This window comes from Capricornis sumatraensis, chromosome 9 (assembly GCF_032405125.1).
Source record: "Capricornis sumatraensis isolate serow.1 chromosome 9, serow.2, whole genome shotgun sequence".
Taxonomy (NCBI): Eukaryota; Metazoa; Chordata; class Mammalia; order Artiodactyla; family Bovidae; genus Capricornis; species Capricornis sumatraensis.
The window spans coordinates 64935950-65007874 of record NC_091077.1 but is presented as its reverse complement, the minus strand read 5'-3'; the positions used below and the strand labels follow the sequence as shown (position 1 = coordinate 65007874).

Sequence of the window (71925 nt, the reverse complement as noted above, 5' to 3'; positions counted from 1 at the left end):
AATGTTCATTCTAAGGAGTCTGTGGCATTTAAGAAATGAGTTGACCTCTACTTGTTCTCTTTGCCTGTCTCCTGAGATCCTGTGCTTTTCCATGCCTGCTTCACTGCCATGGGACTGCAGACATTTGCTCTACCCACTGCCACACCTCATCACAAACTCTACACACTAATCATAAGCTCTGTAAGACAGGGGTCCCCAACCACCCCAGCCTGACTGGTACCCCTCTGTCGGTGGCCTGGGCTGCACAGCAGGAGTTGAGCGGTGGGGGAGCGAGTCAAGCTTCCTCTGTATTTATAGCCACTCCCCATTCATCACATTACTGCCTGAGCTCCATCTCCTGTCAGCTCAGTGGTGGCATTAGATCCTCATTGGAGTGAGAACCCTACTGTGAACTGCGCATATGAGGGATTCAGGCTGTGCACGTCTTATGAGAATCATTCTGAAATCATCCTGCCCACCCTCACCCTTCACCCACCCACTTCCCCTGCTCCGCCTGCCCCTGGTGCCAAAAAGGTTGGGGACCACTGCTCTAAAACATGTGCTAAATCCTCTGATCTCTAGGCCTTTGCTCAAGCTCTGCCTTTCCTAAGAATCCTTTATTTTAGAAATGGGAAGCTGCTGTACTTGGGCCAGGTGAGGATGGTCTGGTAACTGCATTCTCATGCCAACTGTAGGCAGGACACCCATCTCAGTATGGCTCATAGCACCGAAAACATAAAGATGCTTAGTAAACATCTGTAAAATTTAAACGGGTAGACATAGTAGTATCCAAGTTGACTTTAAATTTACTCCTGCTCAAAATCATTAACATCAAATTCCACCACACATAAAAATGAACACATCTCTACAGAAGACTTCAGACAAAATATACTCCACTGAACATTTAATGCATTACATTCAAGTACAACTTTTTTTTAAAAAAAGGACAAAATTATAAGTATTCATTAAAATGGTAACTATTTAAACATCATCTGAACCATATTAAGTAACTTATTAACTTTTATGAAATGTGTTGAGAACCTAGAGGTTATGCATAAGGCTTAGCATTTTTAACATTGCTGGCCTAGGAGAGAAAAGACTGTATTCTTTAAATGGTGATTCAGGAAATCTGATATAGTTAATACTTGTGTTACAATAGCTGGTGTGTGGAGGCAAGACTAGCACCCATGACTGGCTGGGCCCTGGAAACAAACATGCCATGCTCCCATGCTGCTCTGGGATACAGAATACAAAATCTGACCTAGGCTGAAACAACATGCAGGGCGTGGAGAGGACTATGGTGGGGGTTCACTGAGGACAAAAGAGAAAGCTGTGAATTTTCACTTTAAAATATGTGTTAAGTGAGGTGAAGAAGCCAGGAGCCTTCTCACAACCATTCCGTGTCAGCAACTCCCAAGATGCTTATATCAAAGTGGCTGGGAGGAAATAAAAATCTCCACTGGGCCAGACTCAAGAACTAAAGTGTTGGAACAGATACAACTTTGAGGATAGGTTTATCAAACAGCTTAAAAGTGGCATACCAGTTCAAAAGATGCCTGACTGGTAAGGAATTTCAGCTGACTGGTAAGGAATCTCTAAAAATGTTTATACGCCTTGTCTTGGTAAATTTATTTTACAAAGCCACCATTTCATTTCACAAGGATGATAAGGGTCATTAAAATCCCAATACAAGACAAAATTTATAAATGAGATGACAGAACTATTTCAAATCCAATTTGCTGAGTAAAGGCATGTTCACCAATTATACAATCTAGCAAGACAGAAGGATAATTACACCACCACTATTGTCAAAAGACTGTTAGACTGTAGTTGAAGTTCAAAAGGTTAAGGATTTTACAAAAAGATAACAGGGGTATTAATTATATATGAAGAGTATTTGATTAGCTAGAGAAAATGTTAGCGAGTGTGATTTTCTTCCTGTGAACAACTATTTCAGATTTAGAAAGTAACATCAGCTCCACTTAAATTTTGACCTACTTTATCAGTGGCACCATAACCTGGAATACTCAAGAGTAATCCAATTACTTTGGCTACTAAATTGTCACCATTACACTTCTAAAGTAATTTATCCAGGATACACTAGAGTAGCCTATATTTGTTATACAGTATTGTGCAATTTATAGTTTTTTTCTGAATATTTCTTATTTTTCCCAAGCCCTGTTTCCCAGGACTTTGATCATTAAGTATGTCTACCTTAAGGTTCCAAATACCTATGTCTATTATGAAAACACGGGGGGGTAAATTCATTCTCTTTAATGTGACAAGCTACATTCTAAAAATGACCCCAAACCTGCTATATTGGTACAGGTTATGAAGTGTTATCTAAAGATCTGAGGGATGTTCAGGGGACAGACTCAGACCTTAGAAAGGGATTTTAAAGAATTTTAAATTCTCAAGAGAAACATTCTGGGACAGGAAGAAGTGTTCTATAATCTAGGGCATGTTCCAGAGCCCTTGTTCTCATAGCCAAATGTATGAAAACAGTTTTCCTTAAAGGAATACAGGTCTGTGAGCCAAGACAAGATTTGGCTAAATGATTGGTAGCTTCTGTGTGGCTCTGCAGGTTTCCATGGAAACAGCCTGAGAGACAGAAAAGGCAGCATTATCGTCATCTGAAATGCCATGTGATAAAACTGCATATTGATTCATTCATGCTATCCAGAACCAGATGTATTACTTCTGATAAGCCTTCACAAAGGGAGGCAGGAGTTCTATCTGGTCACACTTCAAATTTACTGCCTTCCTCCATTTGAAACCTTAAATTAAAATGCTGATAAAACCTCCCCCGAACATTTCCCTCAGGAACCTCTAGTTCAAGTAAAGCTTCAGTAATCAGAAGCCAAGTGAAGAAACGTGAAGCACACAGAGCTCCATTGCCAAGTTCTTAAAATTATATGACGCCAAGCTCACTGTGGTTGAAGAAATGACTCTGAAGAGTATTTACAATTCCATTATATCAGATCTCAGCCAGGCAACAAATACTGTCCAAAGTGTTTATTGTACACAGCTGAATCAAGTGGCATCATTCATAATTTTTCTCCCTCTTTATGTCTAGATCATTTGTATGTGTGTGTATATATATACCTATATATCTGTATCTATATATTTAATATAGTAACACACACCACACACCACTATCTAATCTTATTTCAGGTTAGTGCTTCTCAGAAAGGCCACAAAAGCAGCCCTAGCTTAAAATTCTACATCTGATGTCCACAAAAATAAAAACCTCAGCAACAATAAATATAAACAAGACAAACAAGGTAAGGAGGCATGCAACCTTTAGCACCGTATTTAAGACAATAGAGTAAAGAGTGTTGACAGAGGTCTAAAGAGGAATCCAGCTGTGGGTTTCCCTCTGGAATGAGATCCCAAACACAGAACTGTCTCGTAGAGTCCAGTACTTTTAAAAAGGGAAAGCCTGAGAAATTCCATTAACAGAAATGCCAAAATCCATAATTTACCAGAGACAAATGATTTGACACTGCTTCTTATTCTAAAAACAATGAATACATTATTCTTTAGGAAAAAATTTTTCACTTTGAGAGATCAGCTGAGAAATCACTGCCAGCTCAGTGAGCTAAATGATGCCTCATTAAGTTAAAAAGACCGCTATACCCTCACAAGGACCAATTTACTCATGGAAAGTAGCTTACTCATGAGCAGTTAGGTCCCTGATATCTGTATAGCAATATATTCATGGCGATAATGGGAAGATTCAATTGAGCATATACAATTGTATGCTCCACCAGCAAGACATCCGAAAAACACCCACACCTCTATGCACAGCATTGGTGCCGGAATCCAAATCACAGAACAAAGTCTCAGGTCAGTCCTTTCTGTAAAAAGGGACTCCAAGTCTAGGGAAGGGTTTACTTAGAAATGAGCTGAAGATTCTTATGGTTTAAAGGTGGCAGGTAAGAAGTCAGAGAGCTAGAAAGGACTTTAGATATCATCTAGTGCAAATCCCTCATCTTACTGGTGGGAAAACTGAGGCTTCAAGAGAAGTGTCAGCCTTAAACAATGAAAGAACCGTGACTAGAAGAGAAGTCATGTAATTTTGGGTGTGGTACTTTCCCCGTTACTCTTCTCTCAGGCCCCTTTAAATCTCAACGTGTATCATTTAATCAAGCTTTGGGAAAATGACTGAGAAAGATCACATAGGAAAAATGTTGAATTTTTAGAAAGATCATTTGGTAATAATTCATGTTCTGATAGGCTTTATATTAATGAGGGGGGAAATCCTACTTATTTTTTGGTGAAAATGTTATTTTCTGCATGAAACAGGTTCTTTTTCTGAAAGCTGTTTTTGTAGGTACGAGGGTAGCTCACAGCTGGCAGCTTTCATATGACCCATCTTTGTAGTTAGAGTTCGATTCGGTAGATCCTGTATCATCAGGCGGGCTGAAATGACTGCTGTCTTGAGAATCAGTATCAATACTTTTCGTCTCTGACTGAGGGTGGACAGAAACTTGAACTGCTATCTCCTGGCCTTGTTCACTCAGGGAACCATCATCTGAATCTCCTCCTGGTGAATTACTCCGGCCCATCTCTGGGTTAATGACAAAGATGCCATCCTGCGCATTCAAGGCAGGTCTCTCTTTAATTCTCTCTCCCATCTCATCAGGGTCATCCACTCGCACAGCCTCAAACATCTCCTCTACAAAGGCCCGGCAGTTTAGAATAAGGGGTGGCAGAGGGACGCTTCTTGCCAGTTCTTCGATATAACGAGCAAACTCCATGGTTTTAAATTGCGTGACTTTGGCGAGTTCCAGAGTCTTGGCCGAGGTGATGATGGGGATGCGTTTTGCAATCTCAAAGGCCTTCTGGAGTTTCTCTGCCCCTTCAGTTCGGAAGAACTCATTGATGGCTTTCTCAGTTTTACGAAGATGGCTGCTCATCATGCACAGCCGTGTCACATTCAAGATGAGAGTGATTGTAAAGGCAATCAGGCAAACCACCATGTAGTAGACACTCATGTCTCCTGAGGTGAAGATGACACGCAGGGTGACCGAGTAGGAGGCACGGATTGGAGAGGTGATATAACACGTATAGAGCCCACGGTCAGCAAAGGCTACGTTGGTGATATTCAGGAAGTTATCAGAAACCAACCATTTTCCACCTGATAACCCAATAGAAATAAAAAATTACAGCATAAAGAATACTATTACTAAATATGCAAACTGCCTTATCAATATTCCACCTCTTCATGAGAGCACGTGACATCAACTCATCTATTAGGTTCTGCTATTTTGTTAAATGATGTAAGAAAGGGCAGACTTTTATGTTCAGAGTCTGAATTTTAAACAGGCTGGAACTTAAAATAGGGAATCAAGATCTTCCTGAAACTAATGATTATCATGGCTGCCTTTTCACTGCTAGATGTAAGACATCTTTCAGGGAGACAGGTGTGTCAACATAATGCTAAGCGACTAACTTTGAAAAGAAATGTTTATAATATCTGTGTAAGTGTCTATATCACAGTCTCTACCTACACATTCTCATAAACTAGAAGGCTATGTCTCAGAAATACAAAACAATGGCTATTTATAGGGTAATGAGTAATTTTTACTTCCTTTTAAACTCTCAATAATTTACTGTTTACTTATTTACTCAAGAAAAGACAAAATTATTTTCTAAAAACCCTACCAATTTAATGTATTTGTTCAATTACTAACTGGCTAATCTGGCATGCCTTACACATGTTAATTTGTCTCGTTAGAAAAGGTTGGTTGATGATAACATCTTGATTTTCTGGCCAGAGTAAATAAAGCACAGGCCAAAAGCAATGTCTCACTAGTGAGGGTAAATGAACAGCTTGGCAGACAGAATAAAAGTTGCCCTAACATGCCTAGGCTTCTACTTTAAATTGAAAACATGCTGCCTTTCTTCCATACATGAAGGTGTCTTCATTGAGGAATGTGTATACAAATGTCTATGAGTATGAAAACCAAAGCACAAGGACCAACATCCTTGAGTAACTTGGCTCTGCCTGCACAGTTCTCACCTCTCTGATAAGTTCTCAGTGTACTCTGTGCTTTAACTACGCAACCCATTCAAAGACAGGATAGATGGGCTAACATGGGGTGGAGGGTATGGGGCCCCATGCCTATAGGTGGTGGCCCAGAGGAGGCTGGGGGACTGCTTGTTAAGCACTGCTTCAATGCCTAATCTTCTAGCTCCCTTTCATCCCTGAGATTCTACAGTTCAGGATTTAGGGGCATTTCAATTAGTAAGTACTGCGGACCGTGCCCATTCTTATCTACATCAAAATTTATCTAAATTCTGTAGTTATATTTTTACTAATGTGAAAAGAGGAGGAAAACATGTAGCTATGAATATAGTCATTATTTTTCAAGCTTCTGTCTATAAACCTGGAGCTATAAAAAAGATATCTTGTGAATCCACAGTACGATGAACTATATACACAGACTCCATTCATCAACCACTATAACCACAATCTAAACTCTCTAGCTCACTTGCTGATAATAGCTCAAGATTTATGAACCTTATACTAGACTGACATACTCTTTAAACTCCTCTCACTTGAGATTCATAAAATTTAATACAATTGTCCAGAGCTGCTGCTGAAAGCATCAGTGATAGATGTTAGTGGTTTTCAAAGTAAAGGCAAAATAGAAAAATAAAACTGCCATTCCACTTGGCTGGTCTCCTAAAATCTGTTTATACGACCAGTCTATAATAATCATACTGACTGAGTTGTCAGGACCCTAGGGCCAAAAAAGATGAGTCTAGTTCAGTGGATCCAAATAGGAACCTCAAATTATGTTCAAAATACATGTTCAGGGCACCACTCTAGACATTCTGGTTTAACAGATCTATATTCTTAAGAAGCTCTGTTCTTTCTAACATTCTAACTCTTCAATTCCTTGGTGGCCAGTTACTCAGTCTGTAGAAGGTTAAAATGTTTAGCACATACTTTAGAAGGAAGCACCATCTGTCTCCTTTTCTGTTTTCCAGTCTAATATAAATAGCCAAATATCCCTATATTCCAAGAGATTAGACTATCTTTCTAACAGAAAATATAAGCAGGCCTTTTCCAAAGTGTAGCTTGTGAGGATACCATTATTTAATCTTTACCCCATTGATATTTCATGGTGATTTCTTTCTAAGGTGTTTTAACACAGGTAGTCTAAAAAAAAACAAAAACCTAACAGAACACTAGTTAAAGGAAACAGTATTTTGATTAAGATGTGTTCACAGGTTCTTAAATAGCAAAATCAAGTAAAAACCTGTCAAAAGGTAGACCCTGGTCACCTTACTATGATGTTTGTGTGATTTTTTAAGACTGAGAAACAAAAATATGTAAGAGAAACCTTCCTATTTTCATGCAAATTAAGGTACAGAATTAAAAAGAGAAATGAGCTGGAAGGGCTTATAAAGTTCCTCCTCAATGCACTTGTGATTCTCAGAGGGACTTAAAACTTTTATGTACAGATCTTTATAACCATTTTCAAAAACATCCGGGGTTTCCTCCAGCATTTTTAGTAATTCATTTCTGAGTAAAAACAAAAAAATTATTTATGACAAGTTCACTTAACCAAAATCCTTCTTGCTCTACTCATACAGGGCCAGCACACTATACTACTCACGTTACAGTCTAGGTAAATGGTACCCCTGGAACTGTGAGTACAGAGTCCACACAGCTGTGTGCAGCAACCCTGATGGAGCCAACCTTGAATGAAGAAGGAAACCAGTTCACCAATAGGGCGGGAAACAGCTCACCATCATTATGTGAACACTTCTTAAATTTGTAACTATACTTTCTTTTTTTTCTTCTTCTGGTTCAGTAATTACCATTATTTCACTTTTCCTGATAGGTATAATACCCCAGGCCTTTCAAAAGTTTTAACTATTTATTGTAGTACCTCATCTTGGAGATTTCTTGTTGAATATGCCATAAAACCAAGATTGAAGTAACAGGAAATGACTTATCTTGACTAATTATACTTTGGGATAATTACCTCTGTCTCTGTCATCCAGCTGCTGTCCTTTTGAGTTGTACCAAGAGACCTGTTCATAGTGGTCGACTGTGAGAAGACACTTGATTGAAACACTAGTTCCCTCTCTGGCTATAATGACATCATCACCTGAGTGGGAATCCGCTGAAAGTTCAAAACTTGGAAGAAATGATGCATTGGAAGAACTGTGATTTGTTCCCAGTGGGATCATTTGGTTGAAGTCTACATCTTCCAAAGCAAAAGCAGCTGGCACAATAACACTCACCACTAAAGTGGATAAACAACGAAGTGGCTTCATGGGAAAATGGGAGAAAATCTTGTTTATATTTGGAGAACTCAATAGCTTCTATATTATAACAAGAGCACGGTGGGTCACTGATTACTTGGTACTGGCATTTTCCAAAAAAATAAAAGGTAGATCCAGGTATATTCTGGAGTCTTCAAGATCAAAAGATACGAGTGGAGGCCAACCTGAAAGAGAGCCAGATATAAAATTTAACCAGCAAAGACTCATAATGGAGTGAAACTCTATGTTCGAGAAATAAATAGATGTGAAACTGATTAGAATAACTGACATCAATATTATGAAGTGAAACAGTGAAAACACCACCTAAAAATTTCAACAGAGTCAGTAGAAAGAACACTGAACTGGGAAATGGCAGATCTAGATTCTGGTATTAGCTTTGCTAATAACTAGCTGTAAACCCTTGGCAAATAGCTACGCTTGTTTTCTCATATGTCAAATGGGGACTGGATGAGACAATCTCTAAGGGCTCTTCTAGTTCTGAAATGTGAGTCTATTTCACTCTGACAAATTCCATGCAAGAGGGAGCCAATGAAGGCTAAAATATTTAACTTAATGATCTTTTTCCAACCTGTACCATTACCATCTGCTGTTATACCAATAATGGAAATCAACTGCTACATAATAATTATAACCATGGAGTTCAAAATTTGACTAATTCAAGTATACAGACATTAGATATAAATAATGCAGGGCTACCTGAAGTTTTGTTGTTGTAATATTAGAAAACTGCACCAATATGCATAAATAAATAGTTACTGGCTTTTGAGGCTATAGAACTTTCCTCTTGGGTAAGAACATTAAACAAAAGAATTTTCCTTTAATAATTTCTTCAATATCAAGAGATAAAATACAGTATATTTAATAAGCTTGTAAGAATACCAAATTTCTAACTCAAAGTCTATAAACTAGCTATGGGAGGAATTGACACCTTAAATGTCTAGTTAGCAGAAATACAAACTACAGAGAAAGACTGTTAGACACATTTAAAAGAAGAGTAAAATATCACAAATAAAAGCAAAATAATATCCCATTTCAAGAATCCACGTGATTATGATCAACTTCCTGGTCATCTGATTCCTCTTTTAAAATCACTGACTCTTAAAGAAAAATTTCATTTCAATTTCTATAAAATATGGGATGAAACACCTAGCTTTATTTCTTATAAGGGCCAAACTAAAGAGTTTTGGAAATAACACTTACTTCCCTGTATACTCATACAAAAGCTGCTTGATCATGTAACACAAAAAGCAACAGATCATTGTATTTTGCCATTAAACTGCTCAGAGTCTAAATTTGACAGTTAAGTTGTAAATATCATTTAAATTTCATTAATCCTTGAAAGGATGGTTAGATGATGACAATAATTTTCTCTATCTTGCAAATTTAAGGAGGGACCATTTGAAGCAAAACAAAGAACTTAAGAGTTTGCTATACATAATAGATGAACACTGTATGTTTTCATTTCTTCCCCAAAGCCCATTAAAATGACACAAAGCTCTTGGGCACTGAAGGGGATTACAGAAGTGATCTGATCTAACCTCTTCACCTTGACTTGCTCTTCATATTATATAGTAAGCAGGAGAATTCTGGCCTCTACTGGGAGGGAGTTGAGAGTGGAAACAATGGAAATAAAAGCTTACAAAATGACTGAAGTAAGCCAGGCACTGTGCTTAGGCTTGATATATATGAGTTCTCAACTTCTTTTCTACTACAATGGGCAGATATGATTTTGTCCTTTATTCTAGATCACTGGTTCTCAATGGTGATAGGAAATGACTGTGCTGAAAAGTACTCCAAGTTTCACCCAGGACTTCCATAAGGAGATTCTGTGGCTTCATCCAAGTTGGCATTTCCCAAATTTCGTTCGTTTCTTCTAATGTCATGATTTGTTTAAAAACTATATCTTTTATTATTTTTTATGCTTTTCTTAAAATTATATTTTATGCTTTTCTTAAACTCAATGTCTTTCACACATGTATGTTAAAAGGCAAGTCTGTATAAAAGTCTGGATAAAAGTAACTGTACACTAGGCACAATGGAAACAAAGCCATGTTATTAACTTGCAGAGCTACTGCCCTCTGTTGAAGGCTCTGAGCTGCAGGCCTGCTCTTTTTGTAGAGAAAACAAAACAAACCTCCCACAACTCTAGTTTATTCTAATAGCACCTCATTTCTTATCCTGCCATTCCTTTCCTCCCCTCTGCTTCCTACCACTGAGTCTACAACCCACTATCTTAGACTAGGGGTATACATTTTCATCTATTCAACAGTGTCTACTGAGTACCGACTACGTGCCAACCTACTGTACCATAGACACTGTCTCTGCCTCCATGGTACTCAGTCAGGTGGAGGACATGGTCATTAAATATATTCAAAATACACTAAATGCTACCCAAAGGAAAGTACAGGATGCTACAGAGAGCTAATCATGTCGCAGAAAGCTTCCCTGAGAAAGTAAGGTGCGTGACAGGACCTGGGGGATAAATGGGAATGGAGAATGTTGGGGAGAGCCATTGAGGTAATGGGACATGGGGCAGAGAAAAAGCAGATCAGTCATTGGTTAGGGAGTTATTCAAGAAAAAGAGCCACAAGCAGTCATAATGAGAGATGGTGGCCAGAGAGTCATGGGTCTCATTCCTGATCCGGAAGAGGAGCAGTGTGGTCCAACAGCAAAGCTGAAGATAAGACTCTGGGAACTGGAGTGGGAGGCTGAAGTGAGTGAAGGAGACTCACTATAACTAATAATTGTCCAAGGTGAAGCAGTCAAAGGCTCAAAAGTGAGGTAGCTCACCTGTGGGGGTGCTACTGTCACCCCAGGATCAAGGAAGAAGACACCAGGAATGGAAGAAATGGACTCATTCTTCCTGCTCTGAGATGTAGGAATTTCAGGGGAATGAACAGCCTCCACGTGAGAGGGCTGTGGGGCAAGTGTCCTGGCAGTGTTCCTGCAGTGTGGAATTCCTTCTTCATGCAGCTTCCCCGAGCCTCCTCGCAAGGCCAGCTTCTTCTTCCCATATAGATCAGGAGTTCACCTGGATGCAAGATGGCTATTCCCTGATCCCTGAGGCCCTCACCAGTACTCTACTCACCTGGCTCTGTCCTGCCAGGCAGTCTACTCCATCTCACGTATGAGCCTCTTAAGCACAAGGACTGTATTTTTTAACGCTATGTGTCATAACTAGCACATACTCTATAAATACTTAATGATGAAGAATAGTTTAAATTTGATCACGTATGTGATGGATCTTTGTAAGGTGACAAATGTTATACAACAGGGATCACAATTATTCAGACTTACGTGCATTTACTAGTACTTGTTATTATTCTCTGAGACAAAAAGAGCTACTGCTAGTAACCTCTAAAGATCTTAAAGGCATAATGCCTAAATGCATTCCTTGAACCGACCACTAACCCTCAATGTCTTCACTTACCATCGTGTCCTAGGAAACAATAGAGGGAATAAAAGATAACCAACTCCAGTTTCCAAACCAGGTTGAACATCTCAATCTCCTAGAGAACTTGTTAAAAATAAAGATTACTGGGTCCCACCCCAGACCAGTGAATAAAAATCTCTGGGTTTGGACCTTGGAATTCACGGTTTTTAACTAGCTCTCTGGGTGATTCTAAGGCAGAGTGCTCATGGACTAGCAACCACTAATATACTTCCTCATTTCCTCTGTAACAGCCTTACCTGATGGTGCTTGACTGTCTGAACACTTTCAGCACAAAACAACTATCACTCAGATTCCACTCTGGATTAAGTTCACCCTAGAAACTCATACTTGCAGGCTCTGATAGGCAGAGTGGCAGAGAAGTTCAGTGAACAGACTCTCTAACCAGGTTTCCTAGGCTTGAAGCCTGGCTCTGACTCTAATCAGCCTTGTGACTTTTGTTAATGACTTAATCTCTCTATGCCTCAGTTCCCTCATCTTTAAATGAGGGAGAATAATAGCATCTACTTTCACAAGACTATTGCAAGGTCTGAAAAAGACAGTATGTAAAAAACAGAGTCTGGTAACAGTAATCACTGATAACTCTAGTTACTATTCTTGTTGACATCACTTTGAGTGCTAAAATCAACACTTTACAACAAAACCATTATTTAAGATACATAAAACACTTTTACTTGGAATACCATGAAACCATTTAAAAATTTTGGAGGGGGAAGGGGTAACATCATAAGGTAATTTCAGTCTTTAATTTTAAATTTCACACTCCTCTCTTTCTCAGTGCAAATATTTCACAAAAATATGGATCAAACAGGCATTGTAAACGGACCTTGGAGACCAACACAACGTTACATTGTTTTCACTGTGTCCTGAGTTTGTGCCAGAGAGCCTTTGTCGTTCCTTTTTTGGAGCTCTGCCTTCTTGGATGCAGGAGGAAGTCAACTCACTGACTGACTAAGAAGAATGTTCCTTTGGAATGTGGACTGAGACACTGTGGGTTAGGGACATTTGAGGAAGAGAAGGATTACAAGGAGCTGAGGCAACCACGTTAAAGGACAACAGGGATGGAGAAGGGAAAAAGAGCAGCCAGGAGATTGGGGCTAGGAAAGTGGGTGGTGGTGGTGGTGGAAATAGTTACAGAGGGGAAGAGAAAGAGAGGCTCACACATGCTGCTCTGGCTCTTGACAGAGTTCTACTTTCTGACTCCAATAAGACTTTTTTTTTTTTAAGAGATAAACATCTTTATCTAATTTCATTCAAAATTAAAACCACAGAAATGAAAACTGAATGTGCAAACAATGAAAGAAATGGAGAATTGGTCAGGTGGGAGAAAGAAGATTAAGTTCAGCAAAACCTGGAAGACAGGAAAAGAAAGGGCTAACTATATATAAGACAGGAAGAAGTACTGAACAGAAGTGTAATTGTGCTCTGAGCACAAAAGGGAAAGGGAGACCTCATAACTTTTAGGAATGCAATTCAGTTTTAAGTTTGGGACTTTGTATATCATGCCTGCTATTCTCAATGGGGCAGCTGACATATGGAGGGTAAGAAGAGTTCAAAAAGGAAAATCAAAGTGCCACTTCCTGTAAACAGTTAAAAAGAGCTATGCTATGCTGCGGATGAAGTTACTTAGTAGAATGTTTTATTACCTGTCTTCTGCATGAATAGGAATAACAGAAGAGTGTGATATTTAAATTTAATCTAACTCCTTTTTCATCTTTCAGGTACAGTAAAATGTTAGCTTCTCTAGGATCATGAATAATCAGAAATACAGATGATTTTACCCTACAGAACCATTCTGGATATTGGCTGTATCATTAAAAAGGAAAAAGAAAAGTGCTTAAGTTATCATCCCTAACAGACTGCCTTGTTGCTGTGCCTGCCAACTTCTGAGAGAAGAAATATTTCCATTCTGTTCCAATTCTCAACAGAAGTGAATAAGGAAGCAACATGGCTGATTTCCATTCTCATGGCTCAATATTAAGTTGGCTGAGGAAATGGCTGTTTGCAGAAATAGTTCTGGGATAATTCAAAGGAAGGAAAAACACTGACGCCCAGATGGTACTGGTTTTTGCTCCAAGAATACTGGGATAGTAATGGTTTATTCTCCATAATTAAATGCATAATTAAATGTATTTACAACTCATCCACTCTTCTCTGCCTGCACTGTTACACTTGAAAAATGGAGAAGTTCCCTTATACAAGGCACACAAATGGTCAAAGTGACATTCTGAATTGGCAAAGGGGAGAAAAAGGAAATGAAGAGCAGACTGTTAGCACTCCTCCATCCTTTCAGAGAACAAACAAAAAGCTGTTTCTGTTTATACGCAAGCCTTACTATAGCGATCTGTAAAATACAAAGGTTAGTAATACACAAAGAGAAATCACAATTTTGAGGGCCATTTTCCAAAAAGTTTCTAACTTAACATAGCCCTTATGCTCCCAATAGAATCTTGGAGCCACTGCATACCTCATCATTGTCGCTTAGGCACTCAAACGTCAGCATATTTGCTGGCACACTGAGGAATACGCTCTTCTGTATTTGCTGAAGCTGTGCTTCAAACCCAGGGTTATTTGTTTTGCCCTTGACTATGATCATTTTTGCCATAAGCATTTGCTGAAGCTACACAAAGACACTGATATAATAAACTTAGATTTATGATTTCCTTGCTCATTTTTTTCCCTCTGTGGTCTGACCCTACCCCCCAGTATCTCAAACTCCAGGATAACTAAAAAAGAGCTCTTTACTCTCACCCTCAGATCTACCTGTTTAGCATATACATAACTTGAATGATAGGCACACAATACAAATCTTCCAGTTTTGCAAGATCAAAGTTACAGTATCATCATGGCTGTGTGGTCAGGAGTGCGGATTAGGATTAAGAGTGCTTGATCCTATCCTTGTGTGAAGCTATGGGATCAAGAGGCCTTAGTGTACACATCTATTGAATAAGGTTATTAACAGTAATCACCTCATAAGGTAGTTGTGAACATTAGATGAACTAATGTACATTTTAAATTCATGCCATTATTATTCACCTTCTCCTTCTTCCTTCTAGATGGTTTTCAATGAAGTCCTACTGTCCCTGCCCTAGGTCACCTGGGTCCTTTTAGCTTACCTGGGTACCACACTATCCTCTTAATTCTTAAATGGGTCTCCTTAATTCCCACCATATCCCTCTCATGTCCCAAATATTGCTCCCCTCAGAACTGGTCCTAAACACAAATCCAGAAGAGTCAAGGCAATTTTAAAATCCTCTATCCATGAAATAAGCTTCAAATTTTATGGTATCCATAATTCTTCAGGAATAGATTCCGGTGGTAGAAGAGAAGCACGCAGATGGAGCCCAGATGTGCCTCCATGTAGACTAATTCCTTGCTAAAGGAATGAATGGATTTAGAAGTCAAATTTGGTCTTTAGTTACTAATCAGTTATGATTTCTAGTGGTCTTAGTTTTCTTACAAACTGATTATCATTCCTATTTTCCTTTAAATCCTATAATTTCCCCAGCTTCCCTGTCATGGCTCAAAGCTTTAACTATACTTATTTCACTCTCTATTCTCTCCAAATAACTTTCCACTTAAAATTTTTGGTCCTAATTGTCCCTTTTGTTTGAAACTTCCTGCCCTTTTCATCTTCCTGTGGAAATTGGACCTTCTCTACAACATCCAATGTGTTTTTGACCTTATTCAAGAAGCCTTCCTACCTAAGCTCTCACTCTTCCTTCTGGATTTCAGATGGATTCTTTTGCTGTCAGTCCCCTAGCACATTCACAGCACTCAGTTGTAAGACTTCTCAGTTTCCTTCTTTTATCAGTTATCTGTATGTCCAAAAGACTGAAAGCTTACCAATGACAGAGCCTAAAATCCCCTTGGTAAGGTACTGGAATCAACATTCTGAATTCAGACACCCATTAATGCAGCAGTCAGAAAGGGACCTGCTATAAACGTCTTATTGACTTTTTAGTCTCAATCTCTGAAACTGTTAATGGAGAGATATGAAATATGGAAACATAGTTTTTCTCTTTTTTGGTGGGCAGAACACTCTAGAGTGAATTTGATCTATAACTCGTTTTCTCAAAATGCAATTCTTAGATCACTTAAATCAAATTAATCTGGGGTGCTTATTAAAAATGCAGATTTTTTGGTCCCACTCAAACTTAGCCCATGTATCTTTTAATTTGTCATAACCATATTGTTATTCAGCAATTTGCAAAGTGTGTTGCAGGGGTCCCTGGGGGTCCCTAAGACTTGGTCAAAATGATTTTCATAACAATACTAGAACATTATCTGCCCTTTCACTCTCAATCTCACACAATAGGTGCTGTTTTCCCGAGGCTACATAATGAATGACATCACCAGAGAATGAATGCAAAGGAGGTATGAGAATCTAGCTGTCTTCCATTAAGTCAGATATTAAAGAAACTTGTACAAATGCAAAACAATGCCATTTCTCTCAAAAAATTTTTTGCGGGCAAACTATTCTTCATAGACCTGCTTTTTATGTTAACATGTAATGAATTTATTTCAAATTAATAACTTTTTGGAAAATTGTTTTGACATCTAAAATGGCATAATGATAGACATAAGCCACACAAACAAAACCTCTTTGATATTCTCAAAAAGTTTCAAAAGTCTCAAGAGATTCTAAGATAAAAAAAATTGGAACATTTTCCACTACAATTATCAACAATATTTAAAAGATAAGATTAAGACACAGTTAATCGGTTTACCAAATTTCTATTCTTAAACTCCAAATTCTATGCACTTTCCATTACAACAGAAGATTGGAAGAAAACACCTATTTTATACTTACAGTGTTTTTAGTTTGGGAGGAATACACAGTTTTAACATGCTCCCAGGTGACACTGATGCCCCTAAATTTAGAGGATCACCATTAAAGCAAATAAACTTTCTGAAGGGTTTTAGGAAGTGACAGTTATTATGTATAGATATTAAAATGATAACTCTGAAAACATGAAATTGAGTTAGAAGTCTCGGGTTCTTAAAAGGCCAGGTGCCTTCACCTCTCTGGCACTTAGTTTTGCACATCTGTACAGCTGTACAATGAAGGTGTCTCTAACTTTTTTCTGGCTATCAGTTTGGGTTTCACACATTCTCATTGCCCAAGAGCAACTCAAGAGGTACATCTTTCTGATGAGGGGTCAGGGGTAATCTAAAGTCATAAATCACAGCATGTTACTCTTCAGCACAGAAGCCTTCAAATACCTTTCCATTGCTTTTCAAATAAAAGTCAAAATTCTTAACTTGGCTCACAAACCCTACAAAATTTGGCCAGTTTAAGTTCCTGGTCTCACCTTCCTCTTTTCGGTCCACTCACAGTGGCCCGTTGCCTTTTCCTTAAACCGGCTCAGTTTGTTCCCATGATACGGCCCTTGCAGTTGCTATTCCTTCTGCTCCTAACACTCTTCAGCAGCTCTTCCTAAGATTTACCCTTCGCTTCGTTCCATCACTTTGTTCTGCTTAATTTTCTTTAGAGCACGCACTACCATCTTAGATAACCGTGTTTGCTTGTAAACTTGTTTATGGTCGGTTTCCTCCACTAGGCTGTCAACTACTTGAGCACAAAGCCACAGTCCCTCGTAAACCACAGTGTCCCAAAAGCCCAGAGAAGTGTCTGGCAGGTAGGTGGAGCTCAGTAAATATAGGATGGCCGAATGCCTGCAGCAGCCTAGGCTAGGCTTGCAAAACGGCCACGGATACTCCAGCTTCTTTTACCTCGTACCCTAACCCACCGGTTCAAACCCACGTCTCGGCAGCCCCACTAACCCCTCCACAACCCCTACAACGACCCCTAACTAGCCATCACTCACCAGACGCCTGCCGAGCTCCTTCCGGCCGGAGCTGCTGCTTGACCCGGAAGTTCTCTCGGTTAAGCGAGGCCGTCTCCACCCTGAAAGAGGACTTCCGGGGAAGTAGGAGCAGCTTGTCGGAGAAGGCAGTGGCGGCGGTGAGGGAGGAGGCGGCTTGGGTGAGGGGCTTTCCCGGAGGAGGCGGGCCGGGTGTGGGGTCCCGGGGTCGTCGCGGAGCGGGAGGAAGCAGCTTGGGGCTGGCCGGCTGGCCCCTCGCGGTGGACGCTGAGGCTGCGGAAGTCCTTTGGTTATTGAAACGCTAAGTCCGTGTGAGGAATTCTCGTCGTTGTCGGCGTCGGAGAACTTAGGAGCCCAGGTTTACGCCAGAACTCCCGTTGGGCACCTGTTCTTGTAACTGGGGAGAAGGGAGAGCAGATTTTGTCCGTCTCAAGACAAGTGGTTATTTTAGTAGATAGTAATGTTCCAGGCAACCACTTCGTACTAACAGCTGCTGTTAGTACGTGAGTGATTATGTGTCTGCCTCTGTTCCGAACCCTTCACGTCCACCGGGTCGTTTTGTCTTTCTAGGAATTCTGGCATGTAGGTTTTACAGATGTGGAAGCAGAGACGCAGATAGGTGACTAATCTCACAGTCACTCAGGTATAGAATTGGAAGAGTGTCAGCCTAACTCCACAGCCCATTATATTACTATATACTATATATAACATCTAATGTGTGTGTGAAGTACATATCACTGTGTGTTGTAGCTTGGCAAGAGCACACGGATAGCAAAAAGATGGTAAAAGAAAAAGTAAATATGTATATTCAGCTACAGGAAACATTGGTGGAACTTTGTGCAAGAACTGTGTAGCTCTGGGAGTTCTCTGGTAGTCCGGTGATTAAGACTGCACCCTCACTGCCTCGGACTGGGGACCAGGGCAGCTAAGAGCCTACAAACCACGCTGTGTGGCCTAAATAAATAATTTAATTAAAACAACAAAAATACCAACTCTGTAGCCTTTCCTGTTAGGCCCCTGTAAGTAGGCAGAAATTGTCTTAAATTAATTCCCAGTCCCCAAAACTTGTCATACAGTTCAGTTCAGTTCAGTCCCTCAGTCGTGTCTGACTCTTTGCGACCCCATGGACTGCAGCACGCCAGGCCTCCCTGTCCATCACCAACTCCCGGAGTTTACTGAAACTCATGTCCATTGAGTTGGTGATGCTATCCAAACCATCTCATCCTCTGTCGTCCCCTTCTCCTCCCGCCTTCAGTTTTTCCCAGAATCAGGGTCTTTTCAAATGAGTCAGCTGTTCGCATCAGGTGGCCAAAGTGTTGGAGTTTCAGCTTCAACATCAGTCCTTCCAATGAATATTCAGGACTGATTTCATTTATATTTTAGAAGTGTATAATGTATCATATAATGTATGGTATATCATATACTCTATGGTCTAGGATCTATGATGTTATATAAATCTATCTAGCTTTATGCCTCCCCATCATTCTCCTTCTCATAATAACTACTTCTGCTATCTGTTTGCACTCCACACTTTCATATCTCAGACCTTTGAGCTTTCCTTTGTGTTGTTTCCACACCCTTGAATTCTCTCATTGGTGTCTTGATCTGTCAAAATCCTAAGTGCCCTTGTGCTGGCTTTGGCAGCCCATATACTAAAATTGGAACCACCCAAAGAAGATTATCAGGGGTGCTGCCCAAGAATGACTCCCAAATTTGTGAAGCCTTCTGTATTTTTTGGATAGTAGTTTATAGTCCATAGGAATTTGAATAGAATTTGCATTCTACTGTTATGTGAAAATTGTATAAATCTTAATTATGTTGGTTTGGTTCACAGTGCTTTTCAGGTAGTAGACCTTCTGTTTCTCTCTATATTCATTCTATTAATGGATATTCATTTCTCTAATTCATTCTATTAGTGGATATTCATTCTATTAATATCCTATTTCTCTGTATATTCATTCTATTAATATCCATTTCTCTGTATATTCATTCTATTAATTTTTGAGAGTTTTATATTGAAACTCCAACTAAAAATCTTAGTTTATTTACTTAAAAAAATAATTGTAATGTATAGTGGATCCATATGTAACCTTGTTCAGTTTTTCCAAGTCTCCTGTAAATGTGTTATCATGCTTTTGTAATTTAAAAAAAAAATTAAAAAAGACCAAAATCCTAAGTGCTCTTTAAGGCAGATGCCTTTAAGGCAAGTTCAGATGCCTACAAAGGCTACTCAGGTAACATAAATGAGTCAGGTGGAGTTGGGTGGAGATTAGGGGGATCTAGAGAGCACTACCCTGTCTAAAAGATCCCAGCAAATATTTGGCATGAGCTGCTGCTGCTGCTAAGTCACTTCAGTCGTGTCCGACTCTGTGCGACCCCATAGACGGCAGCCCACTAGGCTCCTCTCTTCCTGGGATTCTCCAGGCAAGAACACTGGAGTGGGTTGCCATTTCCTTCTCCAATGCATGAAAGTGAAAAGTGAAAGTAAAGTCGCTCACTCGTGCCCGACTGTTAGCGACCCCATGGACTGCAGCCTACCAGGCTCCTCTGTCCATGGGATTTTCCAGGCAAGAGTGCTTGAGTGGGTTGCCATTGCCTTCTCCATGGCATGAGCTAGTTATTACCGAGTTGAATGTGGGCCCAGTGTTGTCAAATTGTTCGGTTTTACAAAGGATGTTGGAGATTTCTATTTGAATATGAAGTCTGATTTTTAAATGTAAACCAGTTAGTATAAAAAAGCGTTAAACATTTTGCAGGCCAAACAAAAACCTCTGTGGGGTTGATTTGGAACTCAGAATTCCAGTTTGTGATCACTGTTGTGTGCTTTTTAAAGGTATCTAAAGTTGAATGTTATTTCCTGATTCTCACATACTTTTCCTTGCTGCCTGTCCTTTAAAAATTTTCTGTGTACCTCAATTATAGTGCTGTTTACAGGCTGCCTTAGTTGTTATTATGTCTCTCATTTTTAGTATGTTAGAAATGTTTTGATGGCATTGATGGATTGGATCTAATTATGTGATTAGATTGTGTGTGGGGGGGGTTAGTCTCCTCTGACTCTTTGCAACCTCATGAACTGCCCCTGTGTCCATGGAATTCTCCAGCAAGAATACTGAAGTGGGTTGCCATTCCCTTCTCCAGGGGATCTTCCCAGCCCTGGGATTGAACCTGGGTCTCCTGGATTGCAGGTGGTCTCTTTACCAGCTGAGCCACCAGGAAAGCCTGTGGTCAGTATATATAGGTACAGGATATGTGCTTATATATACTTAAGGTCTGGGTGTGTGTGTGTATGTGTGAAATGCATTTTTTTTCTTCCCCTGGTGATACTTTGTTATCTCAGAAACCAGCATCTCCTGTTTGTAAATACATCAGTAATATCTTTGCTTTAATCACTAAAGATCTGTACTTCTGGAAGAAATTGAATTGGTTAACTTTGCTATTCAAAAGCTGGCGTGATGTAAATCTTATCCTGATAGCTGAGATTTCATAATCTTCTCTCTGAAAAATTGAGGTAGGGATGATTAATAACTAATAAGGTGTTTTAAAAAATGTCAGTTAAAGGAAAAGTTAATAAATTGGACTTCATTGAAACTAAAAAGTTTTGCTCTGTGAAAAACTATGAAGAGGTTGAAAAGATAAGCTACAAACTGGAATAAAATATTTACAAACCACATATCTGACAAAGGACTTGAATTGAGCTCTTAAAACTTAACAGTAAAAAAAAAGTCCAATTAGAAAGCAAACAAAAGATAAAAATAGCTGTTTCACTGAAGAGGATATACAGATGGCAAGCACATGAAAAGATGTTCAGTATCATTAGCCATTAGAGAAATGCAACATAAAGCTTAAACCCATATTAGCGCACCTATATCAGAATGGTTCAAATAAAAAATAACACTGCCATATGCTGATGAGAATAAAAAGAAACTTGATTCCTTGTATATTGCTGGTAGAAATGTAAAATAGTTCAGCTACTTTGGAAAAGAGTATGGCAGCTTCTTACAAAATTAAGCATGCACTGATCATTTATTCCAGAGAAATGAAAGCTTATATTCCCATAAAAACCTGTATATAAATGTTTATAGGCATTTTAGTTGTAATAGGCCTAAACTAGAAACAGCCCGGGCATCCTTCAACAGGTGAATGGTGAGACAACTGAGATGCATCCATACCAAGGAACACTACTCAGCAATAAAAAGGGAGAAACTGCTAATGCAACAACTTGCATGGATCTTGAGGGACTTTTGCTGAGTAAACAAAACTCAATCACAAAAGGTTACATGCTGTATGACTGCATTTATATAACATCTTGAAATGACAAAAGTATAGAGATGGAGAGTATCAGTGATTGCTATGGGTTAGGAGGTGGGTGGGAGTGGCTAAAGATAGCTAAAACACAAGGGATCGTTATAATTGAATTATTCTGTATCCTGCCTGTGATAATGATTACATGAATCTGTGCATGTGATAAAATTTCATAGAAGTAATTATGCTCGCACGAATGAGTATAAAGCTGGTGAAATTTTGAGTTAGATCAGGGGATGGTATATATCGGTATCCTGGTTATGAAATGCTATTGTGTTTGCTATTGCAAACTGTTACCTTGGGGACAATTGGATGAAGAGTATATTAGAGCTCTATTATTTCTTACACCTGCATGTGACTTACTGATAATCTCAAAATGTTTTTAACAAGTAACAAGTAAAAGCCTATAATTAATTTTTTGGGGTGGGGCTTTTATTTTACCAGGCAATGATCTAATCATGTCGAATAAAGATGATCTTGAGACTGCAGTGATAACTGAAGCAACTCCCATCCGTGAAGATGAGAACTGTGAGCCAGTCAAGAATTTTGAGTCAGTTGACCAAAGTGCCAAGTCAGAGAGTAAATCAGAAGCTGTAGCTGCTACTCGGAAAAGACCAGAGTCCAAACCTTCCAGTGACGTTGAGAGAGAAGTTCTCCCTGTTCAGGCATCACAGGCTGCAGGCAAAGTAGAGTATCTATTAAAACACTGAGATTAAAAAATGTTGGGGCTAAAAGGAATATGGAATCAATATCAAATTGGGATTATACGTATTTATTTCCTTTTATAACCATAAAACACTAAATTTTCTCAGTTCTATAAATGCTTATGAGTAGTTGCCTTTGCTATTTGATGCTTACATGCAGGTAACATACATCTGTCAGTCAATACATTTCTTGAGCCACATAGTATGTGTTTGTTCAGCCATACTTTTGGCCAATAATTAGCTACCTTGTGTATGCACTCTGACTTTTCCTCTAATTTTTCCATTTTTCTTTGCCTTTGGTTTTTCTCGCTACTGGGAAAAATAGGAGACTGTTTCCAAAGATGTACCTCAGTCCGGATGGGGCTATTGGGGCAGTTGGGGCAAGTCCTTGCTCTCCTCAGCCTCAGCTACAGTAGCCACAGTAGGTAAGGTCATCAGTCATTTTGTTAATTCTTGTGCATATTTTGCTACAGATCTGTGTTAAAAATGAGTTTATTATTCTTCCATGATTATACAGAGGCTTTATAGTTTGAGGATGCATTAGAATGATGGGCTGATTTATATTGCCACTAAAATTTGTAATTTTCATTAGAAGGTTGACATTTAGGAATTATAAAACTATTATTTAGTGATAATCAATTTTGGAGGGGAGGGGATAAGGATAAACTCCCCAAGATCAGTTATATAAGGTCAAAGTAAAGTCTTGTAATGAATTTTAAAATCTGTGGGTTTAAATTTTGGTTTGTTTCTTAAGTTTTGGTGGCCAATTGCAAATAATATTCAAATATGAAAATGTTATCATTTTTCTCATCAGGACAAGGTATTTCAAATGTCATTGAGAAGGCAGAGACTTCCCTTGGAATCCCTAGTCCTAGTGAAATTTCAACAGAAGTCCAGTATGCAACAGGTCAGTATATGGAAATGTTACAGCCTAAAATTATAGATTGAAATGGAATAGTTCAGCTCATTTCTTCAGTAGATGTTTATGGAGTGTGATGTTCAGGGCATCATGGGACTGATGAGAAAGAAAACTTGAGATCTTTGACTGACAGAGATGTATGTCCTTTAACCACTTAGGTGTATATTTTTCATTATTTATGCAACATTTTATATTGCAGAGGACTGTTATAAACATTAAATAAAACCATAAATATAGAATGTAAAAATTGCCTAGCTTTTTGCTGGGTACAGTTGAGTAAGAGTCTAATAAAAGTTAGCTGAATGTGAATCTGTTGTGGCTTGAAAAAATATTTTAATGTGTTAGTTTTGGTGTTGTTGCACTGTCACTAAAGTTTGGTTCATTTTTTTAAGCCTTTTTTTCCTGTCCTTTTGTTGTGGCTTTGCTAATCTTTTGCTGTGTTTAATGCTATTAAGTCCACTCAGTGACTTTTAAAAGGACCTGGGTTCCATCCCTGGGTTGGGAAGCTCCCCTGGAGAAGGAAATGGCTACCCACTCCAGTATTCTGGCCTGAAGAATTTCATGGACAGAGGAGTCTAGCAGGTTACAGTCCATGGGGTCGCAAAGAATCGGACACGACTGAATGATGTTCAGTTTCACTTTCATTATATTTTCAACTCTAGAAATTCCATTTGTTTCTTTTTTCTTTGAATTTTCCATTTCTCACCTTCTGATGTATTTATTTTAGTGTCCCTGTCTGCTAATACTGTCATCTCTGACATTTGAGTCTATTTTTGTTGACTAGTATTTTTTCTTGGTTATGGATCACATTTTTCATTTCTTTGATGCTGGAAATTAAAAATGTTACATAGTTGAGTGGATTTTGTTGTCTTTGAAAGGGAGTGAGTTTTGTTTGGAGGGCAGTGAAGATATTTGTAGCTTGTGTGTGTGCTTAAGTCACTCAGTAATGTCTGACTCTTTACAACCCCATGGACTGTAGTCTGCCAGCCTTCTCTGTCCATGGGGATTCTCCAGGCAAGAATACTGGAGTGGGTTGCCATGTCTTCTTCCAGGGGATCTTCCCAACCCAGGGATTGAACCCAGGTCTCCCACATTGCAGGTGGATTATTTACCGCCTGAGCCACCAGAGAAGCCCAAGAATACTGGAGTGGGTAGCCTATCCCTTCTTCAGGGAATCTTCCCGACCCAGAATCAAACCAGGGTTTTCTGCATTGCAGGTGGATTCATTACCAGCTGAGCTACCAGGGAAGCCCATTTGTAGATTAGATTGATCTTTTTAAGACTTCATTTTAAGCTGCTTTAGGGTGAATTAGGGTAGCCTTTATAAGTGCTAGTTTAGCTTAGCTACTAAGCCTCTAACACTTCTGAGGTTTCTATCTAATTTCTAGGTGTTAAACTAGGTCTGTCTACTTGATTGTTTGGAAGTCAAATATCTCTCAGCCTAGCATGAGCTTTGGGCATTGTTTAGTTTACAGCTTCATGGTCATTCTTTGCCCAGTATCATGGAGTCTTCCAATATAACAATAGCTTAGTATTCAGCCCAAGACTCAAGGGCATGCCTGTGTAGATAGCTGGAAATCTTTACCTCTGTAGCTCCCTCCTCTCCAGTACAGTAAAGTCTGACTGAAGATATTGTGGGTTCAGTTTCAGAGCACTTCAATAAAGTGAATATTGCAATAAAGCGAGTCTCAGAATTTTTTTTTTTGTTTTCAAGCATATGTAAAAATTTATACTGTTATAACCTATTAAATGTGCAGTAGCATTATATCTTAAAAAAAAGTGTACATAATTAAAAAATACTTCATTAATGAAAAATCCTAGCCAATATCTGACAATGGAGGGTTACACAAACCTTCAGTTTGTTAAAAAAAAAAAAGCATTATCTGAAGAGTGCAGTAAAGCGCAATAAAATGAGGAATACTTGTACTTTGACCTGCAAATTCCAGGCGCTTCAGCTTTCCTGCCTGTTTCTTCCACTTAGTAAGACTACCATGCTCTGCTTGGGTTTCCCTTCCTTGTGCTGTGGTCTGAAAAGCAAACCAATCAGAATTCTCTTCATTTTTTTCTTGTCTCTTCTGAACCATAGTCCAGTATAGTCTGTTGTCTAGTATCTGGAGATAATTGTTCTTTGTATTTTGTCCACTTTTCTAGATGCTGTGGTAGAAGGGCAAGTCTGACATCAGATAATCCATCAGAGTTGGAAGCAAAAGTCCTCCCTACAGTAGATTATTTGTTGATCTCCTGTAAGAGATTTTAGCGTTAATAGTACAGATTAAAAAAAAAAAATCTCCTTAATGCATATCTGAATCTTATGAAGAAGCATAATTTTCTAGGATAAAGTTTAAAATAGCCTGGATTTTTTAAAAAATCAGATTTATTGAGTTAATAATTTACATAAAGTTTGCTCTCTTTAGGTATAGTCATCCTGTAATATCCATGGGGATTGGTTCCAGGAGCCCTCCAATGGATACCAACATCCTCAGATGCTCAAGTCCTTTATATAAAATGAGAATCCACAGGTTTGACATCCACAGAACAGAGGACCAACGGTTTATAGTTTTATGTATTTTGACAAACATTCAGTCCTCTTTACACTGTGTAATCATAGTCCATTGTGATTATTCAGTTGTAGAATATTTCCTATATCTGTATAGACAGGAGACAAGAATATTCTTACACCCCCCCACCCCAATGCCCCTTTGTAGTCACTCCCCTCCACCAGTTCTTCACTCTCAGTGACCACTGATCTGTTTTCTGACCCTGTGGTTTTAGCTTGTGCAGAAAATCATGTTGTCTCTTATATATAGTCAGTAGGTTGTTCAAAAGACTGGATTTTGTTTTGAAATGAAAATGAAAAAAAGTTGCCTTAGCTTATATTTTAAATAGGCAAATGGTTTAAAATTCTTGAAAAATGCTAAGGCCTTATATGTTGGAGGTAAGATCTGATTTTAAAAAATTCATATCAGTTCAGTTCAGTCGCTCAGTCGTGTCTGACTCTTTGTGACCCCATAAATCGCAGCACGCCAGGCCTCCCTGTCCATCACCATCTCCTGGAGTTCACTCAGACTCACGTCCATTGAATCCGTGATGCCATCCAGCCATCTCATCCTCGGTCATCCCCTTCTCCTCCTGCTCCCAATCCCTCCCAGCATCAGAGTCTTTTCCAATGAGTCACCTCGTCGCATGAGGTGGCCAAAGTCCTGGAGCTTCAGCTTTAGCATCATTCCTTCCAAAGAAATCCCAGGGCTGATCTCCTTCAGAATGGACTGGTTGGATCTCCTTGCAGTCCAAGGGACTCTCAAGAGTCTTCTCCACCACCACAGTTCAAAAGCATCAATTCTTCGGTGCTCAGCCTTCTTCACAGTCCAACTCTCACATCCATACCTGACCACAGGAAAAACCATAGCCTTGACTAGACGGACCTTAGTCGGCAAAGTAATGTCTCTGCTTTTGAATATACTATCTAGGTTGGTCATAACTTTCTTCCAAGGAGTAAGCGTCTTTTAATTTCATGGCTGCAGTCACCATCTGCAGTGATTTTGGAGCCCCCAAAAATAAAGTCTGACACTGTTTCCACTGTTTCCCCATCTATTTCCCATGAAGTGATGGGACCGGATGCCATGATCTTTGTTTTCTGAATGTTGTACTTTATGCCAACTTTTTCACTGTCCACTTTCACTTTCATCAAGAAGTTTTTTAGCTCCTCTTTACTTTCTGCCATAAGGATGGTGTCATCTGCATATCTGAGGTTATTGATTTTTTCCCGGCAGTCTTGATTCCAGCTTGTGTTTCTTCCAGTCCAGCGTTTCTCATGATGTACTCTGCATATAAGTTAAATAAGCAGGGTGACAATATACAGCCTTGACGTACTCCTTTTCCTACTTGGAACCAGTCTGTTGTTCCATGTCCAGTTCTAACTGTTGCTTCCTGGCCTGCATACAGATTTCTCAAGAGGCAGGTTAGGTGGTCTGGTATTCCATCTCTTTCAGAATTTTCCAGTTTCTTGTGATCCACACAGTCAAAGGCTTTGGCATAGTCAATAAAGCAGAAATAGATGTTCTTCTGGAACTCTCTTGCTTTTTCCATGATCCAGCAGATGTTGGCAATTTGATCTCTGGTTCCTCTGGCTTTTCTAAAACCAGCTTGAACATCAGGGAGTTCACGGTTCACGTATTGCTGAAGCCTGGCTTGGAGAATTTTGAGCATTACTTTACTAGCATGTGAGGTGAGTGCAACTGTGTGGTAGTTTGAGCATTCTTTGGCATTGCCTTTCTTTGGGATTGGAATGAAAACTGAACTTTTCCAGGCCTGTGGCCATTGCTGAGTTTTCCAAATTTGCTGGCATATTGAGTACAGCACTTTCACAGCACTATCTTTCAGGATTTGACACAGCTCACCTGGAATTCCATCACCTCCACTAGCTTTGTTCATAGTGATGCTTTCTAAGGCCCACTTGACTTCACATTCCAAGATGTCTGGCTCTAGATTAGTGATCACATCATCATGATTATCTGGGTCGTGAAGATCTTTTTTGTACAGTTCTTCTGTGTATTCTTGCCAAGATGCTAATAAAGCAAACCTATTTATGGACTGTCCATTTTTACACATCCCTTCCCTACTATAGGAGAGACTAATGCCAAAGAGAATGGAAACTCCTCTCCAATGAGTGGGCCGTTTGGGGTATTCTCGACCATCTCTACTGCTGTTCAGAGCACAGTGAGTGAAAATTGCCAAGGTGGCCTGCTTCCTTCCATCATTATAATGGGTTTTGTCTCTCTTTCTTTTTCCTTAAAAGTCATGGGGAATGATTACTGTTATGGGAGTTCAGATTGCTGAAGATCATTCACTTTGATTTTAAGTGTAGAGTGAGAGCTACTTGAAAAACTTAGAAGCTAAAGAGGGAGGAGGAGATGAGTAATGGAGAGGAAATGTACATAATATTTTATGGACTAAGAATTCTTAGTTTGTTGGTCCTAGAAAAACCTTTCTGCTTTACAAAAATATTTTTCTCGTAATTACATCTTTTAGATGAAGGGAAAATGAGATGTTTATGATGAATACTTATAAAGCCATAGATGATTAGAAACATTTTTGAAAGGATTGTATAGGAAGCTTAATATCTCCTGCATGACAATAGTTGGTACTTGTTAACTTTTTACTTAGTATAATCTATATTCAGGAAAATGAAATCATAAGGGTTCAGTTTTAATTTTCACAGTGTGCATGTATTCAGACTGAGAAACAGCAGGGGGTATAGCACGTCTCCTTGTGCCGTCTCCCCGTCTTGTATGCCTCCCTCTCTTGCCCTCTAAGGTAGCTACAGTTCTGTCTTCTTCCAACATACATTAAGTTTGCTTGCTGTATAAGGAATCATAAAGAATGTACTCTATTGTATCTGGTTTCTTTCATTCATTATTATGTTTGTATAATCTATTCATGGTATAGCTGTGTGGTGTATTCCATTTTCTTTGTTGTGCTTCACTGAGTGACTGTGTAACACTCATTCCAGAGTTGGCAAGTGTTGAGGTAGTTTTCAGTTTTTAGCTTTTATAATAGTACTCCTGTGAGCATTCGTGTGTGTCTTTTGATGAACCTCTACACAATTTTTTGAGTTTTTAACCATGGGTAGAGTTGCTAGGTCATAGGATATTGATATATTCAGACATACTCTTAGTTTTCCAAAGTGGGGTATACTGCTTTACAATCCCGTAAGTGCAGTATGATTGTTTTAGTTGCCCCACTTTCTTGCCAGTTGATATTGTTATCCACTATTTTACGTGATCAAAACATGCAGGTGTCTTTCTTCAACATTATTGTGAAGAGGTTGCATGTGTTTCCTAGGGAAAGAGTGTTATCAGTGGGGGTTTGGATGCCTTAGAATTCATTGGAAAAAAGACAATGGATGTAATAGCAGAAGGGGATCCTGGATTTAAAAGAACCAAGGGTCTGATGAACCGGACTTCTACACTGTCTCAGGTACTATTTGCATTTATCTGTTTACTTTCTGTTTCTATTTTGATCTGTGTTTTTGCCTGTGTTAACTTGGGACCTTGTTAGTATTTCCTTTTGAGGACTTTTTAGTGATTTTTTTTTTTTAATTAAGGTTTGTTTTTTTTTTTTTGTGAGGGGCTGCACAGCCCTAATGCTTAGAAAAATGCACAGTTCTTTTTTCTTTTCCTCCTCTTTCCTTCCCTCAGAATGTCTTCTCAGTGCAGTATAAGATGCCAAGCCCTTTTAGGGTTGTTTATTAGAAAAATAGTAAAAACCACGTTCAGAAAAACACTTGGTTCTTAGGGTGTTATTTACCCTGTGTAGGAGCAAATTATGTGATCATTTTTTCCCTGCAGCTCCTGAGCCTATCTGATTTGAATCACAGTTCCATAATGAAAGAGCAGTGTTATTCATCTCAGTTTTGCTTCCCTAGACTTTCAAAACTCATCCTTAAGCTTTTGTTATGTATTGCAGTATAATGCCTCCACCTCTCTTTCAGGTTTTACGAGAGGCAAAGGAGAAAGAAGAACTATGGACTTCCAATGAGGTTACCATGGAAACAGACAAGAAAACCCATTATGGGCTACTCTTTGATGAATTTCAAGGCCTTTCACATCTAGAAGCTCTGGAGATGCTCTCTCGAGAAAGTGAAATAAAGGTAATTCCAAACCAAAAATTTCATCTGGGGTAGTCTTCCAGCAAAAGCACACTGCATAATCTCTCTTCTTTTGTGCAGTTGGAAAATGAAATGTATGTCAGGTAGAGGCTTGAGACACTCTGAAAATACTATGCCAAAACAAACAAATTAATATTTGAATTAATTACTAGAAAAGAATGAGTCAAGTGTTGTTTCTCTAAATTTTTAAAGACAAATGGACAGATTAACAAAGATGTCTTAATAGTACATCTATTATTTGTCCTTCATCTTGTTCTTTTTTCTTTTTATAAGTTTCTTTGGCTTAAGATGCCAATTTGGATTTAGTTACCTGTTAGCTTTTAATTGATTCAAGACTATTTCATGTTCTCCTAATTTTTAAGCTGAGTTAAGCACTAATTTCTATACATTTCTAGTTTATATCATTTTTGATGAGATGAAATACATTCAGGGTGGTATGGCTGCAGTGGTTTATATTGTTTTTGGAAGCACAAATTCTCCCTATCTTTCCTCTTGTGTTAAGGTTCTTAAGAGCTCGTGAATTCATAATTTTAATTTTACTATGGTCTATAACCTGTTCTGCATTTGAGAATGTTTTTCTTTCTCATGCTTATTATATCAATTCAGGTGAAGTCTATTCTTAATTCTCTGAGTGGAGAAGAGTTAAAGACTCTAAAACTTGAATTGGAGCAACTCAAAGAAGCGTTTTCCCTAGCAGAGCTCTGTGAGGAAGAGGAGGAAGAGAAGAAAGGTAATATGGAAATCCAGCATTTGAGTGGGAAGGATGTAGCGTGTTTATGTGCAGTACGTATGTAGATATCAGTACATATATAACCATCATATGTCCTAAATATTTTATACTAGTCTTGCAAAATTATAATTTTTCCTTGGACACTTTATGTACCTTGGAAACTAGCTTCTGAAGTAAGTACAGGGTATCTTGTTGGCTATTTATCAAAGAACTTGAACATGGCAGCAAATGGTCTAGGTACTGTATTAGAACTGACTTGTGAGGAAAATCTAGATCATCAAGGTCAGCTTTTAATATCTGGGAAAATAAGTGGGGCTTTCAGCATAGCCCTGTGGCATTAGAGTCCGTATATATTACTGTTCATTCCACGTGATGAAGGCAAAAAGATATTGGTCACCAGAATGTACAGAGATACTGAAGAATGCACTACAGAGATCTATCACAGAAAACAAGTCACTATTTTAGAAATATGGGACAGTAAGGTATGGGGGTTTGGCACTATAAAATGGCAAAGAATAATAGCATTGATAGATCTCCAGTCTTTTACAAATCTCTAACTTTTACCATTAGGTTTTTTAAGCAGCAGATTGGGAGTGTTACAAGGGTTGGGGCAAGGCACAATATGCCCTGTCTCAATGTAAGCTGATAGCATAGATTTTTTTCTTCTGTGGCCTCCTACCTGATGGGGTATTAATTAATGAATATTGGGCAGGGATTTATTCTGGTCTGTGGTAATTTTCATGGGTGATGTGGAATATATTTTATTTATTTTTAATTGGAGGCTAATTGCTTTACAATGTTGTGTTGGTTTCTGCCATACATCAACATGAATCAGCCATAGGTATACACATGTCCCCTCCTGTCTCCCCCCTGCCTCCCACCCCATCCCACTCCTCTAGGTTATCCCAGAACCCTGTGTGTACCACATCTTAAACCAATCGTCTGGTTATATAATACCTTGCTAAATAGATAATATTTATATAACATCTTACTCTGTGTAAAGAGTCCTGATACAAAATGGTCCTTGAATATGAATTTTTAAAGCTGTCTTGGTATACTGAGAAGACAGTAAGCATGGTAGATAAAAGGATGGATTTTGGAGTTAGACCTGGGTTCTAAATCAAGATCTGCCATTTATTAAGCCTTGTGACTTTGGGAAGTTACTTAACCCTGAGCTTCTGTTTCCTTAACTATAAGTAGAGATGGCTAATCCCTCTCATAACTAAATGAAATGTTATGTTTAAGGTGTGGCTCATAGTAAACACTCAACAAATGGTGGCTATTATTTTCGTTATTAGAATGGCAGAAGTAAATAAATAAAGATCTTCATTTTCAAAGTCTCACTTGGCAGGACACCTATAAACTGATTTTTGATTTGCTTAAGTTACTCCATTATTCCTAATCAATTCCTGGTTATTTTATGAACTTAATTTAGGTTAAGGCAATGGCACCCCACTCCAGTACTCTTGCCTGGAAAATCCCATGGGCGGAGGAGCCTGAGCAACTTCACTTTCACTTTTCACTTTCATGCATTGGAGAAGGAAATGGCAACCCACTCCAGTGTTCTTGCCTGGAGAATCCCAGGGACGGGGAGCCTGGTGGGCTGCCATCTATGGGGTTGCACAGAGTCGGACACGACTGAAGCAACTTAGCAGTAGCAACCGCGGTACATAATACCATTAACAGTATTTGTTTAATTTAGTCAACGTCTCACTTTGTGTAGTAATCAAAAATCCTGATTTTAAATACCATTCAGAGGAATTTCTAAACAGATGGATTTGTGTCTGATATTTTTATTCCCTACCTGTTTGCCAGAAATCAGGATTCTTCAAAGATAGCATTGGAGTGCTGCATGCCACCCTTTCCAACAGACCTCCCTAGTGATTCTGGTTGAGAACGCAACACTGACCTTGGTATTTAATTATATCTCCATGAAGTTTAAAAAAAAGAAAAGTGATGGTAGGATAGGGGAGAGAAAACCACAGAGCCTGACTCTGGTGATGTTGATCATCTTCAGTTTCTGTCAGCATCCGTAGCCTTTGCCCTTCTATTTTATGTACCCGACCCCTTCGTTTTTGTAGGAGACTTCCTGCTTGTGGTGCCAGCCTCTCTTCTGAGTCCCCCCCAAAGCATCAACCCAGTCTTCCTTTTGTCTTTGTGTACTCTTGTTCTAATACAACAACTGCTTTTTATGCTCAAATTGATGGGGAGTACATGACAAAGATCTCCATTTCCCCCCCTGATTTTATCTTTTTAAAAAATACTCATTTGTTTTATTTGTTAGATTCCACATATAAGTGATAACATAGTTTTTATCTTTCTCTGTTTCACTTATTTCACTAAGCCTAATACCTTCCAGGTCTGTACATATTGCAAATACAAACATTTTTTGATTAACCTTCAGCAGTAAAAGTTTTTTGAGCACTTAGACCCTATATATATATATATATATATATATATATTTGAATGTGTATAAATTATAACCATGTACCCATAATAATACGTTATTTACATTCTAAAGTGTATCCTAGAAAATAACTTCTTAAAGAGTGAGATAAATGGCTATAAGTAAAAGTCATTTTTTTCCCCCTCCTACACTTACTCTTTGAGATGCTTGCATCCCACTTGGATGCACATTCATCCCTTGATCCCAAATAATTTAGAGCTTTGCTGGGAAAACAAAATCCCCTGCTAAGAGTCAAATTTTTAGTAGGATATGATTAGGAGTTGTTTAAACAAGTTACAAAGGTCACAGTTGTATCGTTGAGTGAGATCAGTTTTTCCCAAACTGTGTTATACCTGGGATCACTAAATGATTTGAATGTTCTGCCTTGAATCCCAAGGGAAGACAAAAGAATAGCAGATAGAGAAGAATCAAGGCAGATTTTCTTCCCCCTAAGGATTTTGGGGAGGAAAGCAGGTATGAAGCAGTAATAATTTGCTTTGGTTACCATGAACTAGTGATTGATGAGAGATACTCACACAGATTGTAAGTACTAGGAGATTTCTGTATACAAGAGTTCTCTCTGTAGTCTTTGGTGCAGAACACACTTGGGCTGTGCTTCAGAGAGGAGGTTGGCTAGGATTTAGATAAATAGAGAGAAACAACGTTTCCTGTCATTTGTTTGGATGTGCTGATTGTTTTTGATCTTGACTCACCTATTTGCTTGCATGTTTCTCAGGTATTAAGTATTCCATGTTCCACATCATTGCTCATCAAGCTTATTCCAATAGCTTCCTCACCATCCTTCCAGCATCTTGGAATCCTTTTTCCTCTTCCTTTCTTATTATCTACCATTATTCTTATCTGGATCCTGCATTATTGCCTCAGCCTTCCTGCCTTCCTTCATGTTTCTCTTTCATTCCATTCCTACCAGGAAGCTAAAGTGATCTTTCTAAAATTTTAATTGGATTTACCTCTCTGTTTAAAATCATTCAGCAGCTCCTCATTCTCTTTTGAAAAGTTCTGAATTCTCCACCATGGTTTATAACATCCTTTAATACCTGAATCCTGCTTACTTTCCTAGCTTCATTCTGTCCCTCTTCTCCTTCTTCCATCAGGACAGTGCCAACAGATGGAACTTCTTGCTATGCTTTCTGGATCTTTGTACTTGTTTTCTCTGCCTGAAGACATTCTCCTGGCTAACTTGTACTCATCTTTTATGTCCCAACTTAAATTTAGTTTCTTTGGAAGCACATGTGTAGTACTCAGTTAGTACTCTGCTTTCATCAGTTCTCCATTCATGCTTATAGGATGTAATACAAAGAGCACAGGCTGTGGATTGGGGGTGGGAAGGCCAAGGTTTGACTCCTAATTTGTTATGAGATTTAGGGGATGTCAATTAACCTCTTCAGGCCCTATTTTCTTCATCTCTAAAATGGGATAATGATGCTTTTTTATTTTAACAAGCCCATTGAAAGAATTCATAATAAAATATACATTAAAAAGGATTTTGTAAGCACTAAAGCACCTTGCTCATGTAATTCGCTTCTGCTGTTAATACTACTACTGCTGCTGCTATTTCTCTTTTCTTCCCCTGCAATGATCCACTCCAGTCTTTGTACAGTGTTTTACATGGGACTTGTTTTTCTAGGGGATGAAGACTTTACCAAAGAGGTAACAGAGCTATTTTCCCAGCTGCATGTCTCCTCCAAACCAGAAAAACTTGCCAGGGTAAGTTTTTCCTTTTTGTGATTTTCAATTTTTTACATACATACATTTAGTGGATAAAGAATATAAGGTTGTAAATTCCTGTCAAGGATGTCACCAACACCAAGGGTGCATTCTGAGATCCATACCTTGTGTCTGCTTCTTGGTTTCACAGGTTAGTGTGCTAAACTCACACTGCGCCTCCCACCCCCCAACGCCCCTACACGTCTGCCATCCTCACCTGTTTTCATATGGATTGCTTTGCTTGTCTGAAAGCTTAAATTAGGCTCCAGTCTCGGTCGTGCTCACCAACCATTGTGATACTAATGGGCTAGTTCTCTATTGAGGTTTCACTCTGTTGACGTTCTCAGGGCTCTGAGTGACTCACAGAAGATGGCATGTGGCCCTTGCAATTAGGTAGCTAGAGGTTGCCATTTCCCGGAACCCAGTAACTCAGATAATGACCATTTACCTTGTGGAAATGAGAGAGTTCTTGGCCTGGACCTTGCTCTTTGGTGGTGATGCCTGAGCTGTCTTCATACAACTGGAGCACGGAAGGAATTTGGTCAGAGCTCAGAGTGGGTTGGGAGAGATTGTTTGCCGAGTAGGAACTGCCTAGCATTTACGCCAGGGTGCCAGCTCTTGGGAACTATTCTCTGGGTCTTGGGCTGCCTCCTGCCTCTTCACTGTCTTCTCCTAATCTCAAGAAACGTCTTAGAATCAGTTACCAGCAGGTACACATTGCTTCCTGGCCAGGGAGAACTGACAGCCATTAAATAGACATCAGAGTCATCTCTTGCATACCCCAGGGTAAGAAATGTGATGCTTGAGGAAAGTTACGCATTGCTCTGTCATGACCAGTGAAAATGCTGCATTCTCCAAGAAAGCTTTCAGCACCTCGCCTCAGCAGCTCCTCTCCCTCATCTTGTCTGTAGCATTTTATAGCTTGGATCATAATGTTTTTGTTTTGGAAATAATATCCAGCTTAGAAAAAAGTTGTAAGAATAGTACAAATAGCCATTCATATACCTTTTATGCAGATGTACCTGATAACATTTTACTTCATTTACTTAATCATTTGTGCTTGCAAATGTGCTCTCTTTTTCTATCCCTTTCTCTCTACTTCCCTCATACACACATGCACACACGTTATAACTATTATTGGGATTATTTCTGGCCCTGTTATGTGGCATGCAGGATCTTTAGTTCCACAACCAGGGGTCAAACCCATGCCCTCCACAGTGGAAGCATGGAATCTTAACCGCTGGACTGCCAGGGAAGTCCCTAGGACTATTTTTTTGAGAGTAAATTGTAAGTATGATAGCCCTGTACTCTTCAATATTTCAATATGTGTCTCTTAAGAACATGGATATTCCCTTCCATAACCACACTAATTATTAACTGCAATAAATTTAACATTGATACCATACTTTATTTAGCCTGTTGCCTGCATTCCAGTTTTGTCATGACCTGATAATGTCCTTCATTTTTTTCCTCTAATGTTGGAGCAAGAACATGATCATAAATTGTATTTCTTTGTCACATACTCTGTCTCTCTTAATCTGTATTTGCTTTGTTTTTGTTTGTTTAGTCTCTTTTAATATGGAATAGTCCTTAGCCATTCTTTGTTCTTTATGATTTTGACTTTTTTGAGAAATACAAGCCCCTTCTCCCTTTATAGAAGTAGAGTATTCCTTACTTGAGGGTTATCTGATGTTTTCTCAAGATTAAAGTCAGGTTATGCATTCTCAGCTGAAAGAGCTCATAAATAATGTTATATCCTGCACAGGGTACAATATATCTAGAGGCACATGATGTCCATCTGTCCCTTATTGGTGGGGTGTTGTCTGATTTCTTACAGTATGGTTATGATTTTGTTCCTGTGCTACTAATGAGCTTTCTGTGGGGAGACATTTTTAAGACCATACAAATACCCTGCTAATTTAGCATTCTAGATTTAGCAACTATTCATGATTCTTGATGCAACAGTCTTTACTGTGATGATTGCCAAATGATGATTTGTTTCAGTCTCAGTACATGCTTAACATTTTCCAGTTGGCTGTCAGCATTCTGCTGAAGAGTTAAGAACTTTCCCTTCTTTCTATTTATTATCTGTTATTGGTATGGTCTCATTGCTATTTTTTTTTTCCTCATTGGTTTGTAATTCATTACTGTCCTTAATTACTTTGGTATTCAAATTGTCCTTCAAGCTGACTCCAGTGTGATGTGTCCCTATTAGTCTTTGAGTACCTCCTTACTTTGGGGCATAACAAGATCTTGTGCCTTCCATATTTCTCCTTAGAATCAACCTGAAATTCAAGGAGCCATGGTTCCCTTTTGCTATTTCAAGCCAAAACTTGGGTGCTAGATGTGCTCATTGCTTAGGGTGTCTTTGCTTCTAGGCTTGTTGGCAGAGCTGTGTGTGTGTGTTAAGTTGCTTCAGTCGCATCCAGCTCTTTGTGACCCTATGGACTGTAGCCCACCAGACTCCTCATTCATGGGATTTTCCAGGCAATACTGGAAGGGATTGCCATGCTCTCCTCTAGGGGATCTTCCCAACCCAGGGATCGAACCTGTGACTCTTATGTCTCTTGAGTTGGCAGGCAAGTTCTTTACCAGTAGTGCTACCTGGGAAGCTGCAGAGCTAGGAAATGTGTTTAACTACACACATGTGCACCACCCTGTGTGTATGCATAAATACATGTATGTGTGTAAATGTGTATACTCATGTACTTATTTTTGAGAGCATGAGTTCATACCAATAACCCCAGTTTCAGTCCATTTTTATGGGTTCTTCCTTGCCTCTCCCCATTTTACATTTGTCTCTTTCACAGTAAGAGCTCTTGTCTCCCAATAACATTACCACATTTTCTACTTTCATCTATCCTGTAATACATTTGAAATGTATGCTTGCCCATACTACTATAAAACCAATCTACAAAAAAATTTGTGATTTATTTACTATCTCCTCTTGTTAATTTAATTTCATCTTTGAATATGTAGAATATTAACATGTTTTCAAGTCAGAACTTCAAAAAAATATACACAGAAGTGTCGCTCCTTCCCAATTCCTATCTACTCCATTCTCCTCTTCCCTTTTATATTTTGAACTTTCTTGTTTTCCAGTATATCCTTCCTATGTTTCTTTTTTAGATAACACATATATTTTTTTATCTGCTTCTTATGTAAAAGTATACATACTATATGTATACTCCATGTAGCACTTTATTCACTTAACTGTGCAAATGTAGTCATAAAATTATCATTTGTTCTTACTTGTTTTTAAATGTGTGTATCTTACCTCCCATTCTAACAGTTAAATTTCTTCAAGGCTGGATCTGTGATACGCTTTATTATTCTTAAAATCCCACCTCTACCATCTTACTTTCTGTGCAGTCTTAAACAAGTTGCTCAATCTCTCTGTGCCTCAGCTTCTCTGTCTGTGAGGCAGGGATAATGTAGGGTTCCTGTAAAGATTTAATGTGTTAATACACACAGAGCTCTTAAAAGTGCCTGGCCCATAGTAAATATACATTGTTTATGGTCCTGAAGAAGCTATCTCAGTGTGTTATACATTTAGATGTTCAATAAATATATGTTTACAATAAACATTTATTTTGCTAGGTGCTAGGGAAAAAGTAATGAAAGAGACATAGTTTCTCTGCTCAAAGAGATTATAATAATAAGTTATTAGTCCTAGTAATTCTCTGAAAGCAGTTTTCATATTGTTTATATTTTGGGTTTTGAGACTTAAGATATACAGTGATTAAGGATAAGGGCCTGATTATTTCCAGGAATTTATATGAGAGTTTGTATGATGCAGAGGAAAAGCAATGAAGTAAAAATCTGAGAGCACAATTCTGATTCTTATTCTGACCCTCACATGTGATGTGGGCAAATCCCATTCCTTCTTTAGGCCTCACTTTTTTTCAGCAAAATAAATAAATAAATAAGTTGTTGCAGAAGCTAGGCGCAAAGGTACCTTTTAATTTGTAGGTCTTCCCTAATGGCTCAGTGGGTAAATAATCTGCCTGCAGTGCAGGAGATGCAGGTTATATCACTGGGTTGGGAAGATCCACTGGAGAAGGAAATAGCAACCCACTCCAGTTTTCTTGCCTGAAAAATCCCACAGAGGAGCCTGGCAGGCTACAGTCCATGGGGTTGAAAAGAGTTGGACATGACTAAGCATGAGCCTAGAGGCTCAGATGGTAAGGAATCTGCCTGCAATGCAGGAGACCTGATCCGTGGGTCAGGAAGATCCCCTGGAGAAGGGAATGGCTGCAAACTCCAGTACCCTTGCCTGGAGAATTCCATGGACAGGAGAGGGACAGGTTATGGGCTACAGTCCATCGGGTTGCAAAGAGTTGGACATAACTGAGCAACTGACAACAGCAACAAGCACTGATGAGTCTAGATCTCAGACTAGTTCCAGACTGATCTGGGTGTGGAGGGTGGCTACTGTTGGTATTTTTTTTGAAAAGGATGATAAATTACATTGAGTTGGTACAATAGACTGTAATAACGTCACTTAATGTATTTATTACTTGAGAGGTTATTTTAAGTATATATTATACCTACTAAAATGATTCTTAAGTATGTTAAATTTATAGTATCAGTTTTCTTTCTGTTTTATATGGCCTTATTTCTATTTTTCTTTTTTCCATCTCACATAAATCAGTGTCTGTTTTTTCTCTCATTTTATCTCCTCAAAGAAATTGTAAAGACTTTCACGTATATTTAGGCTATTCGTCAACTGTTAGAATTCTTAACAGCCTCATCTCTCACTATTCTCTTCTATATAAATTTCACCTCCCCAACCTCATCTTTTATCACACTTCTCCCATACTGGCCTTGGTTCTGTTCCTTGAATATACCAATCTGGTTTCCCTCTGCTTATGTCTCTCACTGTCTAAATATTTTATATGGCTAACACCTCTTACATTTCATAATTCAGCTCAAATATTGCTCCTCAGAGATTTCCTGCCCACCCAGATGGAATCTGCTTTCTACTTACCCACTCTACACTCTTTAGCACTCCATTTTATTTTCTTCATGCATTTACATGTTTGCGTGTTAATTGTCCTTTTGTAGTAGAATAAAGATCAGGGGTATAGTTAGTATTAGTCACTATATTCCCAGCATCTAGAACAGTATGTGCTACATATTTGTAACAAATGAATGAATGTACTCTATTATCTGGCCTTGCCAGTTATCTGACAGTTTTCTCAGTACACCTTGTGTTTTCTTGCTTCCAAACCTTTATATAGTCAATTTGTTTATTTATTTTTTTAATTTTGAATGCATAAGTAGTGGGAAGGTTATAGATCAGAGCCAGATTATACCTGAGGGACTTTTGGGAGTCCCTGTTTTACAGAGGAAAGAACCTTGAAGTGAATGTCGAGTACATAGATTCTATTCTAGCTCATTCATGTGTGCCCTTGGTTATAGCACCACTTGTTGATCCTTAAAGGCTCAGCCCTAATACTATGTCTGTAATAAAGCCTGCGATTCTCTCAGTTTTCAGTTGGAATGACTGTCAAGGTCTTCTTTGGATTCCTATTGCTTAGTTACAACTCTGAACATATTCTGTCTATATAAAGTCACTCAAGTGGGTTAACTCATTTAATGACAGTAAACATTTCCTTAGAAACCTGGACTCTCTCAGTTGCAAATGACAGAAACTTAAGTCAGACTAGATTAAGAGAAAGACATACTTATTAACTCAAGAAACTAGAAAGCTGGGGCTTCCCTGGTGGCTCAGTGGTAAAGAATCTGCTTGCCAATGCAAGGAGACCTGGGTTCAGTCACTGGGTTGGGAAGAACCCTTGGGGAAGGAAATGGCAGCCCATTCCAGTATTCTTGCCTGGGAAATCCCATGGACTTAGGAGCCTGGTGGGCTATAGTCCATGGGTTGCAAAAGAGTTGGACACAACCTAGCAACCAAACAACAAGTTGAAAGGGTATTTAGGGGACTGTAGGCATACATAAGGAGAAGGCAATGGCACCCCACTCCAGTACTCTTGCCTGGAAAATCCCATGGACAGAGGGGCCTGGTAGGCTGCAGTCCATGGGGTCGCTAAGAGTCAGGCATGACTGAGCGACTTCACTTTCGCTTTTCACTTCCATGCATTGGAGAAGGAAATGGCAACCCACTCCAGTATTCTTGCCTGGAGAATCCCAGAGACACAGGAGCCTGGTGGGCTGCTGTTTATGGGGTTGTACAGAGTCGAACATGACTGAAGTGACTTAGCAGCAGCAGCAGGCATACATAAAAGGGTTGTTGAGGTCCCCAGTCTCCTGGAATGTCTTTGAAAGTTACTTGGAGCAGACAGTGTTTGGATGGAGAATTGAAAGAAAAGTGAGTTGCCTTGATTTAAGGGGAAAAAATGGGAAAGACACTCTGGACTAAGGGAATAACATGAAAGAACAGGCACATTATTGGTTATTATTATCAGATCATAAAGTGAAAAGTGGTAAGAGAAGCTGGGGAGGTAAGTAGAGTAGATCATGGGCACTTTTTAGATCATGTCAAAGAGCATGATCTAGTTGATGGGGAGCCATTGAAGAGAAGCGGAGAAATCCGCTATGGGCTTAGATAGGTCACTGATACCATTATGGAAAATGGATTTTAAGATGAGCCAAATTGGAAGCAGGGAGACCAGAGTGCTATTGCCATAAAGTATATTTGAACTCCTGTGGTGGTAACAGAGAGGAAGAGGAGGGGCAGATTGGAGAAATACGTAGGCTAAAATCAGACCATGTTGGTGCATGGAAAGGAAGAATCTAGGATGGCTCAGGTATTTTGGCTTGGATGACTGGTGGTTCTTCTAAAGCTCAAGGGAATAAGAGAAGATGAAAAAATTAGGGGTAGGGAGAGAAAGATGACAAATTTAATTAAATTTTGTCCATGTTATACATGATACAGATACCATAGGATATCCTGATATGTATGTCAAGCAAGGAGTTGGAATATGTTGTTTTCAGGAGAAGTTAGTGCTGGAGATAAGGATTCAGGAGTCAGCAGCAGATATGGAATAGTTAAAATTACTGAGTTAGGACTATGGAGAGAGAAGGGAGTAGAGTGAGAGAAGTAGAGAGCCATGACTGCTATTTGGTTTGAGCAGTACTGACTAGGGAGGGGTATGGGGGACTTTCTAGAGGGATGGGAATATTCTATATCTTGATCTGGGTCACATAAACATAAATGTGTACACATGTAACCTGTCATACTCTGAAAATTTGTGCACTTTATATAAGTTACACCTCAGTTTAAAAAAAGCCAAGGATTAGAGAATTCAAGAGGGAATGAGTGGTCATAAATGTTAAGAGTTCAGCGCTGAGAAGTTCGATGGTATGTTCAGGTGAGAACAAGAATGCTGACTTCCATTGTGCTAAAATGTTCCTGGTGGAGGCATAGTAATCTTGGTGAGCTGAATTAAATTGCTGATGGACTATACAGCCATCCTTCGACAGCCTTAGAAGTATCCTGCTTCCAGGGACCCCTGTTGATACCAAAATTCAGGGATGCTCAATTTCCTGATACAAAATGGTGTAATATTTGCATATAGCCCATGTACATCTTCTAGTATATGTTAAATCATCTCTTGATTACTTATAATACTTAATACAGTGTAAATGGTGTGTATATAGTTGTAAATGCAATATAAATGCTGTTGAAGTTGCCAGCATTTGGCAAACTCGGGTTTTGCTTTTTGGAACTTTCTGGATTTTTCTTTTTCTGAATATTTTCAGTCCATGGTTGATTAACTCTGAAGATGTGGAGCCTGTGGATATAGAGGGCTGACTGTAATCTTTTTCTTATTTAGGCTAGAAATACAGCCTATGAGTGGATCAGGACATCTCTGGCCAAACCGTTGAAAGAGAAGGAAGAAGGAGAAAAACAGTTAGAAGTAGAAAACACTGAGCAGATCAATAACAATTCAATAGAGGTAAAATGAAAACAACTAAGGCTTTTTTTTTTTTTTAATTTGAGATGTGAGTATCATAAGAGAAGGCCCTAAGCAGTCTCTGTTTTTGTTGTACTGCTATCCATAATTTCTACTTTGTGATCCAAGATCCCAGCATCTTAGTTCCAAACTACAGGATGCAAAGAGTGAAGAAAAAGAGACAAAGGGTGCATGTGTGTGGCGTCATGAGAAGGTTCCCAGGAGCTAACATCTGACACTTTTATTCTAATCGTTTGACTAAAACTTGGTCACATGGTCACACTTCAGGGAAGCCTCTCTTTTACATCTGTGAGCCCGGTTATAAAATTATGTAACAACTCTAGAAGAAGAGGAGGTTTATTGACGGGCATGTACTTGTCTTTGTTGCTTTCAAGGTACTGAATACTTCAGTATGGGAGAAGCAAGGTGGTGTCATTTCCTCTTGTATAAAAAAAGCCGAGTGCTTGGATTTGTTATGCTTTGTTTTGTTTTTCCATCCAGGATATCCATGCATTTGCAATCCGGAGCCTAGCAGAACTGACTGCCTGCTCAATTGAACTTTTTCACAAAACAGCGGCTCTGGTTCTACATGGCCGGAAACAGGAAGTAACGACCATAGAAAGGAGCAGAGCCCTTTGCCAGTAAGTGTAATAAGTATCCCTCTAAAATGATGCATATTGCTTTAAGAGTTTTCGCAGTTTTCTTTCCAAGTTTTAGAAACTTTCCTCTCAATAAGATGTTATTCATGTTGCACCATTCACATCTTTGAGGTTTATTTCGGATTTTGCTTATTTTCATTGAGCCTTAAATCTGCATTCGAAATTTACCCTTTTTAATTAACAAACTCATACTCTGAAATTTTTTTTTTTTCAGATTATTGGCCTTAGTTGGAATAGAATTGTACATAAGTGAAAACAGAAAATAGTTCTGAGAACCTCAATTCTTTTTTTAAAAAAATTATTTATTTATTTTTGGTTGTGCTGAGTCTACGTTGCATAGCAGTTGCTAGTTTTTGAGTGCTAACTATATGCCAGGTACATGCTAAGTGAAGTGAAGTCGCTCAGTCGTGTCCGACTCTTAGCGACCCCATGGATGGCAGCCTTCCAGCCTCCTCCGTCCATGGGATTTTCCAGGCAAGAGTACTGGAGTGGGGTGCCATTGCCTTCTCCGTGCTAAGGGATACATGTAAATGTATCGTTTGTAATCTTTAAAACAAGCTTCAAGATAAGTGATCAGTCCAGCTTTAAAAATGAGGAAACACAGACTTAAGTAAATTGCCAAGTTTTACAGACTGGGATTTAAACCCAGGTCTAAGTTTTAAACCCTTTTTTTGGTTTGATTTTTACTATATTGCTGATTTTGAACAAAAGTTTTAAAAAACAAAGCCCTACTGTTATCTAAGTAAATCTCCTAATTAAATAATGAAAATTTTCATTGGGGAAAAAACGTGAATGAGAGTGTCTAGTGTGTTAGGATTAGAAGAGACCCTTGATGGTCTCTGGGCCTCTTCTTCACTGCAGTTTTGCTGCCCCTCTACAACATCCCATAAGGAGGGAGCCTAGTCTTGTTTTACACATTCTTAGGATGAGAAGTGAAGTTGCTCAGTCATGTGCGATTCTTTGCGATCCCATGGACTATAGCCTACCAGGCTCGTCCATCCATGTAATTGTCCAGGCAAGAGTTCTGAAGTGGTTTGCCATTTCCTTCTCCGGGGATCTTCCCGACCTGGGGGTCGAACCCAGGTCTCTTGCATTACAGGCAGACACTTTACCATCTGAGCCACCAAGGAAGCCCCATCCTTAGGATGAGGGATTCACAAACATACAGCATCCTGTTCTTTGGGAAAGTAGCTATTTCCACTGCTTGGAATGCTTTTCAAGTCATGGCTCTTCCCCTCACTGAATTCAGTTTTTACTTCTAAGGTTCCTTTTTTCACCTCCAATCTAAAATGCTATCTTCAACCATTTCTCATTCTTTTTTCCCTCTAACTCTTTTAGTATCACATAGATCAATTTACCTCCTCAAGGTTTGGATTTATATTTTATTTATTTATTAGGATTATTTATTTATTTTATTTTTGGCTGCATTGGGTCTTCATTGCTGCACACAGGCTTTCTCTAGTTGTGGCAAGTGGGGGCTACCCTTCAGTGTGGTGTGCAGTCTTCTCATTTCAGTGGCTTCTCGTTGCAGATTACAGGCTCTAGGCGCCTGGGCTTCAGTAGTTGTGATTCACAGGCTTAGTGACTCTGCGGCATGTGGGATCTTCCCGGACCAGGGATTGAACTTGTGACCCATACGTTGGCAGGTGGATTCTTAACCACTTGACTACCAAAGAAGCCCATTTTGTTTTGTTTTATAATTTTTTTTTAATTAAAAAAAGTTTTATACAGTTTTTAAAGATTACCTTTAAAAAGAATAAAGATCCACAGTTATTACAGAATATTGGCTTTATTATCTGTTACTTTGTTGTTATTTTTTTATTCTATATATGTGATATCATACAGTATTTGTCATTCTCTATCTGACTTATGCCCTCCTGTTCCATCCATGTTGCTGCAAATGGCAGAATTTCATTCTTTTTTATGGCCAAGTAGTAATCCATTGTGTATATATACTGCATCTTTACCCATTCATCTATTGATAGACACTTAGGTTACTTTCATATCTTGGCAATTATGAATAATACTGTTATGAACATTGGAGTGCATGTATCTTTTTGAGTTAGTGGTTTTTTTTGTTTTTTTTTTTTTTATATATACCCAGGAGTGGAATTGTTGGGTCATGTGGTAGTCCTATTTTTAGTTTTTTGAGAAAACTATACTATTCCCACAGTGGCTGTACCAATTTACATTGCCATCATCAGTTACAAGGGTACCCCTTTTTTCACATTGTTGCTAACATTTGTTATTTGTGTTCTTTTTGATGATAGCCATTCTGACAGGTATGAGGTGATATCTCATTGTAGTTTTCTAAAAAAATTTTAAATTTTTAAAAATTAAAAACTTTCATTGGAGTGTAGTTGATGTACAGTGTTGTACTAGTTTCAGGTATACAGCAAACTAAATCAGTTGTACATATGTCCACTTTTATTTTTAAGATTCTTTTCCCACGTAGGCCATTAGAGTACTGAGTTCCTTGTGCTATATATAGCAGGTTATTATTAGTTATGTATTTTATATATAGTAGTGTGTATACATCAGTCCCAATCTTCCAGTTTATCCCTCCCCACCCTGGTATCCATAAGTTTGTTTCCTACATCCATGACTCTACTTCTGTTTTGTAAATAAGTTCATTTGTACCCCCTTTTTTTAAGATTCCCCATATAAGTGATACCATATTTGTCTTTCTGTATCTGACTTGTTTCACTCAGTGTAATGTTACTGTCTTTTATGGTTTTGATTTGCATTTTCCTGATATATTTTTGAATTCTTTATTTTCTTAGCTCATATCACCATTTAGTGCATATTATGTATATATAAATATATCTATATGTTTATGTGTGTATAAATGTATACATACATAATTATAAACATATACAAATACCCATCTCTTTCTATATTTATAGTCTCCCTCTTAATCAGCAAGTAAGTTAGTATACTAATATATCCCTAGTGCTCAGAAGTACCTGGCACGTAGAAGCCTTTCAGTATGTGTTGAATAAATGAATAAATATTTAACTATTTTTCTAAATGAAAAGTAGGATCTTTCAGGTACTAGCTTGTATCCTTAAAATGTATCTTAGTTATTTCCTTTGATTTAATTTGAAAGCATAGTTTTTTCCAGAGAATTTTATAGAAAAATATTTCTCTAAGGACTAAATCTTCTCTTCCTGTAGCATGGGCCTCCAAATACTTGCTTTAAAAGCTGCCTTCTTTCACATTTAGTATCAGGTGTGTGTGTGTGTGTGTCTGTGTGTGTGTGTGTGTGTGTCTGTGTGTCTGTGTGTGTTTTCCTGATAGTAGCTTTATTTAAAAAAAAAAAGAGAGAAAATAATAAAACAGAAAAGAACCCTCCTCTTTTCCCTTCTTTTCTAGGCTGACAGTTTTGTTGTGTAAAGAATTATCCTGTCTGTCTAAAGAGTTCACCACCTGCCTAACAACTGCTGGGGTAAGAATTCATGACTTTTATTGGGCTAATGTCTGTTTTGTTTTATTTTTAGAATAGCTTTATTAAGATATAGTTTACATAGCTTAAAAATTTGCCTATTTAAGTGTACATTTTAGTGATTTTTAATATATTTACAGAGCTGTGTAGCCATCACGATAATCTAATTTTAAATCTTTTTCATCACCTCTCAGAAAACCTCACACCATTAGCAGTCACTTACTATTCCCTTTCCCTCTGTATACTTCTAACCTTAAGCAGCACTAATATATTTTCTGTCTATAGATTGGCCTATTCTGGACATTTGCTATAAATGGGATCATTCAGTATTGTGGTATTTTGTGTCTGGTTTCTTTCACTTGTTTGTGGTGATTTAGTTGCTAAGTCGTATCTGACTTTGCGACCTCATGGACTATAGCCCACCAGGCTCCTCTGTCCATGGAATTTCTCAGGCAAGAATACTGGTGTGGGTTGCCATTTCCTTTTCCAGGGGATCTTCCTGATCAAACCTGCATCTACTGCCTGACAGGCAGATTCTTTACCACTGAATCACCTGGGAAGCCCTTCTTTCACTTAGCATAATGTTTTTGAGGTTTGTCCACATTGTATCAGTATTTCCTTTTTATTACTAAATAATACTCTGTTTTATGGATATACCTTATTTATCTGTTAATCAGTTGATAGACATTCGGGTTGTCTATGCTTTTTGATTATAATGAATGTTGTTACCATAAACATGCATATATGTTTTTATTTCTCTTGGGTGGATAGTTAGGTGTAGACTTTCTGGGTCATATGGGTAATACAGACCATTAAGGAACTGTCAGACTGTTTTCCAAAGTAGTTGTACCATTTTCCACCCTTGCCAGCAATGTATGAGGGTTCCAGTTTCTCCACATTCTTATTGACACTTGCTATTGTCTGTTTTGTTTTTAAAAATTTTACCTGAGCTAGTAGGTATGAAGTATTATCTCATTTTTATGGGTTTTTTTTTTTTGCATACCCCTGTTGGCTAATTATGTTGAGCATCTTTTCATGTGCTTGTTAGCAATTTGTATGTCTTTGTTAAAGAAATGTCATTTTGAGTCCTTTGCCTCTTATCTTTTTATTGTTAGTTTCTAAATTGGGATGTTTATTATTTCTTATTTATTCTGATTTTAATTATTTGTCTTTTATTATTTTCAATTTATTATTGAGTTGTAGGGGGCCTCCCTGTAGCTCAGAGAGTGAAGAATCTGCCTGCAGTGTAGGAGACCTGGGTTTGATTCCTGGGTTGGGAAGATCCCCTGGAGAAAAGAATGGCAACCCACTGCAGTATTCTTGCATGGAGAATCCCACAGACAGAGGAGCCTGGTGGGCTACAGTTCATGGGGTTGTAAAGAGTCACACACGACTGAAGGAGATGGTGAGGGACAGGGAAGCCTGATGTGCTGCCATCCTTGGGTTGCAAAGAGTCAGACATAACTGAGCAACTGAACAACAACATTGAGTTATAGAAGTTCTTTAGTTTTTCTAGATACAGGTTCCTTACAAGTATATGATATGCACATGTTTTCTGCCAGTCCATGGGCTATCCTTTCACTTTCTTGATGGTGAATAGTGATAGAATCCAAATTGTCAATATTCTCTTGTATCATTTGTTCTTTTGGTATCATATCTAAAGAATCATTGCCTTATCTAAGATCGTGAGGATTTATTCATGTTTTTTTCCGAAGACTTCTATGTTGCAGCTCTTATGTTTATGTCTGTTATCCATTTTTTTGTGTAGGATGTGAGGTAGGGGCCCAACTTTATTTTTTTTGCGTGTGTATATCCAGTATTCCCAGCACCGTTTGTTGAAAAATTCTCCTCTTTTTAATTTTCTTAGCCCCTTTCTGTCTTAATATCAACTGACTGTAGACATGTAGATTTCTTTCTGGACTGATTTCTATTTCATTGATCTGTGTGTATCTTTATGCCAATGCCATAGATTACTATAGCTTTGTAGTAGGTTTTGACATCAAGCAGTGTAAGTTTTCCAACTTTGTTATTCTTTTTCAAGACTTTTTTTGTCTGTCTTGGGCCCTGTGCAGTTACATCTGCATTTTAGGATCAGTTTATCTACATCGAACAATTTTGCAACTCATTTTTGTTCTTTTATATACAGTCTTCAGTATATTTTGTGCTGCTCTCCTGAGACCTGTGATGAGAATGTAGACTTTGATAAGATAAGAATTCCGAAGTTTGACTCTAGTCTTAAGGGCAGCACCTTACTATGACTATGATAACTCTAATATTTTGCAGTTGCCAACCAGTAGAAGAGTTGTAGTTTAAGCCAAAGTTTTTTGTTTGTTTGTTTTGTTCTGGTTTAAGGAATTGTAAAAATTTACTTAAGGTGTGTGAACTAAGGAAGATGATTCACACATCGGTAATCATGAATTCGGAGAAGGCAATGGCAACGCACTCCAGTACTCTTGCCTGGAAAATCCCATGGGCGGAGGAGCCTGGTAGGCTGCAGTCCATGGGGTCACTAAGAGTCGGGCACGACTGAGCAACTTCACTTTCACTTTTCACTTTCATGCATTGGAGAAGGAAATGGTGACCCACTCCAGTATTCTTGCCTGGAGAATCCCAGGAACAGAGGAGCCTAGTGGGCTGCTGTCTATGGGGTCGCAATGACTGAAGTGACTTAGAAGAAGAATCATGAATTGGGATAAAATCAAGGGTGTTTTAAATGGACAAACTTAAATCACTTTGTAGTAAACCAAGCTCATCCATACAGAGAACAGATAGGTGGTTGCCAGAGGCAAGTGGTGGGGCTGGGCCACATGGGTAAAGTGAGTCAAAAGGCACAGACTTTCAGTTATAAAATAAATAATATACAGCATTGAGGATGTAATGTACAGCATGATGTCTGTAGTTAATAGTACCATATTACATATTTGAAAGTTGCTAAGAGAGTAGATTTTAAAAGTTCTCATCACAAGAAAAAAATTATTTATGTATAGTGATTGATGTTGATTGGTCTTACTGTCTTCATTTTGCCGTGTATGCAGATAACAATCATTATGTTGTACATCTGTAAAAATACCTGCAGTTTATATACTGTTATATGTCAGTTATACCTCAATTAAAAAAAAATCAGCTTGTGGTAAGTATCAGTATGGCAGCAAAGTTATTCTGGGCCCTTACGTTTATTTTAGTTAAGAGCATGGCCCAAAGTGATTTTTCTCACTTTGAGTTTAGATTTTTCCTGTAGGGGACAATTCTGTGATATAGCTTCTTTTTTCCTCTTAGTATTTTCTTTAAAAGAATTTCTGGATTTCCTAAAGTTAATCTTCTGAGGCTAAATTTTTCCATATATTTCATAAAGATATCCCAGCAAGTTGGTTCTGAGGTGCTAGCTAATACATGCAAGTATTAAATTTGCGTTATTTGTTTTCATGTTTTCTAAATGGTGTATCTTAAAAATTCAATTGAGTCTTTTGAGCACATGTTTTATATCTGCATATTTTGTTTAAAATTTATTTCTAATTTTCATGGTCAAATAGACCATTTCTATCCCTTTCTGAAATGAAGATACTTTTTAAAGTCAGTAAAAACTACAAAGGAGTACACACTGAATTTGGATATCACAGAAGGATAGAAGGAAATTTAAAGTCCTTCCTGATCCGATTCAGACTTTTTCTATGCTTATATTTACGTATGGGTGTGTATGGGTGTGTTTCAAAGTGGGGTCATACTTTACCTATTTTTTCTTTTTTAAATATTCTGTGCTCCCTTAACATATTATCCTTTGTTTTAGGTTAAGGAGAAGGCTGATGTCCTTAATCCATTAATCACTGCAGTATTTCTAGAGGTTAGTAGTACTAATTATTAATATTATTTTTTAAGTCTCTAACTTCTAGGGCATTGTGTATTAATAACTCTAAAGGTTTTCTTTTTTTTGGTGGGGAGGGGGTGCTTCCCTTGTGGCTCGGCTGGTAAAGAATCCACCTGCAATGTGGGAGACCTGGGTTCAGTCCCTGGGTTGGGAAGATCCCGTGGAGAAGGGAAAGGCTACCGACTCCAGTATTCTGGCCTGGAGAATTCCATGGACTGTATAGTCCATGGGGTTGCGAAAAGTTGGACATGACTAAGCGACTTTCACTTCACTTCTAAGTTTTTATTTTTTGCCTTTTTTAAACTACTTTAGCTGTGTTGATGCAGATATGACCAAAATGATGTATATTTGATGCATATTTCCTGTCCTTTAATTACAAAGCATAAAGATGAAGATGCCAGGTAAAGTGCAGAGGAAGAAGCAGTAGGCTGTCATTACTTATTACTACCCCTTGGTAATTAGTGGACAATTCTCAGTAACGAAACATCTTCTGGAGACCAACTGGTAAACGTGAAGGGCTGAAAATTGCAAATAGGCTAGTACTGCTACTTGAAGGGCTAAGGTTTATGCAAAGGATAGTTACAAAACAAAAATAAAACATTTTGTCTTTTTTCTTGCCTAGAAATTTTCTTTATTTTGTCAAAAGGGTACGTTTGTTTACATAACCCTCTTCAGTTCGTTAGATTTAAGGAGGTGGGTGGTTTAAATCCATGGATGGATTATAGTCCCTCCATGTGGGATGCTTTCTGGATTCCGTGTTTTAAGAACTCTGTCTTGTAAATTAATTGTGCAAAAATTTATATGTTTGGTTACCTATTTAAAACATATTATCTAAGTCTAAGGGGAAAAATATATTTAATAATCCGTTAGGTTTTAAATATGAATTAAATATTTTTGCCACCAGACTGTTACTTCTTTAGTTTTAGATTCTTTTATTACCAATTATTATTACCAATCAGGGAATGCCTTTCATTCCTTAACTGAATCGTTTTCCTTTAATAGTAAAGGAAATCATGCTGATCACTTAAGCAATTAAATATGTTTATGATTTAATAGGTGACAGAGTGGTATAGATGAAAGGAGCTTGCAAACCAGGAGCCCAGTCGTGTTCTGGATCTCCCCTGATTTGCAGTATGATCCTGGACCAGGCATTTACCTTATTGGCAATCTTGTTGTGTTTATATACAGAATAAGAGATTTAACTAGATGTGCTGTGAGGTCTCTTTTGGCTTGAAAATTTGGCATCAAATGTCACACTGAAGTTTAAATAACCATTTAAACTTATGCTACTTATAAATCAAAAAAAGGTAAACTCACTTGATATGGGTACCCTTCTGCTATTTTTGAGTTGGTTGTTGTTGCTAATAGATTTGAACACTCTTGTCCTTGAAATTATACAGTGTTTTTTTTTTTAATGTAATGAACTCTGTTCTGGAAAGTCAAAACTTGTCAGAGATTACTGAAGTCTGGTAAACTCTGGGCGTAATGAATCCTAGCTTTTCATAAATAAATCTTTTGTACTAGACAGAAGCATATCTATACTTTATCATCTTTAAAAGTAGTATTCTTTGTTTATACCTGTGAGCACCTATCTCATGTTCATAACTGTGCTGAGTCCATTTAAGAGGAGCAGTCATAATGGACTACAAATTCTGTTGATTTAGAATTCATAGCCTTCTGAAATCCTCTTTGAGTAATTGACTGAAATGCTTGTGACAGGATCTCCCCACTCATTCAAGGAATCATAAACTTTGAATGCCGAATTTGAGCAAGATGCCAAAGAATGGCTATTATTTTTGATGGACCAGTTGGACAAAAATGGTGACATTCTTTTTTTGTGCTATCATATTCATATCATCTTAAGAGCTGGGTTATCCTTACTTCAGTGAAATGATTAAGTCATATTCTTATTTGCCAGGCTACAGATTCAGTTAGATTATAAAAATTAGTTTGGTTTTTGTTGTCTTATATTTTCTCTTTTAAGAGACTGCAGTGTTTTCATTTTCTTATTTTTCATTTCTTATCCCTGTAGGCATCAAACAGTGCTTCCTACATTCAGGATGCCTTTCAGCTACTTTTACCTGTATTGGAGATCTCTTTTATTGAGAACAAGACTGAATTACCAGAGGCATGAGCTTCATGTCCAGAGGCCTTTGTCCAAACATTGAGGAACAGAGGAGATTCTACCTGAGACTTATGATGGCGGAGAAATGCCACTCACTTCTGGGTAGCCCTGCAGAAGTGAGGTAGAAAGGTTATTTTAGCATATAAAAATGCCGGCAAGAGAGCAGATTTGAAGGAAGTTTGTTGTCTTCACTGCTTGACTGAAGTATTCAGGTCCTCACACTGCTCTTTCCAGTTATTATAATTAATAAATTATTTGAAAAGAAACTTTTATAGACTGTTCAAAAATAATAGCTCTAGGTCAAAGTTAATGGAATATTTGGGCAAAGATACTGATCTTTCTTTGACAATGTGTAAAACACTAATATTTTTGTCATGGATGTAATTTTATAGGATACAATTGGTTGTTAAGAAAGAAGAAAAGAAATTTAAAAAAAAAGAGGAAAAGGAATTTAGCATTTTGGAATTCATGTGCTTAATCTGTTAATGCATTTTCTTTCTCCTTTCTATAATAAAATCTATGGCTTTTAAGAAAACTGAGTATGTATAAACTCTGTAGTGATTGCCCTTTATTACATGGATTTTTGGAATTGGTTAGAAAATTTCGTCTACTCTTTAATTCTCAGTAGATATGTGGCATTGAGGAGAAGCTTATAGACTATACCTACCTGTAGCCATGTTAATTAACTATAGCAAAGTGTCCTTTGACTTCAAGTTGCTCTCCTATCCCACGATGGTAAGCTTATGGTTGTTGACTCCCACTCTATCGGATTCAAGACAAAGAAATGCAATTTGGAGAAACAGTTTCATGTTTGTAGATATTCTGAGTTTTCTAGGATGTTTTTCATGCATACCCTATATGCAGGATGAATTCTGTAATAGCAGCTCCAAAGGAGGGTTGAAGCTCTTTCAACGATGGAGGTTTTGTTACTTGAATATTGTTGAAGTGGATTTTAGACTCCCATGAAAATGATGTTCATGTATAATAGGATTAAGATGCAGTATATTTTTCTTCATTCTTTTTTTGTTTCTTTTAATGTATTCTTTAGCATGTTTATAAATATAACTTTTATCCTTCAGATTCTAAGCCGCCTTTTGCTTTCTTCAACAATTTAAAAGATTTAAAAGTCCTACCAGCTATTTTTTTATCCACTCTTTAAAAAAAAAGAAGTTCTCCAACTTGGTGGTTTTTAATGATTCAGGTAACTTTTATGAGCTCTGCCCCATATCTTCTAAACCTTTAAATAAAATGTAATAATTCTGTCAGTTTATCCTTTTATTTAGTTTTCCAAATGTAAGCCCCAGTATTTTCCCAGACCAAAGAAATAGCAAAGTGAAGCTATAACATAGGTTGATATCAAGACTATTTCTAAGTGTCACCTTATTTGGGGTAGGGGGCAGTTTGTTAAGCAAGGCAGATTTGGAATCAAAAGGTTCACCGACATGACTAAAATGTTACCTCTGCTTATAATGTGTTCTAACATAATGAGAAAAGTTTTTGAGTATTTTTTTTAGTAGACACATTTCACTGTTCCCAAAGTGAGCGATTCTAAAATTTCAGAAAAGCAATTGTGTTATGGTAAATAAAGCTGGTGTTCCCAGCCCTAATTTGTGCCTCAAGCTCAGTTTCTCTGTCTGAACTGAACATGGTATTCTTTTGAGCAAGGTTTGGAAACTGGTCATGCCTGTTCGGACTCTCATATAAGGGCAATTTTCAGCTTTTACTCTTTGATCTGGAAACATATCTAAGGTTTTTCTTTAAGAAAGGGGTATAGAATGGGGGATAGAACAGTGACTGTTTATGCATCTGTCCAGATTGCAGCCCCCAATTTCACCTATTTGAGATTAGACCTTACCAAAAGCCAGTGTGACTTACTGCCTCTTCTTTTTCTCTCATCCTTCTCATCAGCTTCACTCGCCCACCCACATGTGTTTCAGTGGATTATGGAGACCATCAATGAAGTGATGAAAGAGCTAGTTGATTCTGCATAACAGTTGCCTACCCTTCACCTAGAATATAATGAAAAAGAATGAAAGTTCCTTAATGTAGTAGAGTTGAGGAAATAAGAACATAAACCTTCATTGATAGGTGAAGTAGGTAGGTTGAGGGGGCATATTGGAACCTGTTGGATTATGGTGATGGTTTTAGATGATGCATGCTTTATTATCCCATTTGGAGTGAGTACATGATGTAGTTTCTTGATGATCCCTACTCTTTTTGGTGCTGCTGCTGCTAAGTCGCATCAGTCGTGTCCGACTCTGTGTGACCCCATAGACGGCAGCCCACCAGGCTCCCCCGTCCCTGGGATTCTCCGGGCAAGAACACTGGAGTGGGTTGCCATTTCCTTCTCCAATGCATGAAAGTGAAAAGTCAAAGTGAAGTTGCTCAGTTGTGTCCGACTCTTAGCGACCCCATGGACTGCAGCCTACCAGGCTTCTCCGTTCATGGGATTTTCCAGGCAAGAACACTGGAGTGGGGTGCCATTTCCTTCTCCAATGCATGAAAGTGAAAAGTGAAAGTGAAGCTGCTCAGTTGTGTCCGACTCTTAGCGACCCCATGGACTGCAGCCTACCAGGCTTCTCCATCCATGGGATATTCCAGGCAAGAGTGCTGGAGTGGGTGCCATTGCCTTCTCCCTTTTTGGTGCTACTTCCTTTAAATTTTCTGGTATCAAAGATTTAGCTGTGTCTTAGTATATGCCACCCACCTCTTCCCAATTCACTTAGCACCTTGATAGATTAAATGTTATTATTAGAGTAAATGTTCCTCTTCCTACTATTGGATTTTTTAAAGGCTGTGATTAAGAGACTTCATTAATTTGATGTAAAGGAAATAGAAATGTTCATAAACTAATGTCACTCCCACATTTATCTCCAGTGTACACAGTGGCCAGTGCTGTGCTCTTAAGCTAGTTCTAAAGGGAAGTCATTTTCCCAAATCTGCTGATACACGTACCAGTATCCTTAATTTTTTAAAGCACATTTTTAAAGTTGGAGTAATCTGTCACAAAGTTTCTACCAGACAGTTCAGCCAATTTCAGCCAAACTTGTTTAAGCCTGAATTGTTTACATCATAGTTGTGGCTGTTTATGTCATAACTGAAGAACTTCTCTTTAGTACAGCCTGCTCTTCCTTTGTTGCTTCCAGTTGCATTACTGAGCATAATGAAAACTGCATGGTTAGCATGTATGTTGAAGCAAAAGTTTCAAAGTAAGAGTTGAGTATTCTTAGGCATTTAGAGGGGCTTCCCAGGTGGTAAGAATCAGTGGTAAAGAATTGCCTGCCAGTGCAGGAGATGCAGGTTCGATCCCTGGGTCAGGAAGATCCCCTGGTGAAGGAAATAGCAGCCCACTCTAGTATTCTTGCCTGGGAAAATCCCATGGATGGAGGAGCCTGGTGGGCGACAGTCCACGGAGTTGAAAGAGTTGGCCATGACTGAGTGACTGAATAACAACAATAAAGGCATTTAGAGCATTCAGTAAATCAACAAACACTTAAGTACCTGTTTTTCTGTGTTTGTTTTGCTCATCATTGTGTTCCCAGCTCTTGGTATTGGGTCTGGCACATGGTAGGAAATATCGTCTGACTAAGAAAGAATGAAGAAAAAGGAGCAAGGGAAGGAAAAAGAAAAGGATGCTTAGTGCTTCCCTGCTGCTAGAGAATATGGAGCTAGAATATCAAACATGTAAGGTGGAAGCTTCTGCTTCTGTTAGGTCCATACCATTTCTGTCCTTAATTGTGTCCATCTTTGTGTTAAATGTTCCCTTGGTATCTAATTTTCGTGGAGAGATTTCTAGTCTTTCCCATTCTGTTGTTTCCCTCTATTTCTTTGCATTGTTCACTTAAGCCTTTCTCATCTCTCCTTGCTATTCTTTGGAACTCAAGAAGAAAGGCTTCCCTGACCAGGAATTGAACCTGGGCCACAGCAGTAAGAGCACCAAATCCTAACCAGTAGAAATGGTATGGACTTAACAGAAGCAGAAGATATTAAGAATAGGTGGCAAGAATACACAGAAAAACTGTACAAAAAAGGTCTTAATCCAGACAACCATGATGGTGTGATCACTCACCTAGAGCCAGACATCCTGGAGTGTGAAGTCAAGTGGGCCTTAGGAAGCATGACTATGGACAAAGCTAGTGGAGGTGGTGGAATTCAAGCTGAGCTATTTCCAATTCTAAAAGATGATGCTGTGAAAGTGCTGCACTCAATATGCCAGCAAATTTGGAAAACAGCAGTGGCCACAGAACTGGAAAACGTCAGTTTTCATTCCAACCCCAAGGAATGTTCAAACTACCGATCAGTTGCACTCAGTTCATATGGTAGCAAGGTTATGCTCAGAATCCTTCAAGCTAGGCTTCAGTAGTATGTGAACTGAGAAATTCCAGATGTACAAGCTGGGTGTAGAAAAGGCAGAGGAATGAGAGATCAAATTGCCAAAGTTTGTTGGATCATAGAAAAAATGAGGGAATTCCAGAAAAGCATCTGCTTCATTGGTATGCTAAAACCTTTCACTCTGGATCACAACAAACTGGAAAATTCTTAAAGATGGGAATACAACACCACCTATCTGCCTCCTGAGAAATCTGTATACAGGTCAAAAAGCAACAGTTAGAAGCAGACATGGAACAACAGACTGGTTCAAAATTGGGGAAGGACTATGTCAAGGCTGTATATTGTCCCTGTTTATTTAATTTATATGCAGAGTACATCATGTGAAATGATGGGCTGGATGAAGCACAAGTTGGAATCAAGATTGCAGGGAGAAATACCAATAACCTCAGATATGCAGGTGATACCACCCTAATGGCAGAAAGCAGAGAAACTAAAGAGCCTCTTGAAGGTGGAAGAAGAGTGTGGCTGGCTTAAAACTCAACATTCAGGAAATTAAGATCCCATCATCTGGTTGCATCATTTCATGGCAAATAGATGGGGAAACAGTGGAAACAGTGACAGACTTTATTTTCTTGGGCTCCAAAATCACTGTGGCTGGTGACTGCAGCCATGAAATTAAAAGATGCTTGCTCCTTGGAAGAAAAGCAATGGAAACCTAGATTGCATATTTAAAAGCAGAGACATTACTTTGCTGACGAAGGTCCACATGGTCAAAGCTATGGTATTTTTCAGTAGTCACGTATGAATGTGAGAGTTGGACCACAAAGAAGACTGAGTGCCAAAGAATAGATGCTTTTGAACTGTGGTGCTGGAGAAGGTGAGAGTCCCTTGAACAACAAGGAGATGAAACCAGTCATGAATACTCATTGGAAGTACTGATGCTGAAGCTGAATCTCCAATACTTCAGCCACCTGATACGAAGAGCTGGCTCATTGGAAAAGACCTTGATACTGGGAAAGACTGAGGGCAGGAGGAGAAGAGGGTGGCAGAGGAAGTGATGGTTGAATGGCATCATTGTCTCAAGGGACATGAGTTCGAGCAAAGTCCAGGCATGGTGAAGGACAGGGAAGCCTGGCATTCCATGGTGTTACCAAGAGTTGGATATGACTGAGCTACTGAACAACAACAACGAGGTGGAAAATGCTCATTTCACAGCTGGGGACATTGAGGCCTCATAGAAGGAAGTGACCCCCAAACTCACATGGCTTGATAGAAGGCTCAGTGGAGACTTGAACCTGGGTCTTTGGATGCTGGCCTTGTTGCTCCATTACACCAGAGCCTCCCTGGGGTTCTGTACATGTTTACTGGGATAAGGGCTACAGGGAGCAGACTGCAGAATGTGTAGCTTCTGTCCTGTAGGAACTCCATGGGTGCCACTGTCTGAGTGATCTCTGCATGGTAGCTGTGAAACCTGAGAAAGAAGTGAGGCAGCTGCTCTGTTGTAAGGGATTGAGGCTGAGTTGGATGGACTCACCCCATATCTGGTTGTGATTGTTGGGCAGGTCACATTGTAAATGTTTGAAGATGCATCCTCAAACCCCGCAAATTTCTGTTTTGGTGGTTTGTGTCTTCAGAGGCCTGTTTCTGCTGTATATAGAACTATAAAATGATGTATTGTTCATCAGCCACCAGTATTTACAAGGGGACACTAACACGTATGGAACAGGTTGACTCCCAGGTGCCATGAAAGACACTTCTTTGTAAATCCTCATAACTGCTGGAGGCAGGACACTGCCATTCCCAATTCATGGGCCTTTAGGGTGGCATAGAAATGAGAAACAAAGACAGGCTCAAAATGGATTCTCAGTTCCCTTATTTTCCAACCGTGTGATCGTGAGCCAGTGACTTAATCCCTTAAAGTTGCAGCTTTGTCATCTGTAAAATTGATCTCATAATAGCACTAATAAAAGTCATTGATAGGATTAAATAATCTGCATAAAGTGCCTAGAATAGTGTCTGCCACATAGCAGTGGGAACTCATGCTTAGTAAATGCTATGTGCCAGGAACTGTTGCGAACATTTGTTTTGTGTGTATTAATTTAATTCTCATGAGATAGGAAGTGTTTACAGGTGGAAAAACTGAGGCACAAGGAGGTTAAATAACTTGCCTGAGATCTCATACCCAACAGATGATAGAGTCAGGATTCAAACCCAGGCAGCTTGGTACCAGAGTTCCTGTTTTTAGCCGTTACGTTACACTGCCACCAAAAGCTGTCGATAAAGAAACCTTTCCAGCTATCAGCTACTCTATTATGATGATGAAACAGATTGAGCATTAAGTGACTCCTGTGAGATTTCACCACGGTAAATGGCAGAGCTCCTGCCATGTGAGCCCACGTTGTCTGGCTCCCAAACTCATGTTTGTTCTATTTTATTTCTTTTAGGAGAAAGGCTTGAAGGTGCCTGTCTAGTGATGTGTCTGTAGGGGAGCATCTGGGCAGATTATCCAAAGCCACTAGGAGCTGGCACAGAAAGGATGGTGTGGTGACAAGTCATGTTTGCAGCCGTAGGAACAAAGATCTCAGTGAAGTAAGAGCATCTGTATCAATTAGTGATCAAAGTGGATAGAGGAGTACGTGAATGTTCATAACAGCTTTATTTGTAATAGCTCCAAACTGGAAGCTCGGTTTGGAGATGTTCTTTAGTGGGAAAAACTAAGGGATAATTAAACAAACGATGGTGTGTCCCCACCATGGGTTGCTGCTCAGCAATCAAGAGGAACAAACAAACTACATGTAAGATCTTGGATGAATCTCAAGGGAATTACCCTGAGTGAAAAAAATCCAATCCCCTCAATACTGCTTCAGGTATATAATTCCATTTCTGTAACAGGAATGCAGATGGGATAAGAGGTAGGTAGGTGTGTTTTTAAAAGAACAACATCATCCTGGTGGTGATGGACTAACTTGGCTGTAGTGGTGGCCACGGGAATCTAGTTGTGTAGTAAGGTGTATAGACTAAAAGCACACATCCATGCACATACGCACATACTGAGTCCGGGAAACCTGAGGAATCTGAATGAGTCAGATAGATTGTATCAGTATGTATCCTGGTTGTGAAATTTTAGTGTTGTAAGATGTTACCATTGGGAGGAATTGGGTAAAACATACACAGACTCTCCTTTCTTATAATCAAACGTGAATCTAGTTATCTCAATACCTCTTTCAATTTTTTAAAAGAAGGAGGGCTTCGGGCCAACAGAGCCAAAGAGTCAAGAAGCATTGCCCACTTCCTGGGTTTAACAAAGGCCTAGGGGCCTCTCAGGTGACTGTCCCTGTCGCAGGGGCTCAGATGCAGGAACAGTAGTTAAGTATAGCACCATCTGGCTCCTCTTCATAAGCAGGTCCTTGGGGAGCAGGTTCCAAAGTGGAAAGTGAGAAGTTTTTTTGGATGATTTTAATCCATTGTTGTCACTGCAGATGGTGACTGCAGCCATGCAATTAAAAGACACATACATACTCCTTGGAAGAAAAGCTATGACAAACCTAGACAGCATATGAAAAAGCAGAGACATTACCAACAAAGGTCTGTCTAGTCAATGCTATGGTTTTTCCAGTAGTCATGTATGGATGTGAGGGTTGGACCATGAAGAAAGCTGAGCACCAAAAAATTGATGCTTTCGAACTGTGGTGCTGGAGAAGACTCTTGCAAGTCCCTTAGACTGCAAGGAGATCAAACCTGTCAATCCTAAGGGAAATCAGTGCTGAATATTCATTGCAAGGACTGATGCTGAAGCTCCAATACTTTGGTCACCTGATGCGAAGAAAAGACCCTGATGCAGGGAAAGATTGAAGGAAGGAGGAGAAGGGGATGACAGAGGATGAGATGGTTGGATGGCATCACCAACTTGATGAACATGAGTTTGAGGAAGCTCCGGGAGTTGGTGATGGACAGGGAAGCCTGGCATGCTGCAGTCCATGGGGTCACAGAGTCAGACACAACCGAGCAACTGAACTGTTCATTGAAATCCACCCATTTAGTCGAAAAGATATTTGTGGAATTCTGTTTCCAGCATTATCAAAGCCAGATTCTTCATCAAACTGGTGAAGCATTATGAATTAAATGAAAGTTATTTATAAACAAAGGTTTGAACAGAAGCTACCCAGGAGAGCGGGATTGTAATGCTGGTTTAGCCTCTAACTTTCAAGATTTATACGGAGACACTTTCAGTTTATTAATCCTGATTATGATAATAGATAATGTTAACTGAGTGATTACTATGTGTCAGGCTAGTGTGCTGAAGGTTTTAAGTACATTATGCTATTTATTTTCACAATAGCCCAACAAAGCCAGAACTGTAATCATGGCCTGCAGAGGTGAAGACATTAGCCTGTGGTTATATGGTGTGTGGTGGGAGTTGGTGGCAAGCAGACTCACCACCAGCTCTGCCTGCCTTTATAGCCACTGCACTGACGGCAGCTTGGTTTTCAGCCTTGAAAAGAGGAGATTGGGCTGTTGGGTCTGGATTCTTCATGGCTGAGCCAATTAGCTAGTTCTCACCTGAACCTATCAGGGGGCAGTAAGGAAATAATATAAGAACTGCCAATCTTGCCCCACAGGGAAGAAGATAAGTCTGGGCAGGCTGAGGGTCAGAGAGGGTAATGAAATGATTTTTTACTCTTCAAAGGGATGTGACTGACTTAGAAATTCCTGTTAATACTAATTAAATGTGAATAATAAGCCCTCTCTCTCTCCAGTAGACTTAGGATCTCTAAAGAGTCCTGATGGTTGAATGTATATCATAGCCTGTCTCTTTTGATTACTGGAAAGACAAGCAATAGGATGATAAAATATTGGTATTCTGGTTATTCAATTTCACATTAACCCCTCCTGGAAAAGCAGCTGGTGCTGTTAATGTACCATAGGAAGGAAACCAGGATAGGACCCCTGTTGGCCAAGATAAATACCAAGATCCAACAGGAGAGGACAGATAACACCGCTAACAAGCAAAATAACTGCTGAGGGGTTTTCTTCTGCATCTCGAAGTTCCTCCGGGCTTAAGGAGATTACCTTTGGGTGGTTTTTGGTTCTATACTTCAGGGTTAGCATGTCTTAAAAAGGAGGTCACTCGAATGAAATTAGGGTGAGAGGACACTTCTCCCTAGAGTGGGCGGGCCCAGCAGCTGTCAGCGGCTGCTTAAAATCCACTTCAGCTTGCAATCCTTACCCTGATCACTTTCCCTGAGGAGGCAGAATGGCAAGATGTTTTAGAGCAAGGGTGAGCCCTGGAGCCACAGAGCCTCTGTTCACTTCCCAGCCCCAGGCTGTGTGACCTGGCAAGTTGTTGAACCTCTCTGCTGTTTTATGCCCTGTAACATCGGGTTGGCATCCGCCCCACAGAGTTGGGTGAGGTGTTACACAGGTGCTTGGCACAGTGCCTGGCCACAGTAATCCCTCCATAAATGTTAGCTCCAATGATTATGACTCTAAGATATCTGAGGATATTATAAGGTCCCCAAAGCTTCCTGATCTTCTGCAAGCCAGAGTAGTTTCTGTCTTCCTTAGGCTCTAGGACCTCCAGGGGGCAGAGAATGGAGAAATGGGACTTCTTGCCTTAGTCCTTTAGTTTTTCTTTTTGAGTCTCAGCTTCCTCACCTATAATATGGGAAAACTAGGATCTGCCTCTGTTCACCTCATAACACCTTTGTGCATCTCTTAAGATACTGTCCTCACTCTGGAAGTTAGGGCTTCCCTGGTGGCTCAGATGGTAAAGCGTCTGCCTGCAATGCGGAAGACCCGGGTTCGATCGCTGGGTCGGAAAGATTCCCCTGGAGAAGGAAATGGCAGCCCACTCCAGTACTCTTGCCTGGAAAATCCCGTAGACAGAAGAGCCTGGTAGATTTCATTCCATGGGGTCACAAAGAGTCAGACACGACTGAGGGACTTCACTAAGATACTGTATATGAGAGCACTTGAAGAATTGGCACCATGAGGCCTAGAATGTTAAAGATATTCTTGAGTAAATGATTCCCATTCTGAGACTGTCTCTTCCACTGTGGAATACGGGTAGTAAGCCCTAACTTCCAGAATGAGGACTGAGGTGATAAAGCGCTTGGAACACAGATCCAGTGCAGAATCTGCTCCCCACACTGTCCCCATCTGTGGTCCTGCTTCCTAATTAAAGGAGCCAGTGCCAACATTTCTGGTTTGCAAACTTGAGAGATGCAGCAGGGGAAGTAAACCCCAGACCAAGCTTCATTCTGGCCATCCCAACCAGTCTGGCTCAGCTAGATCTGCTTATTTCTCTCATCCTGAATTGAGGCTGCTGGGTGGACTTCAGATCCCCACCCCACCATAGTAAGATTTAATGTAGAGACTAGCAGGAAGGGGTCTGGGATCTCGAACAAAGCATTTGCAAGCCAAATGATATTCCTCTGAGTACTGGGCTTCTCCAAAGTCTCCTTCTTGCCTTCTGCTCTCCTCTCTACCCCGAAAGATGCCCTGGCTCACATTTTCAGTCCCAGTGCACATAATACTGCGCACCTAGACAAATCATCAGGACCGTAAAAGCAGTCAGCTTCTGGCAAGTCCTTGCTGATGTGGGCAAGGTCATATGGCAATGACTGTATCACCTTCCCTGTGTATAAAACTTGCACAAAAGTATTTCCACACCCATTAAAAAAGTTTTACTTATTTTTGGTTGTGCTGGGTCTTCGTTGATCCCTGGGCTTTACTCTAGTTGTGGCTAGTGGGGGTTACTCTCTAGTTGCCGTGGGTGGACTTCTCATTGCGGTGGCTTCCTTTGTTGCAGAGAACTGGCTGTAGGGTGCAGGCTTCAGTAGTTGCAGCGTGTGGGCTCAGCTGCTGCGGCCCCTGGGCTCCATAGCACAGGCTCAGTAGTTGCGGTGCATGGGCTCAGTTGCTCCACGGCATGTGGGATCTTCCCCGACCAGGCACTGAACCCCTGTCTCCTGCATTGGCAGGCAGATTCTTATCCACTGCGCCACCAGAGAAGCCTCACACCTGTTTTAAGGTGGGGTATCTGAGGTCTGGAGGGGTTGAGAGGAGTGTCTGTTCGCTCGGTTGTAGGTGGCTCTGCTGAAATGTGGGTTTTTATGGGTTCCGCTCAGCTTCCCCAGGAGGCAGAGGAATCTCATACAGCCAGCTGAGATTAGGTCAGACTATCTCAGCTGATGAGTATTTCAAGGTGTGAGGGCTTTCCTAAGCCTCTCATCGCCTCTAGGGGGTCTCTGCCTTCTCTATCTAGGTGAGACGCTGACCCTGGTATGAATTGTGATGGCCTTGATTGTGGTTAGAGGGCATCAGGAGTTACTGGTTTGGAGGGGCTCCCCACCTGGGCTGACTGCCTGCAGTGCTTAGACCACAGGCTCTGGACTCTAATTGACTTGGGTTCAAATTCTGTCTAAGCTATTAATACTTCCAGCTATGTTACCTTAGGCACCATAAACTCTTAAGAGCAACTTCCTTGCTTGTGAAATGGAAGAAAAGAAGCACATTCCTTATAGGAATGTTTGGATTTTCCCAGGCAATTTAATTTATGGGCTCCAGTGAAAAATGGAAATGTGGGGTTCCCTGTTCAAAAAGCAAGAATAGAGCTTTTTTACCTTCTTTCATGGCTCTTCAGGGCTTCCTGGGTAGTTCAGTGATAAAGAATCCACTCGCCAATGCAGGAGACGTGGCTTAGATTCCTGGGTTGGGAGGATCCCCATGGAGGAGGAAATGGCAACTTACTTCACTATTCTTGCCTGGAAAATTCCATGGATGAAGGAGCCTGGTGGGCTGTAATACAGTCCATGTGGCCGCAGAATCAGAAACACTGAGCATGCAGGCACCTGTGGTTCCTCTCTCAGCATGCCATGGTGTTTTTATTTGCTGTTGAATCTTGTGCTTTCTCAGGAACAAGGATACTTGGCAGGCTAGCTAAGACCCTCATAGGCGCCTAGGGCCCCAAGTGCAAGTGAATAAGTGAAAATCGTTCAGTCATGTCCCACTCTTTGTGACCCCATGGGCTATATAGTCCATGGAATTCTCCAGGCCAGAATATTGGAGCGGGTAGCCTTTCCCTTCTCCAGGGAATCTTCCCACCCAGGGATTGAACCGAGGTCTCCCACATTGCAGGCAGATTCTTTACCAACTGAGCCACAAGGGAAGCCCTCAGACAAGGTGAGTTGGGCCATGTTTTAGTGGAGGCTCCAAGACCCCAGCACATGTTTCATTGGCCATCTGACATTGCTTCTAAGAGTCCAGTCCAAAGATAAAATTATTAAGCATTTCACGATGGTAGTAGCCACAGAGCATTAAACCCCCGAGCACAGGCCCTTCTGAGCGTGGGGCTTGTGTGACTGAACTGATCACACACCCATGAGCTGGCCCTGTATGTGCTTGCAAGCCTTTGGCCTGGTCTGTGGTCCACAGTAAGCCCTCAGTAAGTGGTTAGGAGAAAGAGTCCAGTTTTGCTATGGCTCATTAGGAATTCTCAAGTTTAAGCCCTCACTTGAACTTTGCATTTCCAACCTGGTTCATAGGGGAGTCAGGGAAAAGTGTTATTATCACCTTTGTACCGATGGGGAAACTGAGGCCCAGAGAAGAGATAGTACTTGGCCATGTTCACTGTGCAGCTGGTAACAGTCAGAAGTGAACAGTGATCTCCAGACTCTCAGGCAGTGTTAAGCATCTCAAGTCCTGCCCGTCCTCTGACATCGTTTCCTGAGATTGTGAGTGGCAACAGCTCATGCTTCTCGCATCAGGACTCTCCCGTCAGGAGCACAGCCCCCAGCCCCCTACCAGCTTTCTGAACAAACCCCAGCTCCATGCCAGCCTCCTCCAGGAAGCCTTCCCTGCCAAGGACCTAACCACAGTATGCTTTTATTTCATACGCACATTCACCCCAAATTCAGTGATATGTAGTTTTATTTGCTGTGCTTTTTATGTTACCAAATATATGAGCATACTTGTGGCTTATTAAACTTTTTTAACCTCACATATAATAGCTTCATAATATTCTATTTTCGAGAAGTTCCATAGTTTATTTGGCAAATCCCTTATTGTCAGACACTCAGGTTGTTTCAAATTATTTTTCAGTTTCTGGAAGGGAGTGTACAAGTTCTAACCTGGGAATAATCACAATACTTGGCTCATGGGTGATTGGGCTGATTAAATAAATTATTACAGGAAAAGCGTTTAGGAAATCAAACAACTAAGTACTGTATGTGTGTTAGCGAAGGTTATTCTTTTAGGTCTATTATTTTGATAATGCTATTAGTTGTTACCATTTTATACGCATCTTTGAACACATAAGTGATTGTTTCCTGGGTCAGAGGGGAGAGCAGTGTGAAGGCTGGCATAAAATGCAGCCCCAATTTATGGAGGGTGTGCTTGCCACTGACAGGGAGACCAAAGGGGTGGAACTGAGCCCCAGGCTTTGGCTGGAAACATCTGTCATGGTCTGACTGTGATGCCTTACGGGCTATGAACAATGAGTTAGTTCACCTCAGGGCTGAAAAAAGGAAGCGTAGAAAGCATGCAAAATAGAGAAGCCCAGGGAAGTATCTGCCAGCGCAGCAGAGAAACCAGTTTGCCCTTGAGCTCCAGATTGGTAAGTGGATATTTCCTCTGTTCTCTTGGCTTCTGCTATGACTAGTGAATTTGGGCCTTAGATACCATGGTGTTGCGATAAAATTGTGTGGGACCATGGAGTCTTAGTCAAGGATCTGCAATATTAGGCTATCACTTCAGGTCAGCACTGGGTTGGAGGGCAGAGAATTAACAGCTGCCTTTGTGGTCGGTCTGCCCCCACATACTTCCCCTGCCAGCCATTTCCCATCATGGAGCTGTGACTTTGTAACTTAATAATCTGTCTTTAGGATGGTACTGTACAACATAAATAAGCAGGGGAGAGACGCATTTCAGAGGGTAGAATCATAGAATTTCAGAGGTAAAAGGGAGTAGATTCCATCTGGTATTCTTCTGGAGCAGGAATTCTCAAACATTCATTTGTGAACCAGAATCCTACATCAGAAGTACCTGGGAGCTTGTTAGAAAGGTAATCCTAGCCCACACGCAGCCTGATTCAGTGAGTGTTGAGTGGGTCCCAGGACTTTGCCCCTTTAAGAATAACCCCAGATAGTTCATTCTGATACAGGTGGGTTACACTTGAGGAACTCTATTCTGTTAGTATGACTCCCTAGCAGGTTGGTTGCCTCTAGTGTTGGGGAGCTCACCACCTCAGGAGACAGCCTATTCCATTTGGGAACAGTTCTGATTATGCAAAGTTCTGTTTTATGTGGAGCTGGAGTCTGCCTCTGTATAAACTCCACCTACTGGCCCCAATTCTATCCACTAGGGCTGTGCAGAGAAAGTCCATTTCCTCCAGGCTTCTGTGGGCAGGGGGACTTGAGAAGTATGTATCCATGAGAGTTTGTGAGTCAAAGGTGCATTGGAAAGGAGCCCCTTGGTCTCTGAACTGGCTGGGGCTTTGAGAAACTCATTCGTCTTCTCACCAGGGTAGATGCTTCTTGCCAAACCCAGGCGGAGGTGTTCCCAAACCAGAGGGCATACTCCCTGGGGAGGGAGAGAAGTCCTTGGGCAGCTCACGAGAGGCTGTGAAAATCAGTTCCCGTGATCACAGGATGGTGGGAGGCAGGGCCAATGCCTGGCCAGGCATGCTGGTGGTGGGTTCTTGGACCTGGGTTCCAGCCCAGCTCTGCCTCTAAGCTCCCAACAGATTCTCAGCAGTCCCTGCCCACTCGGGCCTCAGTTTTCACATCCACACAACCATCATTTCCAGGCCTCTGCAGTCTGAAATTCCATATTTAGAGCCCAGTGCTGTCTGACCTGGCCTGGTCTTTGCTGCTCTAGCAAGTTGTCTGGTGGAGGTGGAGGGAAAGGAGGTGTCAGTGTTCTCAGAGAATCCCGAGACCAAGGCTGAGAAGTAGAGCAGTCTCATGGGCACCGGGCAGGGATGAGTCATGAGGACTGGAGGGGTAGCCTTTCCTGGCAGTCGTCCCTGGAGAATGTGCACTTGGGGCTGGAGGCAACCTCCCTTTGGGGCTTCATATGAAAAGGGGGATCCTCCAGGCTTCCAGGCTGTTGGAGGCCTGGCTCAGGGAGGCAGAGAATAGGAAAACAAAGAGGGGCAAATGGTCCTTATTCTGCACCCCAGCCTGGCTCTCTGCCTGACCCAGCTCCTTCCTTTGTTGAGAGATATCGGAGGTTTTAGGCAAAGAGAACTGTGTGTGAGCACTGATTCCATGGGTTCTTGGGAAATTCCTCTCACCTCCCTGGGCCTCTGTTTCCTCATCTGTCAAGTGGGGCTAGCAATGCTGACCTCATATGGCTGCCCATCATAGACAATATCCATAAACACCCCCTGTAAGCTGGAATGTGCCAGGAAGATGCCAGTTGCTGTCCATCTATTTGTTCTCAGGTTGGTGTGTGGAGAAGCAAGAAATTTCACTCAAGATAGATTTTTGTCCTAAAGTATGAGTTACTCCATACCTGGGATTTTTTTCTCTGTATCCTGGGCATGACCTTCTGTGGGGGTGGTCGGAGAAGCAGCCAGCTCAGCAGGCTCTTTCCAGGGTTTCTGAGGTCTGATTAGGATTTAGAAAATAATAATGTTTATCAGGGGCTTCACTGGTGGCTCTGTGGTGAAGAATTAGCCTGCCAGTGCAGGAGATGCAGTTTCAATCCCTGGGTCAGGAAGATCCCCTGGAGAAGGAAATGGCAACCCACTCCAGTATTCTTGCTTGGAGAATCCCATGGATGGAGGAGCCTGGCGGGATACAGTCCATGGAGTCACAAAAGAATCAGACACGACTGAGTGGCTAAACAATGACAACAAATGTTTATCAGGAAGTCTGGAGCCCAAGACGAACAATACTGGAGTGAGAGGCCATGCCAGCGGTGAGCGGAAATGGCCACTGGGGGACATGCACACATGGGTTGTTGAAGTGTGAATGGCCGAGCTCGGGCATGCTACGTGCACAATCACCCATGGACACTCACTCGTCATTACATATACCAGGCACCCAGCATCCCTTCCCACAGCCCTCAGGAGCCCAAAGGCTGACCTCAAAGTTTCCCGCACAGGCAGAGACTTCAGGTCCCACCTGGGAGGCGCTTAACTAGGGCCACCAGTCAATGTTGATGGGGGAGCTGGTAGACCATCATGGTCTACTTAGTTGGGGAAGGACCCTGGACTGTGTGGGAGAAATCCTAGATTCTAGATCCCCCATGGCACCAACGTCCTTTCTTGCTTTTACAGATGCCACGTTTCTTCTCTGGATCTCAGTTTACATCTCTGTGAAATGGGTCCATAATCCCTATCCTATCCACTTCTGAAAATGGCAGTAGGGCTCAGATGTAATACTCGATATGAAAGTGCTCTGAGAAAGTTGCAAAAACTGAGCACGTGAGAGGAGGAAGGGGCAAAGGAGAGGTGGGCATGGGAGGAACAGACCCTGATGAGTTCAGGTCACACTGTCAAGCCAATCTCTCATCTGTGCATGCTTTCCACCACCCGCTCCAGAGTTTGGCAAAGATGATGAAAGAGAAGGAGCATGAGAAAGAGAAGGGGAAGCTGAAGAGTATGTCCTTGAGAAACAGCAGCAGAAGGTTGAGAAGGTGGAGAGGCCCCGGTACCCTTTTCTGTGTCAGAACTCAGGAAATGAGACTTGCCAGGCCCACAGCTCATGTGGACACTCTCCCTGGGGTGACTGTGCTGTCCAGCTTTAAGCTTCTCCTGGCCGACAGATATCCTGGAGTGGGGGAGGCTGGCTCTGCTCAGGGATAAGAGGACCCAGAAAGGAAGTTGTTGGCCAACTGTGAAGTGACTTCAGCACTTTGTGTATGGACCCCTCAATGTCAAATGGCTGTATAAGAGGATTCAAAAACCACATACAAATTACTGAGTAGGGTTGAGAGGCTGGGGAAGCCGCACTGTGGGCTTCACAGGGCATGTTGATTTACAGGATGCTGTCCTTGTTCCCAGACCAAGGACTGGTCTGATTTAGTCCTTGTGATTCTTTGTATCAGACCAAGGAATCTGCTCCTGATTCCTCTCCAGCCTCACCTCAGCTGGGCAGGGGCATGGTCCTAGCTTCCTCAAAGAGTCACTGGCCTGAGTCTTATGTCCAAGCAGCAGCATCCCCAATTAACATTCTCCCTTTCCTCTAGAAATTTTCCTTCCTAACCAACTTCTCTCTGAAGCTTGTGAAGAAGCAGATTAATGGGTGCAGCTGCCTTCTGCCTTGGGCAGCTCTTGGAGAAGACTTAACAGTAGGAAAATTGTGATGCCACCCCATCCTTTTTCTCTGCTTACTTCTTCCTCCTCCATCCTCCCCTTATAGCCTTTGATGCTGAGGGTGGGGGTTCTTCCTTGTACCTTTATCAGGCTCTCTAGAAGGAATCTGACAGCAGCCATGTATAGTTAAGGTCAGAGACTTCAAGAAGCTAGTGTCAGAATTTGGACTAAAATCTATGTCTCTGTTGCAGTGTCCACTTTCCTGGTCCTTACTGCCCCAACTATATCACAGGCGGGGTGCTTAGAGTGGTTCTCAATTACTTAACATCACAACACAATAGGTCTATAGTATCATCATTCTAAATTATAGATGAGAAAAACAGGTTTAAGGAGCATCAGAGACTTGCCCAAAGTTAACACAGTAGTGGAGTGGGTGGGCTTCACATATGAGTGTGTATGGCCATATTGCCTATCCACACAAAACATGAAAGCCAGACCCCATCCACTTAAAGGCTCGCTGTCTCTCCCTCAGGGCCTCCCCAGTCCTGTAAACCTAACACAAATGAACAGCTAGATGAGGGCGTCTTGGGATGAACGCGACTGAACCAGAATCCCGTGGCATAAGCAGAGAGGAAGGGAGGGTAGAAAGCTCCAAGGGCAGGAAAGAGGGGCTTGGCTTCCGGTTCTGCCAGTGAGCAGGTGGAATGCCTTGAGTACGTCTCTTACAGTGCTTATGGTTCAGTTTCTGGGCCTGTACTGCTAGAAATGGAAACTCACAAGGTCAAACTTAGGTTTTCAGGGCATTTGGCTCCATCTTCTGTCCAATCCAGATCACTGCAGCCTTTTGCAGTGTGTCCATGCACTCGGGATATCAGGTGATACTGAGACGTCTAGGAAACTTCTGGTCGCTTTGGGGATTAGGGATGCCTGGTGGCAGAACCAGAGGTGACCTGAAAGCCCAGGGAATTTCTGTGGCCTCTGAGTCACACTGGCCGTGTGCTGCTAGTGGCTGGGTGGTGACTCAGGGAGGGAAGATCCCCAGTGCCAGAGAAGGATGGACAGTGGAGACCATGGAGTCCAGCCACACCAAAGAACAGGTGGGGACATGGAGGTCTGGGGAGAAGTAGGGACTTGCTCCAGGCTACACATCACACATGGGTCCCCTGACACCCAAACCCTCGGGCCTCCTGTCTGCCTAGCTGACTCCTACCCCTTTCTCCAAGGATTCCATCCCAGTTGGTCACTTTTCCTT

General features: G+C 40.2%; 2 protein-coding genes and 1 non-coding gene across 5 annotated transcripts; 2 read left to right on the top strand and 1 right to left on the bottom strand.

Moving 5' to 3' along the window:
- Positions 1-4263: 4263 nt before the first annotated feature.
- Positions 4264-8280, bottom strand: MFAP3 (microfibril associated protein 3). Its single transcript, XM_068981257.1, has 2 exons — positions 7986-8280; positions 4264-5122 (listed from the first exon to the last, which is right to left on the bottom strand). The coding sequence occupies exons 1-2, from the start codon at positions 8278-8280 to the stop codon at positions 4329-4331; spliced, it is 1089 nt and encodes a 362-aa protein (XP_068837358.1). The 3' UTR covers positions 4264-4328.
- Positions 8281-17681: 9401 nt separating this feature from the next.
- Positions 17682-59922, top strand: FAM114A2 (family with sequence similarity 114 member A2). Of its 3 annotated transcripts, none has more exons than XM_068980412.1 (14): positions 17682-17708; positions 22315-22556; positions 22900-22999; positions 23389-23481; positions 28118-28209; positions 29335-29469; positions 29984-30142; positions 30767-30890; positions 34985-35064; positions 42867-42989; positions 43488-43627; positions 47021-47093; positions 50875-50928; positions 52985-54365. In XM_068980412.1, the coding sequence occupies exons 2-14, from the start codon at positions 22329-22331 to the stop codon at positions 53084-53086; spliced, it is 1503 nt and encodes a 500-aa protein (XP_068836513.1). In that variant the 5' UTR covers positions 17682-17708; positions 22315-22328; the 3' UTR covers positions 53087-54365. The 3 variants fall into 3 exon arrangements, with proteins under 3 accessions (XP_068836513.1, XP_068836514.1, XP_068836512.1); XM_068980413.1 differs by lacking the exon at positions 52985-54365 and adding an exon at positions 59854-59922 and having other exon boundaries at positions 17698-17729; XM_068980411.1 differs by having other exon boundaries at positions 17698-17729.
- On the top strand, positions 19201-19303 carry LOC138086691 (U6 spliceosomal RNA). Its single transcript, XR_011145403.1, has one exon. It is a non-coding gene; the product is annotated as a U6 spliceosomal RNA (small nuclear RNA).
- Positions 59923-71925: the final 12003 nt, after the last annotated feature.

Excerpts from the sequence above, each read along its gene's own strand:
- FAM114A2 (XM_068980412.1), top strand. The coding sequence starts at position 22,329 with ATGTCGAATAAAGATGATCTTGAGACTGCAGTGATAACTGAAGCAACT. Across the intron at positions 28,210-29,334 it reads CTACTGCTGTTCAGAGCACA|GGAAAGAGTGTTATCAGTGG; the intron begins GTGAGTGAAAAT and ends TGTGTTTCCTAG. Across the intron at positions 50,929-52,984 it reads TCACTGCAGTATTTCTAGAG|GCATCAAACAGTGCTTCCTA; the intron begins GTTAGTAGTACT and ends TTATCCCTGTAG.
- MFAP3 (XM_068981257.1), bottom strand. The coding sequence starts at position 8,280 with ATGAAGCCACTTCGTTGTTTATCCACTTTAGTGGTGAGTGTTATTGTG. Across the intron at positions 5,123-7,985 it reads GCTGGATGACAGAGACAGAG|GTGGAAAATGGTTGGTTTCT; the intron begins GTAATTATCCCA and ends TTGGGTTATCAG.